A 72,089-nucleotide genomic window follows, 5' to 3' on the forward strand; every position below is an offset into this window, starting at 1 on the left:
TTGTATTTCAAAAACTACCTGTTTTTGTAACAGTCTTTTGATTCTTTTCTAAACTGTATAAGTCGCCTTAGTATGTCTAAGATGAGATCTCAAAGAGATCATTCATTAAGTTTGACCACCACTTTATGAAGCCTGTTATAAAGCCAGATGTGATTTTCTAAATAGTCTTTATGTGTATGACTGGGTTTAGAAATTCAGGTTAGGCGCTTTTTAGCGACTAGACTAAGATCTGTATGGTGTATATTTTTAACGCATGACATGCCCACTTAAGTGGGAGAACACCATAGCATACTCATACTGTATGTGCTAAGTCGACCAAATGTGGGAGCAATGATTGATTCCCTGCTTCGTTGTTGTGTGAGCCACTGGATTAATATCCAATTTTTTTACCCCTTTGACTTGGGTTTATGTCATGAATAGGATACTTAATGATGCTACTTTAGCATGTTTTCTAATACGATGCATATTACCGTAATATGATACATGTCTAGGAAATCTATTAAGTTGAATTGGATTGATATGGATTTCTTGGAAGAAAATTTGATGATATACCATGAATTGTGATTCATTGCTGGCCAGCGTTTTTCGTCTGTCGAAAATCATGAATACAATTTATATGTGCGGGTACAATACTGCTTCTTCGAGGGATTAAGAGTATTGCACGGGTGTAGTCAAATTATCTGAGGTGAAAACGAGAGGTTAGTAAGTGATGTACTTTGGTTAGTTTGATAAAAACTTAATCATTGTGCTCCTTCCATTTTTGTAATGCTCGTGAGGTCGCACACCCTATATCCAGTATGAAGAGTTTGGTAATGTGACAAAGAGAGTACTATATTATATGAGGGCAAGTGGGAGATGTTAGTATTTGGTCGGTCAGGTTAGGTATCTCGACCCATGACCAAATCCATTTAGTATACCCGCATATATTGGGCTGAATAGTTGAATGTGGGAGAGTGGGAGAATCAGTTTCTCCAATCGGTTTTGACTGAGAAGTACTCGGACGACTTCTTCCACTTCCCTGAACGGCATATATAAGAGTATAAGTTACTCTTATCTAGGTTAAGTGAAACTGTTGCAAGGTTTAGGGTTTACACAAAAACAGTATCTCTTCCATTACTTCTCTAGGAGACTAAGGTGTGAATAAGTAGTATATTCTCTAATAGATTATATTCAAGACTTCACTGCAATCAAAGAATGAAGAAGGATTCTCAAACAAGAGGCTCGTAACAGCAATCATTCGATCCTGGGTATTTCGGATCTTCCGCATGTAAGTTCCTATCCGAATCCATTTACTTTTATTCATGTTTTTGTAACAAGTGGAATCAGTCGGGACATTGATGGAGCTTCAAAGGAAACCCAGGTTCTGGAAACATCATTCGCAGGGTCTATCCCTAGCTCTGGTTGAAGTTCTCTCCTCGGGAAAACAACTTGTAATGGCAAGATTTCAAAATTTTCTACCTTTCGCGGTAGTATAGGACCTAGGCCTGCTCCTAGCACATTTCTAAATTCTAACAATGATATTAAAGGCCCAAGGTGACTTTTGGTTGTACTTGGAAAACTCCACACCTAATCAACGACTACATTGGAAATGGCAACCCCATATGCATCTCAAAGTTGGCCAAAACCTCTCGACGGAAACAACGATTCCGGTAGAGTTAGGCAGCACTTATTCCTTTCCACTGAGTTAACTGGTTTACATTATAGGATACCTCGCGCCCATGGTGATTGTGGCACATGATACCTTACTTTGTTATGTGTTAGAAAAAAATGCGGGTGTCATTAATTGAAAAATCGAATTGATAAGCAAGTCTAGTACTCTGCTTGAAATGTGGTAGAGATGAAAATTACACATAAAAGAAATTACTTTTACAGCCCGCTGGTTTCAAGGAATTGTATTTCTTGGAATCCAATTTCTTGAACCAAACGGGGCAAATGAATTCTATGTAATTGGGAATTTTGATTCCTAGGAATCCAATTCCCCCAAAATAACAGATTTACATTGTATTGGTCCAATAATGCAATGGAATTGGATCCGAGATCAAAACAAAGGTAATTGAATGTCCTCAACCGAACATAAATTTTTTGGATTGGAATCAAATTCCAAGAATTGGAGTATCCCATAATTGAATTCCTAAGATTCCAATTCTCCCAACCGAACAAGCTGTTAGCTCATTTTAAGGTAAGGAAATGCAACAAATGCCCACTACCAAGGGTGACTAAATGACAGTGAATTAAACTATTAGAAGATACATACAATCACCAAAGAGGATGCCATACTGGTTAGATTAGTTTGAAGTAACGAATAACCCACGTGCCAATTCCAACCATACAGATTGTGCGACACTGCCAAGATGTAAAAGCATCCTGAGAAACATTTGGACACTCATTTTTTTTTGGGTATGTTTTTGTAAGAACAACATATCATACTTTCCAATGTTCCCATGACTTCCGATGTGAAATTGCAACGGAAAGCCAAAGAGAAAGATACCAAGGACAGCTGGACTTTTACAGGGGAGTATGCTATGTATGTGGGCCATTACAAAGACAAGACACGACCTAGCTAGAAAAAGCTAGCCAACTGACCAGTAATGTGTCAAGTCACAGAGATTCGTACCAGAAATTACAGTACAATTAACCAGGTCTGACCTTGAACTTTATTTATTGACAAAGCCCTAAAAGAAGAAATCATCAACAGTGATCGGTACACCCAAAAATGAGACCGAAGTTTTGCACCGAAAGATTCAGTCCAGGCGATTCAGAGAGTGGCGGGATCCATGTCTGCCCTTACCAGATCTGATGCTAAGCACGCAGGATTCGGACCATGCGATTTCTCTTCGGGATAAAACGAAGTGTTAAACTTCGGTGGGTCTATTAAGGTTTTATATTGAATCTATTGAAGAGTTGTTTTCAGCGGAAGTTAATGTCTCTCTCAAGAGAAAAAATACGGGCAGCAACAAGATTAGCATCAACTCAAATAATGGAATCAAAGACAGAAATAAATAGATCAAGATCATCATCAAGTTCATATACAACTACTTCAACTGTTCCAAAACTGAGTCAGTCCGATTTGTTCCCATCCAGACACTTACAGACCTATTCATATTACCGCTGCTACTGTTACTTGGCTACTGTCACCTGGTTACTGTTACTGACTACTGTTAGTTGGGTTTTTGTTACCCTGATTGCATTAAGCAATCAAAATTTTTAAAAACTCAGTTCATGTGATTTACATGTCCTGAAGAACAATGGGTTGGATCTGATCCAGTCTTTTCCTTGTGCATTGGCACAAATTAGATTTGTTTTCAAAACTAGTTTGGCCCTAGTTGGTTGTTCCTCTCCTTTGCGAGAGAGAAGAAGGTTTTCTGAAATTGTTCTTAGTTATGGAGGAATGAAATTGATAGTCAAGATTTGGTGGAGATAATATAAATTGCATGACTGCTTTGTAATCTTCAGAAAATGTTGTAAGGTTTCCGATTTCCTAAATCGGCTTTGTCAATATATCTACTTGAAATTTAACCTATTTTTCGAAAAAAAAAAAAAAAAACTTTAACTTAGGCGATAGTAGTTGTAGAGCTTTCTGTACACGTAACTTTAAACGTAATGAGTGTATGAATCTAGTTGATTATGATTCTCAAATGGTCATAATATATATATTTGAAAAAAAATCATAAAATTAACTAGCTTTTGTTTTTAGCCTGATCGATTTTAAAATTGAAATTTGTTGTAATCTGTAGGTACGTTTTCATAAAAAACATAGCCAAACTTTTAAAAAAATATATTTGCTGAATTTTTTTCACTCGATAAGCTTGGTTAAACTCCTACCAACCTGGCCGATTCTAAAAGATAATTTAGCCGTGTAGCGATACCATGGTTAACTTATAAATGAGCATGTTTTCTCTCCCATGAGTAGTTCCATTTGGGGATACCACGGTCAACTTATAAATGATCATAGTTTCTCTCACATGAGTAGTTAGTAGTTCCAATTGCGTTCATGAAAAAAAATTATTTTTGTTAAAGGGAGAGCAAATACGGATACAAGGAGAACGAAAATCGTACTTGACTCGCTAATTAGGACCTTGGCAACATATTTTTCTAACTCGGACAAGACTATCCTCACTAAACTAACCACACACAAGTCACGTACACCCATCTCCAAAATAAGAAACAATTCCACCGCCACTGAAAAAGCGGGGGTCTAATAACACCATCCAATAATTCGATTAGCAATCTGTATGGACTAATTCCGAAATACTTTGCTAGAGAATCAACTAGATAGTCAGACTCAATCTAGATAAAAAGTATCTCAAGGAGTTAATATCTCTTCACTTGTTTTGATTTACTCAAGCTAAAACAATAGCGAGTCTTTTTAATCAAACACAAGTAATAACTTGGACGGTACCAAAGACCAATGTCCAAGGATCAATCAATATCAATCAACAACCAAAGGTTGGATTTCCAATTGATGATCACGAACGCATAACCTGTATTATTTCAATTATATTAAATATAATGCGGAAAAGAAATAAAACAGACACCAGAAATTTTGTTAACGAGAAAACCGATTGATATAAAATCCTAGATTTTGTTCCATCTTTAGATATAAAATCAAGGTAACAGGAACCAATTGATAATCCGGTCTTATATTCCCGAAGAACAACCTAGATTAATCAATCACCTCAGAACAATCTTAATCGTATGGTAGCGAAACAAGATGTTGCGGAATCACAAACAATGAGACGAAGATGTTTGTGATTACTTTTTATATCTTGCATATCGGAGAAATTAAACAATGAGAGACGAAGATGTTTGTGACTTCTTTATCTTTCCTATCGGAGAACTCTCACAATCTCAAGTCAATCAATCGATTGTACTCGTACGATAGAAGAAGCAAGATCAGATCACACAACTACGATAAAATTAGTATCGTTCTGGCTTCACAATCCCAATGAAGTCTTTAAGTCGTTAACCCTATTTTAGAGAAGATAATCAAGGGTTAATGGAGATCGACTCTAGCGAGCACACTAGTTTCACACAGACGTGTGGGTATTAAGTTTTGCTCTAGCTAGATGTCTCCTATATATAGCCTTTCAAATCAGGGTTTTGCCTTAGGTACAAAGCAAACTCTATCCACAGTTAGATGAAAACCTGATTTAGATTCAAGCCAATATCTCTCAACCGTTAGATCGAAAGACATAGCTTGTCACACACACTTGGGTACACGTTTACTGGGTTTGAGAAAACCATGCCCAAACGAGTACATGTATGCTGGTTCAACATGATAACCCAAAAGGTCAACCATATGAGCATCTCATATTAATCATGTTCTTCTTCACCATAACTAGTCCAATTGACTCAACTGAACTAGTTAAGAGTTGTTCAATTGCTATGATATCTTATGTAACTACACAAGATACAATTGAAACAAAGATGATTTGATTCAATTAGAATCGTCTCATGAACATTATAGCCACGGTTTGCATAAAACATTCCTTAATAATTAATATTTCATGTTCAGAACACATCTTTAGATCATAACCTCTTAAGCTCACAAACAAGTTCGCGGACTTAAGTTAATCGGTTGAGCAGAAATTCTCGGGTCGAGAACTTCCGCCAGTTCGCGGACTTAGCACACAAACGAGTTTTGGAAATCCCAACAGTAATTCTCGGTCGAGAACTTCCGTCAGTTCGCGGACTTAGCAAGCCAATTCCACAATCCTACCGATTTCTCTTGATCAACAAAGTATTCGAAAACTTCGGTTCAAGGAATACATGGTTATATGATCTAAACTCTCATTCCAATCATTGAAACATTCTCAAATAGCGATATTCAGTCGTGAAGGATAACAGACCTTTCTCGTCAGAGCAATTTCCAAAGTGATTGACACTTTCGTGACTTTCGTCACTAGGTGAAGATAAACCTGATCAAAGCGAAACGCTTTACCAACACATGATTTCGAGTAAAAGATAAGCAATGAATACTCATATCGAAATATCAAGTGTATATGATCTAGTCTATATAACATACGACTTTTGGCTCATAAGAAGTAGGAGAAGAATAGATAGACTTCCGAGTGATAGATAAGTTCAAGTCTTCACATACCTTTTTGTTGATGAAGTTCCACGGTTCCTTAGTGTAGATCTTCGTTGTTGTCGATGAATCACCATGAAGTCCTTGACCTAAACTACACTTTTCTTATCCTAGTCCGAGACTTAGCTAATAGGCTAGAAATCAAGACTTTATAATTTTAATCACTAACATTGACAAACATGCTTGATATAGCAACGCATGTGAAGTTGACCGAGCTATGCTCTAACATCCACCATATCAGTGCATGATTAATCACTACCAAATCAACATCATATTCTTGTTCTTCTATTGGTGCTTATATACCAAAATAGGGTTCCACGTTTTTTTTTAATCAAAATGTGTCTTTCGAGTTGAAAAGAGGGATACCAGAGTTTTTAAGATTCAAATTTCTCATATAGGAGTGTCTAAGATTCAATTTATTTTCTCCTAAAGAGTTTCTAAGATTCAATTTATTTACCCAATACTGTTGATCCATATTATGCCGCCTTCAATGATGATATATATGAAGAAACATAACCAATCTCTATTAAATATTCTTCATTTTGTGTCCCCTACTCCACTTATAAACACAAGTAATGAGCATGTGCGATGCACGTCAGCAACATTACTATTTCTTAACTTTCCTTACATTTCTAATAAAAGTGGTACTTTCATTTTATTTTTCAATTTGGTTTAATATTGGGTAAAAATGAAAGAAATGAAAATATCACTTTAATATTGGAGAACTATAAATATATTAAAAAGTAAAAATTTGATATAGTTGTTTATACTCATTGCGTAGGTGATTCAAAGAGCTTTCCAAATATATAAAATTCACAAAAATTCGACGTACCATTTGGAAGAGTAATATAGATTTATCCAATAGAATCGTACAGACCTTTAGTTGGTAACCTAGCAACAAGCTGAGCACCAACCCCCTTTGGAAGATATGAAGTTTTAAAATATTATCACCATTTTTATAAAAATGGCATTTCTGTAAATTAACAATTTCACATATTATTATTTTTAAGTCCCTATTCTTTTAGGCATTTCAATCCATATTCCGTTAAACATTTTGGTCTCTATTCCGTTTGGTGAACCAAAAATGGGTAAGGATTTTTTATTTAGCTTACTTGCATCAAAGAGGGGGGAGATAACCAATCTATACTTATAAATATCTACCTATTCATCTTGATGCGTATATTATTTTTGATAAATTTTGTCTTTCTAATATGTATTGTGAAGAAATTGATCAATTCCTAGGTCATGTTCTATTGTGTTTGAATGTAATGTTGTTTTCTAATATTATTTCATCCCAAACAGGTGTTTTAAGTATCTAATTCCTGATAAATAATTTAGACCGTGAGGAGATATTGGATGGTATCAAATCCATGTAGTTTAGTTTTCCCTCATCGGTGATGATGGTGGAGTTAATAGCCGACGGTGGTGGAGTTGTCTGGACTTTAAAGATTAGATGCGGCTGTGTGGGTGTATATAATAAGGGTAGTTTTTCCCGAGCCAAAAATATATATTGGCTAGGTCATAATTACCGAGTCAATTATTGTTTTTTCTCTCCTCGGATTTCTCATTATTCTCCATATAACAAAAATCAAAAAATTAACAGTAACACCTTTATGTTTTTGTGTGGGATTCCTAAGTATGAAAAAAGGAAATAAGTTTGGCGTGTCTAGTTCACTGAAAATTGGTAGATACGAATTATTCATGATCAAATTATTTTTGTTCATTTTTAATGAAGAATTCCCGTTAATATACTACCCATACTTGATATTAAAGCATAAGGAATCCAAGTATTAGAAATATATCACAAACCAAACCGGCAAACTGTTAAGGAAAATTGAAGCAAAAGATGGTGGAGAACTATTTAAATTAATCAAATGAGAAGTTGGAGAAAACTTGAACATCTCTACATTCTTACCAAGGATTCTAAACCTATCAAATTTTGTTCACTAACATATCCCGAGAGCAAACTCAACCGAAAATAACAACCCTCTGGCATTTGGATTAGGAATGGAAAACATCGGTCTCACTCACTATCTCACTAGGGATAATTATCATGAAGCTTTTTTCGGTCTCTCATTAATGTATTTTTAGTGTCATTCGTAGTAAATTCTAAAAATAAGTGTCATAGAGTGTTACTTATTGTACTTATGGAGAGCCGTTTGTTCCTTATTTTCAGTTGGAAAATGTATAAAACAGTCCTAGTATTAGGACCCGATTCACAAAACCATCCTACTGTTACAAACTATTAACGTCACACTTCCGTTAAAAAGAGAGTTAAGTGATGACTCACAGTTAAATACGTTAACCAAATTACCAATGTGTCCTCCCTACCTATCCCTCCATACACAATTTTAAAATTTGCCTTCATTGTAATTGTTTTGACGGTGGTGCTATTTGTAAGTGGTGGTGCCGTCACTTACACACCGTTATGCCGCATTCAGGATCGTTACACCACATTCAGGTCTGTTACACCGCATTCAGGTTCGTTACACCACATTCACCAAAAGGGTTCATCGCTTCACCTCTGAGGTTTAGTGACGATTCTTAAGCTTCCACTACCACCACCGCTTCATCACCACCACTTCAACTAATTAGTTAAATGGGAAGGGTATTTTGAAGGAGGGTATTTTAGGAAAAGATAACACCGTTTTATTCAAAAGTGTTAAATTGGATGGAAGTATGACTTTTCTGTGAACGAATTACAAAAGTGTGCATTTTGTGACCCAGTTATAAAAAGTATGGTCATTCTGTAAATGCCCTTTTCAGTTTTACAACACTACTAGTTAATGTTCTTTAGAGCAAATCCTATGGGTAGTGTCACTCTTTCATTTGAAAGAGTGCACTACCAATTTGGTCTAATTAGAGGCTGTTATGGGTAGTTTTTATCCCACTTCCACCCCCAACACGTTCATACACTCGTTCATACACTCGTCCATTTGGAGACTACCCATAGAATATGCTCTTATGGCTTGTAATCGGGACCATTTTTTTTCGTGAAGAATTATGCCAATTGCCACAATATCCAAGAAGCATCTGATTATATGAATTTGAAATTCACGATATTCCTGTAACCCGTTGGTTTTTAAATCATTTTTTTTTCTTAGGCAAATTTTATTAAAAGAGGCTCTAGCCACTAAAAAAAGTGACAGGCGACCAGTAACAAAGTTATAGGTTTATGGTCCTGGATACGATAGTATCCCAATTAGGAATCAAAGATCCTAGATCTAAAGTTACAGGTTGGTAAAATCATTGGGGTCTGGGAAATGCCTTATGCTTTTGTAATCCAAACTCCTTCCTAGTCCACTATTTAATTTTGGAGTAAGGAGCCGATATCAATGTAAAAAAGGATGTATAAGCTCATACATTAACAAAGAAGTCCCAGTGTATAAGTTGATGGACTAATTGTCCTTGGAAAGGCATCACCAACGTGCAATGGGAAGAAGGTTTTTCTTTTTTTTAACAAACTTCTACGTTTCCGATGTAATATCGGACCTGGGCCTGGTCCTAGCACATTTCTAACGTTATCAAAGGCCCAAGGTTTTTAGTTGTACTTGGAAAACTCAACACCTAATCGACGACTACATTGGAAATCGCAACCTCATATTATGCATCTCAGATCTCAAAGTTGGCCAAAACCTCTTGATCGACGGAAAAAACGATTCCGGTGGAGTTAGGTAGCACTTATTCCATTCAATGGAGTTAACTGGTTTACACTATAGGATACCTCGTGCCCATCGTGATTGTGGCACTTGATACCTTTCTTTGTTATGTGAATACGGGTGTCATTTACCGAACAATCGATTTGATCAGCAAGTCTAGTAGTACTCTACTTGAAATGTGGTACAGATGAAAATAACACATGAAACAAATTGGTTTTAGTTCATTTTAAGGCAAGGGAACTCAACAAATGCCCATTTTCAACAGAACTAACTAAATCACAGTGAATTAAACTATTAAAAGATACTAGCATTGATACTAAAGAGGTTGCCATACTGGTTAGATTAGTTTGAGCACTGATATAGCAAATAACGAATAACCCACATGCCAATTCCAACCATCTGTTCACTTTGCCATAATGGTGCTCCCACATTAGACTACCTATATAAAGATGGTAAAGTAAATTCTAGTCACTGTGTAATGTGCGCAGCTGAACAAGAGACGAACAACCATATGTTCTTACATTATTCAGAGACAAGAAGGATTTGGCATTATTTTTTGGACAACTTTGGTGTAACTTGGGTTTTTTCTGAATCTATCAAAGCAAACATTTGGGAGTGGACAAATGAAAAGAGCAGAAATTTAGTTAAAAAGATGTCGGGTATTCTACCTTTCGCAATATGGTGAAATGTTTGGATAGAGAGGAATAACATACTTTTTAGAAGGAAGAGAAGAAAAATAGATCAGTTAATCATCTCTGTAAAGTGCACTTAATTTGTTCAATTGGTCCCTGCATACCAAACTCTTTGAAGGCTACTCTTTGAGTATGTTTGTTTTCTTAGCTCCCTGCATACCTTAATTTGTAACTGGAATGCGGTTGTAGGAAGCAGCTAACTCTGTTTTCTTTTTCGATGATAGCTATTTCAATAGATTTTGCCTGTCTAAATTTTTTTTCCAACCATACAGATTGTGCGACGCTGCCAAGTTGTAAAAGCGTCCATAGAAATATTGGACACTCATTTGTTTTGGGGTATGTTTTTGTAAGAACAACATAATCATACTTTCCAATGACTTTCGATGTGAAATTGGGAATAATATTCGATGGGTAAGCCAAAGAGAAAAATAGCAAGGACAACTGGACTTTTACAGGGGGTATGGTATGTATGTGAGCCATTAAAAGAGAAGACACGGCCTAGCTAGAAGAAGCTAGCCAAACTAGCAATGTGTCAAGTCACAAAGATTCACAACAGTATATACCCACAATTTTTCGGCTCCTGTTTTTGTACTGTGAGTATGAACGACTACTTTAAAGCGTTCTTATTTCACAATTCTAGTGACTCTTTTCTTGTTTTGTTTTTGTTTGTTGATTTTGGGGTTTTAAGACTAGTATGTAACTTGTATTTGTTTAATGAAAGGGAGTCTTCTGATTCTATCACCAACTGTAGTTGCGAGATTTCTCACAACCAAACCCTTAGTAAAAAATATAGATCAATCTAAGTAATCTTCATGAGAATCATAAGAACATTCATTAAGATTTTCAAATTGGATACAAAGTGATGAAGAAATCCTAACTTGCTCTCCAAATAATATTTCTCTCTCCTAAATATCTTCTCTCAACTCTCAAAAAGATCTCTCTCCAATACAAGGTCGCTCGGCTCCTTATATAGGAGTTTACATAGTGGATGACAGCTAATAAAGCCCCTAATTTCAGATTTGACATTTCATATCTGACGTGCGTCAATGTCGCATGGACTTTATCATTGACGCACGACTTCTTTACTATCGCACGACTCTACACACTATATTCGTGATTAAGCTGACGTCATCTGATACGTCATTCTGGATAAGCTTTACACGACTGTCTTCGCTCTGTCTTGATGATCATTATTTCGCATGTTTACTTGGTGTGCGATCTTTTGTATCCACATTTTGCCTCTTCTCATACCATTCTTTTGATAAAGAGAGCGGTATGAGAATTTTCAATTTGTTCTGCCGCACCTGTTCACCTTTTCGTATTCTTCTCTGCCGACATATTCTCATGATTTAGGCATGACAACTTGCGCGTGTCCTTTCAAACATTCATAATCTGACACGTCTCTTATAACCGCCTCTTCCTATCCGTTCACTTTTAATCATCGCATTAATGGGGTAAATCTCTTGGGAATCGGGAGTAAATCTTTTATTTACTCTCAATCGTTTTCTTCTTTATTCTTTTTACTCTTCTTTCTTCTCTCTTCAATTCTTATTTACTTCTGCTGCTGCTCTTCTGGTTTGATTAAACCCTCGATTTGATTATCATTTTTTCCTGTTTCATCATTCCCTTTTCTTTCTTCATTTTCGCACTTTATCTCTTATTTATGTATCTTGATCATCTTACTCCCGATCGATTTCATCATCTTTGATTAATCTCATTCCCATTCTCATTCCAAAAAACGCCTCCAGCTGGTTGGAAGAACGAAAAAGAATTTAAAAGATTAAAGACCAAGTTCGGTTAGAAAGTCTTCTCCTTATCCGCCCCTCCTGGATCAAAACCTTCTTCTTCACTTGGTCCTGAATGGTTTGCACTCGATGAGTGGAATGACCAAAAAAATTTATTTCGGTGGGACAACTTCTCGCCGGTCTTCCTGTTCCCCTTTATAATCCTCAAACCCCTCTCTTCTATAAGATTCTTTCTGATGCGATATTCTCTCGCGGAATATTCCAATTGAGTGGTGACTGTATCAGGATAGTCATGGAGTTCACTCTCGTGCGCAGGGTTGGAATCTATTTACCCAATAGAAGTAACAAAAACCGAATATGCCCATAGATAAATTAATCCCTCCGATTATACAGTTGAGAGTTTCTTCAAGAACTATGAAGTTTCCATTATGAAGAATAAATCATATAAATGGGGTATTCGCTTGACAAGAAAGGATGGTATCGCAGAGAATGAAAGAAGCATGCGAGATGTCAATTTCCACGATACTACGAATAACACCGCTCGTAAGTCAAGTTATTCTCGCTGGGTGGAGTATCTTATTATCTTGGATGGTCCCTGCATATCTGGTAGAGACGAAAATGGTTTAACTCTTCCGCTTCCTGCGGATTATCCCGCTTACGATCCTTGGGTGTTCAGGTGGCCTGAGGAACTTAATGTGGTACGCTACTTTTAGTTTCGCCTTTCTATTTACTATCTTTCTACTGTTTTATCCTGAACCTAGTATTTATTTTTATTTTGTTTTCAGGCTGCTAAATTGAAGAAGAAGGCTAAGAAATCGTCTCAAGCATCACCTTCGCAAGATAACGAAGTAAGAAATAATCTTTGCTTAATTTTAACAATGATGTTGCCTCTGTTTCTTATCTTTCATTATTCGCGTAGGTGGAAGTTGTAGGTGCTAAAGGCAAAGGTAAAATTCGTTATAAGAAGACCGCTTCAAAATATTCTTCCCAGAATCCTTCTAAGAAGCGGAGGGCACCTTCTCCTTCCTCTTCAAGTTCCCGTCCTGGTGATGATGAAATGCTTTCGTCGGTTGACCGCTCATTCACATCCTCTGTGGGGCAATTGTCGAATATCTTTTCTGACTTCATGTCTGCTTTTGGCGACGAGGTGTTAACTCGCATATTTGGGATGGTTGCAAAGATATGTGATGCTCCTTCTTTAAATCATGATTCCCTTCGCGGAGTTTCCTCAGCATTGAGTCCAAGTTTTCAATTCTCATTTGGCTCTTTGGTAATTTCTATGTTTTCGCATTTTCTTTGATGATGTCTTTGTACTTTAAATTTTAATATTCATCTTATGTTTTCGTAAATGACCCGCATGTCATATGCTGTTTCTTCAGACTATCAAAGGAGACTTCGCATTCTTGAGTCGGATAATGCTATATTCAAGTCTGAAGTCTCAACTTATAAGAATGATGTCGTCCATCTTCGAAAGAGTAATTATCAATTAGTTGGTGCGTAATTCTTTATTTCTTTTTCCTTTTAATTTGTTTGTCCTCTTCTCTCCCTTTTAATTGCATATTCTTGTAAAAATTTTCAATATAACTGACAAGACAACTTCTCTCGTTCGCTCTCTTGATCATCCTGTTGATGATGAGTCTCTTCTTGAGCATCTTAATGCTTCCTTAAATAATATCCCTGAAGACATCTTATGAACTTTTTCCTTCGAGGAGCTCAAGTCGAAGTACCAACTTTTTCATCTTGACCATAGAATTTCATTATCTAATAGTAATAGCCTTAAACGCCTCTTTTGTAAATCTAAAGAAAGGATTAAGTATTCAGAAGCAAGGGTTAACACTCTTATCACTGAGAAGTATCAAGTTATTCTTAGGGGTGGAAAGGCATTAAAAGAGTTTCAAGAAACTATCCTTCAAGTTCAAGTAGAGCGAGATCTAGCTGTAAGCGAAAAGAACGCGCTTGTTGATCGAGGGAATTTTGATCCGTTCCCGACTTTTTATAGAAAGTGATGCTGAATTTGAGTGGGCTGCTAGGGTCTTAGATAATGCTAGAAATAATTTAGCTGTGAATGTTAGCCTTGAATCTGATCATGCTGCTTTGGTTAAGGATATTATTTCTAACAAAGAAGGTTGTTTGTTATTCTTGTACATCTGTTATTCTTTGACGGATATTCTTATGTGGCTTTAACCCCTTGACCTTTTATTTCGTAGAGGATGAGAAGAAGTATCTTGAAAAAATTGAGAACCTAGAGGCGAGTTTATCCGCTCGTGACTCTAAATATCGCAGGTTCAAGAAAAAGTTGACAGTCACTGTTTCTAATTTGAGCAAAGATGTTGTTCGCGTTCGTGATGCGGCTGTTAAGAAAGTTTGCACTGATAATAACATCCCTCTGAAAAATTACAACTTCGCTGAAGTTTCACCGAACGAAGAAGGCTCCTCTGATATCTCTGATAGTGAGGGAGAATATAAAGAGTATGAAGAGATTGATGAGGAGACTGATGAATAGGACAGTGGTTCTGAGGCTAAGGAGGATAATGAAGATGATATGGGTGGGAAATAGCTATTCCTTCTGAAGACCTTTTCTCCCTTTTCGCACTTGTAAATTCTTTGTCATTTCTTTGTATATCGAATGTTTCCTTATCTTGAGACTTTTTCTTCAATGTGAATTCTTAAGCATTTGATGCTTCTTTAATGTAAATTCTCCTCTTGTTACTCATGGACTTATTAAAAAATGAAAAGCAAAGCACTATTCTTTCGACAGTTAGAATTATTCATGTGGTAATAATAATGTATAATACGTGTGTGAGTCTATCATATGGGGGCGAGTAACACTCCTTTATATGCTTGCATTCCCATTCTTGCCTCTGTTAGTCGTCACAAAATGACTGAATGATTCAAATATTATGTAGTACTATGTATGAATTTTCACCTATCCATGGGAAAATTATCATGTATGTAAAATTATATATGCAAAATTATCATATATGTGTGTGTATATGTAGTACTATGTATTATAGGGTACTTCATCATTCGGTAATCTATTAATTATCTATTCACATATTTTGTTTATATAACTCAATAATTTAATAATACGTCTGGATTACCTTTTCTTTACCTCGTCTTATGAATGTGTTTTTATTTTCTGCCTCAGCTATATTCTGCTTTGTTATTTCGCGTCTATACATTCTGCCTCAGTTATATCCTATTAGAAATACTCTTTGTCTTTTTATGTTTACCTGTTCAACCTTATCATATTACTTCCTGCAAAACAATATTAGTTTCAATCTTATCTTTCTCGTGAGGTCTTATTTAGCCTTCCTAATTAAAGGTCTTATTTTTCCCAATATATGATTTTTGTTTCTGTGCGACGAAATCGCAGTCACATTTTCATGTAATGGCACATTGATCTCGCCTTATCATCTTCTTGTATTATTGCCTCTGCAGGTTTTATTGGCGTGCAAATATGACAAGTCTTAATTTCCCTGTGAGTAAAAAGCCTAATGATATTTGCGTTTTTTTGACACAATTCAGCTCCCTAATGGAGGGAGTCGTCCTTATATTCCCCATGACTGCCCCTTCAAGGAAGCTTACTCCGACCGGGTTAGGGTGGGCTCTCCTCATCCAATGATGCAACAATCATTTGTTTTCGCGGTCTCTTATCCCTCCGACGATATGGCTTGTGGTTACAAGACCGCACCCTGAGTGGGGTTTCTTTGGACCGAGTGCATCATAGTCAAGGCTTGTCAAGAGCGGTCGGGTATGCTCCAGGCGCCACAGGCACTCTTGACTCAACCGTGTACCTCGGTGCCCTGATCGAGTTTCCGCGCTCCTTAGGAGAGACCTTGTCACCTTAATCTTTCGATTTAGGCGCCTCCCCTAGATAGGCTTTCGTTTCACCCCAATCCATGACTCAGGTTTCAGGGTCGGTGTAGCTTTCCCCCAAGTCATGTTAACCAGGTTTTCCACAATTATGACGTGAGTTAGGTCTTATCTTTGCCTCTTGTTGTATATACGAACTAGGGTGCACGCCACAATTGGATGCCTAGCCTCCCTAATTAGAGTCGTTACTTCTGTTGCCTCCTATTAAGGTATTATTGTCGCCTTTTTTCTGATATGATATAACTGATTTTCATAAAGAATAAGAACTTTCTCATTTTCATTCATACTCTTGATTATCACAATTCTGATGTCGTTTATCTTTATTTATTCTCCAACATAATAACTACCGCTTAAAGAACTTTTTATTTGAGATAATTTGTTTATTTCTTTCGCCTTCTATGCTTCATTGAGTTTATGTATGTTTTCCAATATCTGTGATTGCATACGCTCTATTTCTCCTGGTGTGTTATGACTGACGCATGGATTATATTTCATTAGATACACTTGGTTCCAGAGTTCACTAGATGGCTTTTATTCTTTTTCATCCTCTAACTCATACATTCTATTCCCTACGACCTTCTTGACCAGATACGGCCCATCTCATATGTTCTCCATGCTTCCTTTATCATTTTTCTGATAATGTGGTTTCTGCCTCATTTTCGATTCTCCTTCCTGGAATTCGTTCTCGCTAAAAGACTTGTTGTATTTGTTCTCTTGTGCGGTTGTTGTAGCTTTTGCAGAAGCTCTTTGTTCCTGACATTCCTTGTGTACATCATCTACCATTAATATTTTACCTCGCTGATTTTCTTGTATTTGCTTTCTCCAATTTCTTCGCTTGCTTGCGCGTTCTTCACATTTGTCAACATCAATCTCTTGGAAGGATTTTCCTTCACTCGGATCTCCTCTTATTACTCCAATACCTTGAGGTAGAGGGAACTTGATGCACTGGTGGAAGGTTGAGGCCACTCCTAGAATATCATGTAACCAGGGTCTTCCTATCAGAGCATTATAGGGTGATTCTACGTCAACGACACAAAATACTATTTCTGTTGATATGTTCTTCAGAGGAATTCGCATCGTCATCTCTCCCTTTGGCTTGTTGGTTGTTCCGTTGAAACCATAAATTTCGTAAGTTGATGGAATGAGTTCCTCATCTCTACCACCCATAGTCTTGTATGTGTGATAAAACAGAATATCAACTGAACTGCCAGGATCTATCAGTATTTTATTTATAGCCCATGTTCACGTCATCCTCTTCGTCTTCATCAGCTTTTGCTTTTGGATTGATTTCTAACTTTACCACTAATGGGATCTCGCGCGGTTCTCTTCCTCCTGGTACTTTTTATGCGTTAAATAAAATAGGTTGCTTCTGCCAATCTGACAATGGCAATATCTTCGCAAGGTTGAGTTTCTCTCTTCCATCATTATCTCTTAAATAAGCTCGACTTAGGACATTATCATGAAAATATTCTATGCTTTTGAATGAGTGTATTATCGAATTATAATATAAATTCTTCGCCTTCACTCCCACTTCGATCAAACATGTATTTCTTCCTGTCTTCATACTTTGTGCATGCCCTTCTGGTGGTTGCTGCACAAGGAAATTGATGAGTTTTCCCTGATCAATCATTCTTAGTATGATTTTCTTCACATTTCTAAGTTGTTTGTTGTATGACCGTGGAAATGGTGATATGCATAGAATTCTCGACTTCTCCTCCCTGGTGATGGTTCATTCCCCACATTTGAGGGCTAAGGAATGTCTTCCATTAGAATTACAGCTTCCCAGATTTTTTCTATCGCGGTGTTTAGATGCGACATCTTTATCTGCTCCCAAACCACTTTGCTATCTCATGGTCCTTGGTTGTAATATTTCTTTTGCCCTCCATAACCTTCTGGTTGGTTATCAATCCTTTGAATCTTATTATTTCCTCCACGATTGTTGAACTGCTTTTCTTTGTATTCTCTTTCAAACTCTTCTTGATCTCTACTACCCATGGGTACTAGCTTTTTCCATTCTTACATTACTTTCTTTCGGTGACTCCTTTGGGATGTACTTGAAACAACATTTGTTGTCCTTGGAAGTAGGCTTGCATTCCCCTCGTTTGCATTTTTTATCGCAACTGGGTAAGACTCCATTTATCTTTGGTTTTCTTCAAGAGCTATGTATTCTTCTTGGAACTCGCGTAACTCCGCCATGGTTATTGTATCTTTTGTCCTGAAGATCTGCGTATACAATAAATTTGTAGGAAAAATTGCACTGATGAAGGCTAGTATAAGGTTTCTCTTATCTACTCGTCCGGCCATTTCGCTACACATGCTCCTCCATCGCGTGGTTAAATTGTGCAAGCTCTCATTGATCCTTCTGCGTAAGTTGAACACCTTTTCAATCCCTGGGAGTAACATGTTATTGCTAATGTACTGTCCTAGGAAGATGTTTTGTAAATGATGAAGATCTGATGGTTACCACTGGCAGTCCTTCAAACCATTGCAAAGCTTCTCCTTTTAGACTTGCCGGGAAATACTTACATAACCCCGCATCGTTTTTTTCCCACTGTAATAGAGACCATCTATACGCTCTTATATGTTGTATCGCACATGTGCTTCCATCAAAAATGTTAGTAAATACAGGTAAGGTGCATTTAGCTGGTATTGATGCTAGTTGTATCTGTCTTGCGAACAGCGTTTTCCCAGCTTCTTCTATTGCTTCATCCAATTGTCGCCTACCTCCATCTCTCCGCATTGTCATCATTTCTCTCATCTCTGCTAATTCTCTGAGTATTCCTTCGCTCATGATTTGGTCTGCATCTTGATGCATTGGTCTTTTCAACCTTGCATGTCTTACTCTGTTGTCATGTCTGTTTTGACGCACAACCTCTTGTATCTCTCTCTCTCTTCAGCCTCCTCTCTCCTTCTCTTGCGTCTTTCTCTTTCATCCATTGCATGATCCTGTGCGGCATTATTCCTTTCAGCTTCCTTTGCGCGGTCATATTGATTTCTCAACATTTCTCTAGCTGGAAATATAATTCTTCCTTGTTCTTCATTTTCTTCACTATCATGATCATGATGTGTGCGATGACGTTCGCCTCTATTGCCTCTTTGACCTTCTTGAATGCAATAATGTTCGTGTTATTGTATGTATCGGTCATCAGCTGGTTGTTGCTCTATGCGTTGTTCATCGTGTTAATCCTGTAAGTTGTCATCTATCTGAAAAATTTTAGCAATGTTGTCTAGAGGTTACTCCCGCCTGGTATCCCTTCGACTAGATTGGCTATGTCTTGACGATATCCTACTTTTCCTTGACCTTGATCTTGCACGTGTGGTACTTCTTGATCTCCGCTCTTGTAATCTTATATTCTCTTCTCCCAACTCATTATTCTGACGCAGCAAATTCGCACGTTTTTCATCTTCTCTCCTTCTTTCTGCAACCAACCTTTGTCGAAGTTCTTCAATCGTCATGTTTTCTTCATTCCTTTCTATTAATCCTGGAGCTCCATTTCTTTGGTCTTCCTCTTCCGTTGAATCTGTATTTGCGGTATGAACGCTTACTCTATCGTAATCTATGGTATTGTTCTCCACCGATTCTTGTTGGATCTGAGTTTGAACTTGATTTCCTCTATTGTTTCTTTCTCCCATCCTTGAGGATTCTGCGATTTCGCTTCTTCTTCTTCATGCGATCCTTCTGCTCCTTCTGATTGTTATTGCATGTTCTGCTGTAGATTCTTGTCTCACCATCTTTACTTTCTTGTAACAATAAAGGAAGAATTGTTCTTTGAAGAACTGAAAACTCAAACGATGAAGATAATTTTTCTGAGATTATAATTTTTTTTATTAATGTTTTTAGATCTAAACTTCTAATGACGAAAAACTATGAACAATTTGAAGCTTGTTTTTCAAGTAAATTCAACAATAGAGTATATCATTCCCCTGTTTCTAGCGCCAAAATGTAGTTGTGAGATTTCTCACAACCACAACCTTAGTAAAAAGTATAGATCAATCTAAGTAATTTTCATGAGAATCATAAGAACATTCATTAAGATCTTCAAATTGGATACAAAGTGATGAAGAAACCCTAACTTGCTCTCCAAATAATCTTTCTCTCTCCTAAATATCTTCTCTCAACTCTCAAAAGATCCTTCTCCAATACAAGGTCGCTCGGCTCCTTATATGGGAGTTTACATAGTGGATGACAGCTAATAGAACCCCTAATTCCGAATCTGACGTGCGTCAATATCGCATGGACTTTATCATTGACGCACGACTTCTTTACTATCGAACGAATCTTCACACTGTATTCGTGATTAAGCTGACGTCATCTGGTACGTTATTCTGGACAAGCTTTACGCGGTTGTCTTCGCTCTGTCTTGATGATCATTATTTCGCATGTTTACTTGGTTTGCGGTCTTTTGTATCCACAACAACAACATTGCTTACTAATCATTGGATTATCTTGATTGAAAAGAGAAGAAGATAGTATAGTGTAGTACAGCGACGGAAGTAGGATTTAGAGTCTAGGTGGGATATAAGCATACTATGAATTTTAAATTTCTAGGGGATATTAATTTATTTTTAAAACATATATATGAAGAAAAAAAAGGTAATTTGGGGTTGGCCGGAGCACTTCTCAGACACCCGCAGTTCTATTACTAAAATTATCATATTTTCCCTTTTTCTGATTGAGATTTATTTATTTTCTTTCTACCAGTAAATGAAATATAGAAAAACAAAGGTTGTTTAACTTCTCTACCAAAATTCAATCATGACCTAGTTTCAGTGACGAACATCTAAAATAGTGTACTTAAATGGTTTGGAACTATTTCTTATATAATTTTGTTATTAATTGGAACTTTGTTGAAGGCGTGAAAGTTACCATTTGGGAATGGCGCAATAAGAAATCAAGGAAAATATTTAGAAAACTTTAGGGTTTATTACCCTTTGCTATCTGGTGGACAATTTGGAGTGAAGGGAGGCATGCAAATCAACTTATTATTGATGTTGAGCGTACGCTTTTCAATTGGTTTTTGCACACTAAATTACTTGAGGGTTATTTTCTGTCAACACTCATTTATAATTGAGATGTTGTAATTGGTATGACCTAACCTTGTCAGCTCAATCTTTGAATCTCACTGTTTTGTGAGTTTTCATTTTTTAATCTCATTTTCCCTTTCGTCAAAAAAGAACAATAGTATACTTAAATGGTTAGAAATAAACACTCCTCCATTCCCTGCGTGCACGAATGGAAATCTAGATTTTTATTTTATAATATATTAAAATTCTGGAACTTTCAAAGAGAGGACCACTTTGGTGGAATTTTAGATGCCAAACTCAAAGAAATCCTGAGGTTTCTCTTGCCATTGTTGGCTGTTACACTCAATTGAGAATTGAAAAACGTTTGGCTGATTTTGGGTAAATTCTAAAATATTGGACCAAATTAGGTAAAATAATTAAAAACTGCTTTTTCGGTTTTTAAAAATGAAACTGGCACAGAAATTACAGTACCATCAACCAAGCTTAACATTTAACTTAGGTGATACTAATAATAGTTGTAGAGATTTCTGTACACATAACTGTAAACGGATTGAGTGTATAAATCTAGTCAATTATGATACTCAAATGATTATAATATATATAAATTTGAAAAAAAATCATAAAATTAACTAGGTTTTGTTTTTAGCCTGATCGATTTCGAAATTGAAATTTGGTGTAATATGTAGGCACGTTTTTATAAAAAAACATAGCCAAAACTTTTAACAAAATATTTGCTAAACTTTTTTCACCCGATAAGCTAGGTTAAACTCCTACCAACCTAGCTGATTCTGAAAGATAATTTAGCCGTATAGGAATACCATGGTTAACTTGTTAATGATCATGTTTTCTCTCCCATGAGTAGTTCCACTTGTGGATACCACGGCCAACTTATAAATGAGCATATTTTCTCTCACATGAGTAGTGCGTAGTTCCCAATTGCGTTCATGAAAAGATTAATTTTTGTTACAGGGGAGAGGGAAAATCGTACTTCACTTGCTAACTAGGACCTTGACAACGTACTTTTCTAACTTGGACAAGGCTATCCTCATTGTGAACACATAAATCACGAAGCCATTCACGTGTTCACAAACAATATTCGCATACATTCTAATTCTAGAATTGTACGTCGTATGTGTAAGGGGATGATTATCGATTCATCGACTCGAAGCCTTCGAGCTTGTCATTGTCTAGTCGAATATTATCATAAATAATGTTCGTATAAAGGAATAAACAGAGAATCAAGTATAAATGTAAAGCACATGAAGTTCAACGCTGAATGTAAGGTGCTGAAATGTAAATAAGACAAAGATTTACGTGGTTCGGCATTAAGGCCTACATCCACGGGGCTGGTGTTTCACTATGTATTGAATGATTACAAAGATAGTCGAATGACTTTAAAGTATACATATGTCTGCGGAAGTAGGGGGATTACTTACTCTTCCTATTTGTCTCTCCTATATTCTCCTATAATTGCTCTGGATTGATCGACCCCTTCTCTCTTAGTGGAGAGGGGTATTTATAGGGTTGGAACGTGGGTCCTACTTCTGAGGTGCCGTTGTAATCTTATCTTCTTGTGCTTTGTGCCCATTATGCAGAGGTCTTCGGCATATGCTGCGACCTGAGCTTGAATACGAAGGGTTATCCTCGCCTCTTCCACGAGCTGATTGACACGTGTATATCTCTTTGGTATTTAATGCGGGTAGATGGATGTCTGCTCGTGTCAGACAAGTGTCTCTTTGTCTGGTCACATCTGTGTCAGTAAAACTTCCTCTCAGCCGTTGATCTGGGATCTTCCTCGGGATGGGTGTATTAACACCCAAGGGGTATTATCTGGTGCTCCTCTAAGACATCATACCTCTGTGATCCTCTGTCCCTGACCGTCAGATCTGCTGACCGGTGGCATCTTCTGATGAGATGCTTGTTATCATGTTTTGATATCTTGTTTCGCATGCCTTCCACGTGTCTCTTTCTGTACACGTGGTGGATGATGAAAGGTGTACATACAATTTTCCCCTCTTCTTCTGACTTGGGCGCATTTTGCAATTTAGAAGAAGAAAGGTCGTCCTACACGTTTCCCACCTTGCATTAACTTTCCCCATAACTGCTCCTTGGCACGAGGGACAATTATTGTCTTCTCTAGCTTCATAAATAGGAAAGAGAATGTGAAAAAAACTTTTATCCTCTTCTTGTCAGTGTTCATCCTCTTCTTTTTTTCTATTCTTGTTCTTTAGTCATTTATTATCGTCATTCCTGTGAGGAAGATAACAACATTCAATTTTCTGTCTCTTTCGCTCTCGATTGTTGTTGCCCCTGTATCGCAGGCAACTAGCTTTTGATATCTCCGATCCTCCTTTCTTTGACTGTGGTTGGTGCTTGTCGTCCTCTTCTTATACAGGTATGGGGTTCTTCATTAGCTGCTCATGATTTATTTATCCATGTATCTACCCGTTTGTTTTCTGCTGCTGTATTCTTGGCTTTGTGATGAAGAACACACATGTTGAAGCATATATGCTTGCCCCTGTTCTTTGTTACAAAGTCTGTGAATCTGTATCTAAGTATTATCCCTGGAGTTGGATGGAGTATTTCTGGTTATTTTTAGTTCTTAGGGTTTTTAATGTTTATCCGGTTGAACCATCAATTATGGGTTTTTTGATCTTTAGTGATCTCCTCGTATTCTTCTCTAAACTATTTTTGTGTTTCCTTGTAGATATGTCTGATCGTCCGCGGGCACCTTACCAAACCCCGCCGTCTAGTCCGCCAAGATCCCCTCCACGTCGATATTCTGACACATCTCAACTTGGGGAAGGTCCTTACAAGTCTTCGCAATCGAATCCTCGGGGTCATAGGGTTTCATCTTCCTCTGGTGCGAAGGTTGTGCCTACTAAGAAAGGGGATGTGCCGAAGGGTCCTTCTGGGTCTAGGTATGATGTTAACCGTTCCCCTTCTCATCCTCGTGAAGATTCTAGGAGTGCGCAGGCTCCCCCTCGTGATGACTCTAGGAGTACGCGGGCTCCTCCTCCTCGGAATGAAGCATTGGATGTTCCGCCCTTTCGTTCTATGGCTCCTCCTTCAGTGCCTCCACAGAAATCTTTGCCGCCTCCTCCCACGGTTTCTTTCAAAGGGGAGTACTCCAAGGGTACTATGTCGAGAGATGATCCGTCTAAAAATCTTCCTTCTAAAAGGAAATCTTCGTAATTGAGTCCTACTACTGATTCCGCAGACGAAGAAGAAACTGTCCCCGTGATACGCAACATTTCAGTTGGTAAGAAGAAGGTCACTTTCAAGCATATTGATCTTGAGATGTTCAAGGAAAAACATGAGCTTCAAGCTTTTGAGGTTCGCTTCTATGCCCCTGACGATGATATCACTTACGAGCTCCTTGCTAAGTATCAGTTTGACGAGTTTCATCTGTTGACTACGGTTGGAGCCTTCGAGGCGGGTCTCATGTTGCCCCTATATAAGTCGGGTGACTCCTTTTATTATGACGTGTTGGCTAGTCACGAAGGATCTTCCACGAACACTCATAATCGTTCCGTGTCACAACTATCTGGGAATTATCTTCGTTCACTGAAGGAATGTTACCTGCGAAGCAAGGGGGAGACTATGATGACATGCTATGTTCCAAATCCTGCTGAGAGAGAGTGGTACACTCCTCAGAATTTTAACAGTTCCTTTGGGGATTATGTCAACAGTAGAAATCGTAAGCCGTGGAGTGTTAGTCTTCGTAATATTGCTGCTGCCCCGTGGTAAAATTCGTCTTTTGAGTGAGGTGAGTGATGCCAAGCTGAAGTATGTTCCTGGTACTGAGGGATCTTCTAAACGGAAACTCTTTCCTGCTCGTGAAAGGATTAAGCGTGACCATGATTATGAATGGCATGCTACTGTTATTGAGGTAGTTGGTCCTTGGGCTTATGGTTGGATTCCTGGTCCGCGCGGCTGGCGTCCTTCTGAAAACAGCAATCCTCGTGAAACTCCTCCTGCTCGTTATGGAGATTTATGTCCTTGGCGTCCGAATTTCGCGGGCATGAATTTTCCTTATGCTCTTGATGTCATTGATGGAGATGAGGAGGAGGGTTCTGGTGCTACCCATCCACCGAAGAGTGCTGCTGCTGCCAAGGTATAGTTTCTTCTTATATTCTCTATTCTATTTGCCCCTTTTTCCTTGCTTGAAATAATTTTCATTTTTGAAGTGAGGGAAAAAATGATCCTTTGTGGGGATGTGTACTGGTTTGTAGGTGTTTAAGAAGAAGAAACTTGGACCCAAAAAATCTTCTACTGTGGTTACCGGTGAGGATGAGGTTTATGAGGAGGTTACGAGTCCTGTAAACGAAGGGTATGCTGAGGATGAAGAAATGTCCGATGGAGAAGAGCGTACCGACACTTCTCACCCTGATGACAAAGGTGGTAATGGTGAAGAAGAAGTTGCCGCGGGTGGTGATGGTGAAGAAGGAATTGTCGCGGGTGGTGATGGTGAGTCTGAGGGAAATATTCTCGTCGGTGGTACTGGCGGGGGTGGATCTTTCCTTGTTGGCGATAATATTGTTGGTGTGGGTACTCTGCCCGTTATTTCCCCTGAATTTTCTTTCGGTAGGATATATTCCGCGGGGGAATCCTTTGATGTGAATGCTGCCATGGGTCTTGCCGAAGACTTCTCATTGTTTTCCCCAAATGATGATTGGGATGTGCTTGGGGATATTGGTAAAGAAGATGCCACCGGTCAGCAGGATGAAAACGCCGGTGGTCATACTGAGGCTGGTGATGTCGAGACTTGCGCGAGTGAGGGGAGAACAGCCAAAGGGAAGTCTGCGGTTGAATCTCCTTCAGAGGATTTCCCTTACTCGCTAATGCCTGAAGGCGAAGATGCCATTTTGGCTTGGCTTAAGAAGAAAAGTCTGATGTTCGTCCCCAACCCTGCCCCAGTGGTCCCCGGTGAAAAGAATTCGGACGCTTATACTCGTCAGATGATGCAAGTGTCTTCTGAAGTCCGCGTTGCTGAGATGTGGGAGAAGAATCTGAGAGATTCAGAAGCTAACCTAGTGGTTGACCCTCCCTCCTCTGTTGCTGATATGATGGCCAACAGCGTGTCTTAGAGGTAAATCCTTGTACTGATTCCCTCATGATATGCGAACATTGTATTCTTCGCGATATCCGATCCCTTGGGTATAATAATGTTTGTCGTTTGTGACATAGATGATGAGGAGCGAACATTGTAACCATGTTCTATACCAATTCTTTAAATCAAAGTCTTTAAAGTTGGAGGCTAAGCTTCGTCATAGAGAAGAAGAACTATCTATGTCCAAGATGGAAATAAGTGAACTGAAGGGTCGCCTGAAGGAAAAGGAGCGGCTGGGTAATGCCGAGGAGAGTCTCCGTTCGGAACTTTCTATAGTCCGCAACGAATTGGAGCAAGCTCGCAGAAATGTATCGTCCCTCACAGGTTCGTATTTTTTATTGGTCTTTTACTCCTCGTGAATCCCTATTTGTACTCTGGTGTTCTGTCTCAGTCTCCCCACCCTATCTTCAGTGGGTGGAGTCCCCGAGCTCATATGGCTTCGGAAAGAAAGGGAACGACAGAAATCACGCATTGCAGAGTTGGTGGGTAAGTTGAAAAACGAAGCCGTAAAGTGGAATGCTCGTGTTGATGAGCACAACGCCTTAGCAGCTGAGTGGCGTGAAAAGCGAACACTGATGGTTGATATGCAAAATAAGTACAATCATGATTGTTGTCTGTTTAATGGTACGCTGCTATGGACGCGTGACAACCTGCTTGATGCTCGAGGACATGCTTCGGACTTAGAGGCTAGAGTGCGCTTTTTGGAAGGAGAGTTACAACAGGCTCGTTCTTTCTTAGGCCCCGGGGTTAGGGATAGTATGCTGCATCTTTCCGAGGAAAGAGATAATGCTAGGGCTGAGGTTGGTGCTCTTAGTAAAGCCCTAGCAGCGTCTCGAGATGATGTTGCTCGCCAAGTGGAATCTGAAAGAGATCTTGAAGTGAATGTGTATCGACTCCATAAAAGGATGAGGGAGATGAATGAAGAAGTCAACCATCTTTGTCACTTGGATTCAATGAAGTAGGTAGATTTAGACGCGAGTCAATTTTCTCTTACGAACCTTCAAACGGATTATAAGAAACTATCCGACGAATATGACTTTCTTGATGAGGCTCGGGACGCAGTTGTTAATGAGTATGAAGAGGCTTCGGCTAATGTCGAAGGTATAACCTCGCTTTATCGAGTGTGATTCTGTTATTTCTTCGTTTTAACCCCTTGATATTTCTTGTTTTCAGCACTCGCGGGACAGCTTCACGCAGCAAATGATGAGCTTAAAAAAACTCAATCTGCCTTAGTGCAGCAGGAAGGAAAAGCCAACTATTTCAAAGGGTTGTACGCGTCTCGTGAGGAAGCAGCGGAGATTTCCTCCAAAGAGGCGGAACGCCTATCTGCATTGCTGTCTCAGGCCAACCAGCGGACCGTTGTTATCACTTATAAAGCTCGATGTCAGTTGGATGAAGAGACCAACAAAGTCCTAGATAAGATTCAACTTGATCTTAAAGTCGAACATGGTCTTGTCAAGAATTATCCGCGTCGTCCCCTTCCCGCGCCCTTGCCTGGTTCTTCTGGGCCTTCTTCAGGTGGTAGCGTACTTTCATCTCGCAGAGACAACCTTGTTGATGGAGCTGTATCATCCAAGTAGATTTCTTTTATTAGTCATAGAAAGTTGATCCTTGTTGATTATATAATTTAGGATCATTTTTTGATGTGTTTCCTGCTTTATCTTATTTGCTGAACTTGTAATCAACTCTTTATGAAATGGATCACCCTTTTGGTATACCTGCGTTATCAATTCATCTTTATTTTAAGTATTGTGAAGTGTTAAACTAGAAATAACTTACTTTGTAAAAAGTTGAGAGTGTTTGGGTGCGACACCGAAGGTAAATACCTTCGTGATCGTCTTGAGACCTGTCACCCCGCTGGCGAATCCTGGGCCAGAGGATTCCCAAACGGTGGGGGCCGAGGCAGCGTTCTAGGATATGGAATGATTATTTGAAATATTTACATGCACCCATTCCGTCGACCCGCTGCCTTAAAATTGGTTGGGTATCTCTTTCTGCTGGGTGCCTTCCCCTGGTCTTACACTCATAGACATTGATAGGGGAGCCCTGAGAGATTGTAGATTAACTATTTTCCCCAATATTGTTAATTTATTATGTAATGTACATGCGTTCATCCAGCGGGCTTTTTGATCATTTAGTTTGCTTGAAGATTTCTCAAAAAGTTTGTTTGATTGATATGTTGAGGCCTGCTACTCCTCGTCCAGAGATAGAAACATGTAAAGCGGTTATGCTGCCTTCTTCTTCTGGTATTCTTCACGCAGATGCAAAGCTGCACTGTTCCTATGGGTAGTACGGTTTGAGCTATTTAGCATTCTAAGGGTGCCAGAGGACCTCGCCTTTCAGATTGCGAAGATAGTAGGAACCGTTTCCCGCAATGTCGTGTATTATAAAAGGTCCTCCCCATGTAGGTGCTAACTTTTCCCATTTCTTCTCTCGTTGATACTGCGGGATTGTTCTTAGCACATACTGCCCTTCTACAAAATTTCGAAGCTTAACCTTTTTGTTGTACTCTCTCGCTAGTCTCCGTTGATAATTTTCCATCTTTTGAAATGCTGCTTCCCTCATTTCTTCCAGGTCGTCCAGTCTCTCTAACATCATGTCTGTTGTGAGATTTTTCTCCCATGCTTCGGTCTTTGTGGTTGGCATGAGGATCTCTGTTGGGATGACTGCTTCAGCTCCATAAGTGAGGAGAAATGGGGACTCCCCAGTGGCAGATCTTCGTGTTGTCCTGTATGCCCATAATACATTGTGCAGCTGTTCACACCATCTCCCCTTGTGTTCGTCTAATTTCTTTTTGAGGATAAGGGAGAGGGTCTTGTTAGTAGCTTCTGCTTGTCCGTTGCTTTGAGGGTATATGGGGGTGGACTTGTTTTTCCATATTTTGAAAGTGTCGAAGAGCGTGTCTATGTTTTTCCCCTGTAATTGTTTACCATTATCGGACACGATTTTCGCTGGTATGCCGAACCTGCAAATAATGTTTTGGAATATGAAAGCAAACACGTCCACGTCTCTGATCCTGGATAAGGCTTTGGCTTCCACCCATTTAATGAAGTAGTCCGTGGATACTATCAAAAATCGTCTTTTCCCTGATCCTTCGATGAAAGGCCCAACGACATCTATGCCCCATTTTGCAAATGGCCACGGACTATCCACAGAATTCATCGTTGTTGCTGGTGCGTGTATCTTTTTGGCGAAACGCTGACATTCTTCACATCATCGGGACATTCTTGCAGCATCTTGTATCATTGTGGGCCAGTAATATCCTTGCATTTTTGCTTTGTCGGCTAGTGATCTCATGCCTCTATGATTCCCTGCTTCACCATAATGGATGTCGTTTAGAATTCGATGTCCCTCTTTCCTGGATAAGCAACGTAGTAACGGTCCGAGGAAAGATTTCTTGTACAAGATCCCATCACGAAGATCATATCTTCCTATTTTGGAGAGTATTTTCCTGGTTTGTTTGTGATCCGCGGGTAAGGTTCCATCCTTGAGAAACGCATGGATCATCATTCTCCAATCATCTTCGTTGTTGAAATCTTCGTCTTGATTTGCTCTTGACAGGATATCTTCTTCGTCAAAATCGTCACGGATGTCTTCTCCCACCTGATCTTCGATATTTTCTTCCACTGTATCTTGATTTGTAGCAAAGGAAAATTGTGATGCAATCGAAGGCTCGTATACCCTTGTTATTTTGATAGCTTCGATACTCTTGTCCTTCAGCATGGATGATATATATGCTAGGTCATCCGCGTGCTTGAGATCCCTTCTGCATAAGTGCCAGAACTTGATGTTCGGAATTTGTGATGCCAATGTTTGGACCAAGGCCATGTAAGCTGAGAGGGTGTCGTCGTACACATTGTATTCGAGCCCTATTTGTCGTATGACAAGCTGCGAATCACTTGTCAGTCTTACATCAGTTACCCCCATCTCTATTATTAAGCGGAGGGCATGTAAGACTTCCTCGTATTCGACGATGTTGTTAGTATGCTCTTTGAATTCTAACCTGAGTGCCTATACGATCCTTTCTCCAGTTGGGGTGGTGATGACAATGCCTATTCCCTCCCCTTCCTTATTTTTGGAACCATCAACGAAGACTTCCCATTGTCTTTGACTCGCGGGTTCGAGGACATCATCTGGATCCTTGCTTTCCTCGTCGGCTTCTGGTATTCCCCTAATCTCTTCATCGTTGTCCAGGGGGGAGGTCTGCTAAGAAATCCGCCAAAACTTGGGATTTTTGGGAATGTTGAATTTCATGAATGATGTTGAATTGGTCCAGGTGGGTGTTACACTTGGATATTCTACCTACTTTTCCCGCGCTTTTGAGGATTGCTTCCAGTGGTGCTTTGCATGGGACGCGGATGAAGTGAGTTAGGAAATAGGTTCTCAGCTTTTGAGTAGCCCATACTAATGCCAGGATGAGTTGTTCGAACTTCGTGTAATTCCTTTCCGCAGAATTGAGGGTCTTGCTGACATAATAGATAAGTTGTTCTATCTTCGTATTGGTTTTGACCAACATTGCGCTAACTGCGTCTTCTGTCGCTGTTATGTACAATGACAAAACCTCATCAGGATCAGGCTTCTGCAGGATTGGAATTGAAGCCAGGTGTTCCTTGATTCTTTGGAAGGCTTCTTCGCATTTTGTGGTCCATTCAAACTTACTCCCTTTTTTGAGAATATTGAAAAAATGTTTGCATTTTTCCGAGGATCGGGCAATAAATCTGCCCAAGGCTGCTAAGGACCCATTGAGCTTTTGCACTTCTTTTAAATTCTTCGGAGATGGAATTTCCACTATGGCCCGAATCTTCGTGGGGTCTACCTCAATACCCCTTTTTGTTACCAGATATCCGAGGAATTTCCCTGAGGTGACACCGAAGGTGCATTTTACTGGATTTAATTTCATGTGATGTTTCCTCATTGCTTCGAAAATATCTCTCAGGTCCTTGTGGTGATCTTTGTGCAACCTACTTTTGACGAGCATGTCATCAACGTAGACTTCTAGGGTACTACCAATCCATGGCCTGAATATAGCATCGACCATTCTCTGGTAAGTTGCCCCTGCGTTTCGAAGTCCAAAGGGCATTCTAGTGTAGCAATAAAGGCCATGCGGGGTGTAGAATGTTGTGTATAGTTGATCTTCTTCTGCCAGGGCTACTTGGTTGTAACCAGAATATCCCTCCATGAATGACAGCTCTTCGTACCCTTCCACTGCTTCAACCAGTTGATCTATGCTCGGTAGGGGATAGATGTCTTTTGGACATGCCTTGTTGAGGTTAGTAAAGTCGATGCATATCCTAACCCCTCCATTTTTCTTAGTAACGACGACCATGTTGGAGATCCATGTAAGGTATTTGACTTCCTTGATGAAGCCTGCTTCTAGTAGTTTCCGAAGTTCTTTTTCTACTTCCTTATGATACTCTGGTGCAACTTTTCTTATTTTCTGCCTGAAAGGTGGCGTTCCTGGTTTGATGCGCAGCTCGTGTCGGATTATTTTCGGATCAATCCCCGACATGTCTCCTAACTTCCAGGCGAATACATCCGCGTATTCTTTAATTAATTTGGTTAAGGAATCTTCTCTTTTTTCTTCCATTATGGTCCCTACTTTAATCATCTTCGGGTTTTCTTCCGTTCCTATGTTGATTTCTTTTACGGGCTCCACTGGTGTGAACACCGGTCTCGGGTCCCCAAGGACTGGCACGTTTTTTAATTTCTATTTGGTATGTTTCTGTCCTTCGTTGGATGCTGAAGTACTTGCCTCTGTGTTAAGGACATTATCATCCTTTGTCAAGCCCTTCCCTGCGGTTTTCTTGAGGAACAGGTCTATGGCCTTTTCTTTCGCAGCTTCTTTATTTTTGATCCTTCGGGTTTTTCGCTGCTCTTCCTGTTCGTTGTTGATATGATCCTGAGTGGCCTGACACTCTTTTGCAGAGACCCGATCTCCCTTGATTTCCATTACTCCCTCGGGTGTAGGGAACCTGAGATATTGGTAGTAAGTTGCTGCCACTCCCTTGAGTTTATGTACCCACTTTCGTCCAATAATGACGTTATAGGGGGATGGGGCGTCTACCACGCTGAATCGTGTTTCTACTTTCATGGGCCCGGCGTTCACCTGCAACACGATGTCTCCCAATAGCTTTGTGGGCGCTCCGTTGAACCCGTAGATGGTGTAATAAGAGGTCATTAGCTGTTCATCATGGAGCTTCATCCGTTTGAAGGCGTCGTAGAATAGAACGTTCACTGAGCTTCCCCGGTCGATGAGGATCTTTTTGAGTTTACATCCGGCCACTGGTAGTGTGAGGACCAAGGGATCGTTACGGTCTTCCATATCTTCTTCGATATCTTCAGTATCGAAGATGATAGGTGCGTCCATCCAATCTTCGTTCTCGTCCACCTCTACGCCATCAATCTTATATAATTCGCAGTGGTCTTCGAATTGCTTTCGTAGCCTCTTTCCAATCTGCGCTGTAAGTGAGGGCCCTGCGGCTTCGGAACACGAGATGGTGTTGATTGTGCGGGTTCCCTCTGGAAGTTGGACTTTCTTGGTTCATTTGGATCTGTCCTCGGTGACCTCCTTTCGTATGTATTGATTGAGTTCGCCAGCATCAATCAATTTTTGGATCATTATTTTGAGGTTTTTGCATTTCTCGGTCTGGTGTCCATTGAAGCAATGATACTCACAGTAATCTTTAGACTTCTCGGTCCTTGGGGACTGTTTTCCCTTAGACCACGGCCACTCCAAATTTTTCCTTCCTTTGATCTCTCGCAAGATCCGAGCGTAGCTAGCATTGAGCTTCGTGTAAACCTGATCTTCGAATTTTCGATCGTCTTTTCGTCGTTCATCTCTTCGTTCCTTCCTATCTTCGTGCGGTCGTTCCACTGAGCTATTTCTTTTGGCCCCGCTGGTTTGTTCTGCGGAATTGGTACGGTGAGACCTCTGCGTTTGTGCCCTCGGGTTCTCACGCTGTATTTCTTCAAGACGAGCATAATTCTCAATAATTATTCGAAGATCTCCTTCTGTCTTAGGTACGCTTCCGTGGATCTCAACAAATAGTGGACTCATTCGGTCTAATCCCCACTTGTAGGAGTTGATGCTTACTACGAGATCCACACTCCCTATGGCTTGGAAGATCTTGTGCCATCTGTTGGTGTATTCCCTCGTGTTCTCCTTGTAACCAATTGCCAGAGAAAAAAGTTTATCCATTCCGGTGTTGATAGCTTTGTTGTACATGTAGGTTCTCAAGAATTTCTCTGCGAGTTGATCGTAGGAGTTGATGGAATCAGGTGGCAGGTTGTCAAACCAAGACAAAGCCGATCCCTTCAGACTTGATGGGAAATACCTACAGAGGACGGCGTCGTTTTGACTCCATCGGGCTAAGATACGATTATAATACCGGATATGTGCCGCGGGATCACTGGATCCGTCATAGCATTCAAAAGTCGGGACAGGGCACTTTAACGGAATGGGGGTATTTGCCAGGCGATGAGTTAGGGGCGTGGAGTTAGCTTCTTTCATCACGTCTTCAATCCTTCCTCCGCCTTGTCTGGCTTTTAACTGCCTGATCTCAGCCATCATCTCATCACGCAGCTCCTCCATTGCGCGGTAATATCCCACGTTCTCATGCTCAGTTGAGCGTTTCTTTCTTCTAACTTCACTGTCATAATAGTCTAAGTCTTCGGCGGAATATTCCGGATCGGATGCACTGCTTCCCCTAGCGGCGTTTGCTAGGATGATTCTTCGGTCTCGATTAGGCTCTGGTGCTTTAGAATTTGCTTCGTCCAGTTGTTGCCTAGTCTTCATGCTTTGGGAAATCCTATCTTTCAAGTATTGGTTCTCCCTGGCCAGAAGAGTTACGGCATCTGCGTAGACCTGCTGGCTCTTTTTCAATTCTTCGAGCTCTACCATCAGTCGGTGGGACTGGTTTGATCCCTGATTGGGAGTTCCGGCTTGTACCCCTATGACCATAGTTCCCCCTTCGTCTACTGTGTGTATTAAGGGTGGCAGAGGATCATCTTCAATTGCGGGTATCTCCAAGTTTGGTCCCCTCGGTTGAGCTTCCACCCGCGGTGCTAAAACCACTGGTATGGTTTGATTCTGACCGTTGGTTGACGGTATTCCGAAGAATGGTGGATGTGCGGGATGATGTGTCATAGATTCTGCCACCCCTTCTCTTTGTTGATGGATTTGGTTTGAAACCAAAGTCTTGTTAGCTTCTGTAACCTGGAGGGCCGCAACAGTTGCGTTTTTCTTTGTGGCTGCTGCTTTGAGAGTCGCGGCTGCAATGGAGTTAGTGTTCATAGTGAGGTGATTTCCGCAGCATCCTGCCTCTGAGTAGCTGTTTTAGCTTTGTATCCTTTCTGCTTGCTTCGGGTCATGACCGGGGTAATCCTCGGTGTCTCCTTTGATGAGTCTTTGGTTTTTCCTGCCTCTAGTATCTTTTTCATTTTTCATCTTTTTCTGCATAGGGAAATAAATAAAGAGAACCAAAGATATCCACGAGGATCGGGTTAGTGCCATTCGTATCCGTAAAATTATTGGAATAGAAGGAAATGAGCTGCCCAAGGGCCTTAAAAAAAGAGAAACATAAAGACTCCATCGGTCTAGTTTTCGCAATACAAATACTCTAATAAAAAATCATGGACCTTGTTTTCAGACTTCTTTTGAAAAGGAAAACTCTTAAAAAGGCAGATCCGTCGCGAGAACTCATGAATCTGGATTATTAAGTCTTAGTTTTAAAAGAAAAACGCCTCACGTGCAAATCTGTGATAGATAGCCGTGGATTTGTCTGCTTTGAGATGGTGTTTGTGAAAATGAAGACCATGAACCCAGAATAAAAAAGCTTTTGAAAGCACGCTGAACCCAGAATAGGGCACAACCATAATGCGCGTTTAAGGTGAAATCACAGGATAAGATAAATCTTTTACCGGGAAAAAGTCCCTGTTTCTAGCGCCAGATTGTGAACACATAAATCACGAAGCCATCCACGTGTTCACAAACAATATTCGCATACATTCTAATTCTAGAATTGTAAGTCGTATGTGTAAAGGGGATGATTATATCGATTCATCGACTCGAAGCCTTCGAGCTTGTCATTGTCTAGTCGAATATTATCATAAATAATGTTCGTATAAAGGAATAAACAGAGAATCAAGTATAAATGTAAAGCACATGAAGTTCAACGCTGAATGTAAGGTGCTGAAATTTAAATAAGACAAAGATTTACGTGGTTCGGCACTAAGGCCTACATCCACGGGGCTGGTGTTTCACTATGTATTGAATGATTACAAAGATAGTCGAATGACATTAGAGTATACATAGGTCTGCGGAAGTAGGGGGATTACTTACTCTTCCTATTTCTCTCTCCTATATTCTCCTATAACTGCTCTGGATTGGTCGACCCCTTCTCTCTTAATGGAGAGGGGTATTTATAGGGTTGGAACGTGGGTCCTACTTCTGAGGTGCTGTTGTAATCTTATCTTCTTGTGATTTGTGCCCATTACGCAGAGGTCTTCGGCATATGTTGCGGCCTGAGCTTGAATACGAAGGGTTATTCTCGCCTCTTCCACGAGCTGATTGACATGTGTATATCTCTTTGGTATTTAATGCGGGTAGATGGATGTCTTCTCGTGTCAGACAAGTGTCTCTTTGTCTGGTCAAATCTGTGTCAGTCAAACTTCCTCTCAGCCGTTGATCTGGGATCTTCCTCGGGATTGGGTGTATTAATACCCAACGGGTATTATCTGGTGCTACTCTAAGCCATCATACCTCTGTGATCCTCTGTCCCTGACCGTCAGATCTGCTGACCGGTGACATCTTCTGATGAAATGCTTGTTATCATGTTTTGATATCTTATTTTACATGCCTTTCATATGTCTCTTTCTGTATACGTGGTGGATGATGAAAGGTGTACATACACTCACTAAGCTAACCAAACACACAATTCACATACACTCATCTCCCAAACAAGAAACAATTGAACCGCCACCATATCCGTGCATGATTAATCACTAATAAATATGCACCATATTCTTGTTCTTCTATTGGTGCTTATATATGAAAATAGGGTTCCACGTTCTAACATCAATTGATACGTAAAACCAAATGGGTTTTTTTAATCAATATGTGTCTTTGGAGTTGGACAGATGGATACCAGAGTTTTTAAGATTCAAATTGTTTATATAAGAGTGCCTAAGATTCAATTTATTTACCCATAAAGAGTTTTTGAGATTCAATTTATTTACCCAATAATGTTGACCAGTATTATGTCGCCTTTGATGATGATATATATGAAGAAGCATAACCAATCTCTATTGAAGATTCTTCGATTTGGTGTCCACTACTCTACTTATAAACATAACTAATCTATACTTATAAATATCAACCCAGTGATTTTGATGCGTACATTATTTTTCTTAAATTTCTTGTTTCTAATATGTATTATGAAGAAATTAATCAATTTCTAGGTCATGTTCTATTGTGCTTGAATGTAATGTTGTTTTTAATATTATTCCATCGCAAGCAGGTGCTTTAAGTATTTAATTCCTGATAAATAATTTAGACCGTGAGGAGATATTTGATGGTGTCAAATCTCTGTAGTTTAGTTTTTCCTCATTGGTGATGATGATGGAGTTAATAGCCGGCGGTGATGGAGTTGTCTGGACTTTAAAGATTCGATGCAACTATGTGGGTGTATATAGTAAGGGTAGTTTTGCCCGAGCCAAAAAGATACATTGGCTAGGTCATAATTACTGAGCCAACTGCGATTTTGATCTCCTCATATTTCTTACTGCTCTTCCTTTAACAAAAATCAAAAAATTAACAGTCACACCTTCTTTTTTGTGTGTGGGATTCCAAGCATGAACAAATGAGATGAATTTGGCATGCCTAATTCACTGAAAATTGGTAGATACGGATTATACGTGATCAAATTATTTTGGTTCATTTTTAAGGGAAGAATGCCCATTAATATATTAACCATACTTGATACTAAATCATTATAAATCAAAGTATTTGAAATATATCACAAAACCATTAACCGGCAAAATGTTAAGGATAATTAAGCTTGGTAGTAGCTGTTATGGATAATAGAAGCAAAAGTTGGTGGATAACTATTTTAATTAATCAAATGAGAAGTTGGAGAAAACTTGAACATCTTTGTATTCTTACCAAATATTCTAAACCTATCAAATTTTGTTCAGTGAATATCCTGAGAGCAAACTCAACCGAAGTTAAGCCCTCTTTTAGCATTTGGATTAATAATTGGAAAAATTGGTCTCACTCACTATCTTACTTATGATAATTCTCCTGAAGCTTTTTTCTGTCTCTCATTAATGTATTTTACAGTCATTCATAGTAAATTCTAAAGACGAGTGCTATAGAGTGTTACTTATTGTACTTCTTATGGAGGTTTGTTTGTTCCTTATTTTCAATTTTACAGCACTGCTAGTTAATGTTCTTTATGACTTATAATCGAGACTTTTTTTTTTGGTGAAGAATTATGCCAATTACCACAATATCCAAGCATATGATTATATGAATTTGAAGTTTAGGTTTCAGACTGATATCCCTGTAATCCGTTGGTGAAATCATTTTTTTTTTCTTTTTCTTTTTTACTTAAAAGGCCAAATTTATTAAGAGTATTGACGTCGGCATGTATGTTCTGAGAAAGCCTTATATGCTTTTATCTATCTTGATCCCTGCCTCTAGTCACCAAAGAGGTGAGAGGAGACCAATAATAAAATTACATGTTTATGGATCCCAATTAGAAATCAAAGATCCTAGATCTAAAGTTACAGGTTGGTAAAATCATTGAGTTATGGGAAACGTCCTATGCTTTTGTAATCCAAACTCCCTCCTAGTCCACTATTTAATCTTGGAGTAAGGAGCTGATATCAATGTAAAGTGTATTGATTTCCTCTGCAGAAGTTGTTGAAGTTGATGGAACTAATTGTCCTCGGAAAACCAACGTCAACGTGCAATGGGAATTGGGAAGAAGGATTTTTTTTGTTTTGTTCTGTTTTTAGCCTTACAAACCCAACAATTTATTGGCGACTATATGGGGATGACAACTGCATATGCATCAGGGGCGGAGCCAAGGGTTGACTAACCCTGGCTCTAGCCCCCTAAAATCAAGAAAGTCAATAAAAAACCCTTGTATTTATCTTATATTTATTATTTATCCTTCCTGAAATTTTGAATTTAGTCCACATATTTGTACAAAAATATTTTTAGCACCCCTTAAATATTTTTTTTGGCTCCGCCACCGATATGCATCATAAAATTGGCCAACCCTCTACACGAAACAACGTGCACCAGCAATTTCGGTAGAGTTAGATGTCACTTGCTACCATCAAATGTGTTAACTATGGAATCGAGCTATGTTTAATTCATTTTAAGTTTTAGAATGTGAGAGTGCCCATCTGGGTTGCACGGAGGCTCCGTTTTTGGAGTCGTGTCCGCGTCCGACTCGTGTTAGACGCTGACACGACGCGTGTCCGAGCACCAATATGTGCGTTCTGCGCGCGTCTTATTTGGACGCACCGATGACTCGTGTTTGGAACTTTTTTTTTTATTTTCATTTAAACTTCTTCCTTTATTTTTACGGAAAATAAGTCATTTGTCCAAAAAAATTTAAAACATGGTTCAAATGGACGAGTAAAAATTAGTATGGGTGAAATGGACAAAAAAAAATAACAAGGATGAAACTGAATTCATCGCGACTTAAACTTAAAAAAATAAAAAGGATGAAACTGGATGCATCCTGATATAAATTAAAATAAGAAAAAATATTTGAAAATGGGTAAGATGAAACCGGTTACATCCTGACTATTTTTATATTTTTGTCCATTTGAACAATATCTTTTTAATTTTTGTCCATTTAAATAGTATCAAAATGTACAATTCTTTTTCACCCAAAAATTATTGATTTTGGTCTTTTTAACCAATTTTGTGTTATTTTTACTATTGTTAACTAAATGAAGAAAGACAAATATTTAGATCAATCATTTAAGTCTTTATTTGGATTTTGTAATTGGAAATGACATCACATATATCTTTGGTTGGACATGTGTTGTTGGAAGAATGCATTTTGATTGTGCCATGTGTTTAATAGTGATAATTGTTTGACCTTCGACGTGTATAAACAAACGATCTCTCATTTTCTTTTGAAATTTATACACATGTAGCATTATTTTCTAATTTTTAGGATCGAAACACTTGACTTTGTTATATAAATACATAATTGTATATATAAATAATATATAAATAAAATATGTATTTACGTATCCGCGTTCTAGTTTTTTGAGAAATTTATAGTGTCCGCATCCGCATCGTGTCGTGTCCGCACAACCTAGGTGCCCATTAGTTACCGAACTTAGAATCTCAAACTATTAAAAGGAACTAGGATCGATGCAATCACAAAAGAGGTTGCCGAACAGCCTAATAAGAATAGTTGAGCATTGATGTAACGGCTGTATATGTTGACCATAACGAAATACCCACGTGCCAATTTATGTAAAATGAATGAAAAGATCATTCGATGCAACACTGTGTTGAATCGGATGCATCACTGCCGAGCTGGAAAAGCATCCTCTCATTTGTTTTGGCGTATGTTTTGCAAGAACAGCACGATGATGGACGCTTTTGTGGACCTTTTGAGATGCGAAAGCAAAGACCACTGGACTTTTACATGGGTATTATGTGGGCCTTTACAAGAGAACACATGACACGACCTAGCTAGAGGAAGCTGGCTATATAGTGTTATACCAGCAATGTGTTAGGTCGACTCCAGTACACTGCTTTCAAGTCCGAAAATGTTTAACATTCGAAGAAATTATTGGTTTTTATCCGTACAAACCCAACACCTGATTGGCGACTATATTGAGGATACAACGCCATATGCATGATAAGGCATCACAAAATCGGCCAAACCTCCTGACGACAATTCATTTAAAATGTTTACATATTAGTCATACATTAATCAAGCTAATCTTGCACATTCATTTATCTCGGGGAATGTTTCCGTAAGAACACCACAATCACACTTTTATAGTCTTTGCCTTGGGATGCCAAATTGCCAGTGATATCCGACTTCATAAAAAAGTCAAAGGAAAAAAATGGACGTACAACCGGACCCTAGTTAGTAATTCTGCGAATTATTTCCGAATTATTCACGAACATATCCGAACTAACCGAATCCGAATGATATTTTCGAACTATTTGAACTCCGAACCTAGTTCGCGGATTATATGGACCTCACGAATGATTAGCGAACGTATGCGAACTGGCCGAATCCGAATGATATTTTCGAGCTAGAACTCCCATAGATAACTCTCCAACTAGAACTCTGTTGATTGGTTTTTGTTTGATTTTGTACATACTATATATTTAAATATAATTATTCAGTTAAAATTTTCTATTGGTAGTTGTTTAACTAGTGTTTTATGTGTTGATTTTTGTTTAAAAGTCTATAAACTCGTTTTATAATAGATTTATGCGATTAAATTGTTTACTTCTTGTTAAATAATCACGCTACAATATTTTTTCCATCTTATAAATCATACACACATAAAATTAGTCTCGTAATAAGGTCATAATACTTATCAATTTGTCATATATGTAAGACGAATTTTAAGTGCCGAACTCACATTTATAAAACGAATATGCACATATGTATGCCGTTCCGAACTACTGTCCGAACAACGAACCATTGACCGTATTTTTGACCGAATTCGATCTATCCGAATCCGTATAATTCCCGTATGTATGCCTTCCCGAACTACTACCCGTATCCCGGATTGCTAACTACGAACCAGACAAGCTAAGGGTGGACAACTGTTGGACCTATGGAGAACACACACTTGAGCATTCACTAATTGTCTGTTTTGTAAACTCTACTTCTTCGCAGCGGTCGGGTTATGGTTTCTTCAACCTGACTTTAAGCTTCAAGTTTTTCCACGATGTTGCTTCTCTGCAATTGTCGTGCTATGGCTTCTTCAACATGGCTTTAAGTTTCAAGTTTTTCCACGATTCTGCTATCTTTTCATCTTGTTGGTCCTTCGTAACATCATCTAACATTCGTGGTTCTTCACGATATTTAGGATCTTGACATTGCAAATATCTGAGCTTTTCTGGTTGTGATTCCATGACTATTCTGTTAGTTTAACAACCAACTTGTGGACACTTAGAATACATCTAGGACATTGCATCAGACTATGGTCATCCGTGAAACATAATGGACAAACTTCTTTTGCTTCCACACATAGTATTTGTTTTCCTTTGCTTTTAGCAAAACATGGTGTTGTTGGTTGAGAACGTTTTCAGTTGAGAATGATTTTGGTTGCGTTTGGAAAATATTGGTTACAATGTATCATTTATATAAGAAAAATTATGATCGATACGATAAAGTCGTTATCTCGTCTAACATTGAGTTGATCGGCCTTGGCTGAGCCGACAACGACTAGTCTAATCAAACTACTCGTATTTCACTCCTTATAAAATTCAAACAATTTCTACTTCAAAACAACACCTTCTCTATCATAATCTTTATTCTCAAACTTTTGTATCAAAAATTCTCAAAAAAATGTCTCCTAGAATTCGTGGTCCTGCATTTTCTGAAGAAGAGGGTTTAGCTATATGCAAAGCCTACGTTTTTTGATAGGGTACAAATGTTATGCGCGATGAAGACATGTCTGACATGTCTTTTTGGCAGAACATTTTCACAATGTTCGTTTCAGAAATGGGGAACCCCGCAAAGCGAGATGCTGATCGTTTTCAATCAATTAATCGCGACGTCATGCGATTCCTTGACTGGGTAAGGGAAATTAATCGAGAAAATATAAACGGTATAACTGAAGCTAAAATGATCCAAATAGCTCTGTATGAATGGCAGGAAACTCACGGCAAACCTTTTCTTTACAAAGCCTGTTTCAACATCCTTAGATTTGGTCCATCTCAATCACATCTTTAATGCACCCGAAGGACTCTCCCTGTCTTTACTATGGAAGAAGATGTTACTCATATCCGATGTTTGGTACACATTGTATCGAGAAATATGACCAGTGACTATTTCTGGGAAAGAGTCTTGCTAAGATTTGTAGCATTGTGAAAAGAATACTTATGGAACAGCAAGAGCTTAGAACTAAGATTTGCATTCATCGGAAAGGATGTCAAACGTTATACAAAAGTTTTATGGATGGTTTACCGTGATAATTTTGGATTGTCCAATGAAGAAATGGTGATCATCTTAACACCCTTGTCCTCATTGAACAACCGCATCATAGTTTAATTAAAATCATATTAACTAAACTTGTTATTTATCTATTTTTCAGAAAATCATGGCTCAAACCCAATTTATTGAAGAAAACGGAAGAGAATTTAAGTATTTTGAGTGCTTGATGTTATTGTTGTCGTTATGAAATTGAATTACTATATATGTAAATCTAAATGTAACAAGGATCGCTTAATATAAAATAATGAAAGTCAACTTTTGCGGTCTAAATATTTTCATTAATTAATATTACTGTCACCTCTTTTACAAGATATAAACTTAGACAATAACAAGAACTTAAATAATGACATCAATAAAAATCTAGTGCAATCCTTGGCTTCCTAGTTTTCTTCATTTGACGTAACTTCCATTCAACGCACTCGTGAACAATTTCTCCTTTGTTTTTGAAACTTCGATTGTTAACTTTCAAAACTTGAGCTTTTCTTTGCCTTTTGACAGCATGTTTTCCTGGATTAACTTCTAAACCTTGCACAACTCTTTCTTTTTACCATTTTCAAAAATTTTAAATTACCATATATCTTATTTACAACAACCTCAAGTTTTGCTTCATAAAAAAGATAAACTACCTTATTAGACATTTCAATAGAGATTAATGGAAAAAATTCAAGAGAAGATTGAATTTTGGTGTGAGATAAAAGTTTAAATGAGTTGAATATTTATAGGCGTAAAATAGTCGTTAGAAATCCGACTGTTGCCGGATCAAGAAGGGAAGACCGGACCACATTAGACCGAGACTCGACTCAAGTTGAGCTCGGCCCACTGTGTTACGATCGTCCCGTGTTGATCTGCTTGGATTATTTTGCTTCGGAAAAACCTTTCTTCCATTGAACGAGATTAAATATGTCTATCCACCTGGCCCGACAAATAATCAAATTTGGTATGGACATTGGAGTTGGTCTAAGGCATAAGGTTTTGGTGCCTATACCTCGTGGTAATGCATTAACTACATGCAGAAGGGGATCCAAGATGAAGCAAAGGTCTTAATTGACTTGCATTCTTGTTGTCCCTAACGAAATTTTGCCGCCCCTTAATTTAGTTTCTGGCTCAGTCGTTAACTACATGAGCAATGGTCTTAATTGACTCGTCGGGTTACCACCAAAAAATTAGAAAGTTGACCCCTTCATGGCTTCATATATACTAGTTATGGTACGTGAAATCATGTCAAGGATATGATTTTCCATTGGATCAAAACTGCTGCATGGGTTAGAAATTACTATCAAATGCTATGAAGTACATTCAACATTGTTTGTAAATCTACTATCCATACTGTTAGCATGTGCATTTCTATCAAATGCTGAATGGCGTGATATATTTTCGGTCTCATTACCTGATATATATAAGGATTAGTTTACTCAGTATTCACATATGTTTTTTTTGTCGAAAATTCACTGTATACAGTATCTCTATTTCGCAAAGAAAATCATTATTTATTTCCACTTCCAAAAACTTAATAAAAGAGACCTATTCGAATTAATTAAATGGGAAGTCGGAGAAAACTACTTGTGAAGTGTCAAGAAAGTATTCAGGGTCCCTTGTTTTTACAGTGAGACCAAAAAATGTTTTGAGCAGAAGCAATCTCGGAATGCTAGAAATTTAACAAGGGGAAGTCTCTACTAATGGTAATTCTATGCCCTTCTTATTTCACCTTGTATTACGTTGCACATTTATGTTTCAAGCATTAAATATGGCAACAAAAAAACAAAAATCCATGCGATGAAATTTCATTACAATAACCAGAAATCTCAAAATTCAGCTAGATTGGCATGAATATACGAAAAGGGATAATATCGTTATAGGCCCATGACGTCAACGCCAACAATCTCCATAGAGAGAGACAAGCACTTATTACTGCCCAATGAGATGGGAAGTTGGAGAAACCCTGAGAGAACCGCCCATTAGACATTGCGAGTCTTTTTAAGTTTTAAACCAGTCACCAGAGCAAGATGTGTCAGACGTAAACATAACTTCAATATTTTCGAGAGCAGCCGAGATTCAAAATTGGTGGAAGTACTTATAACAATTCTCCAAAGGCGAGAATATTCTTTATTTCATTAATAAAGTCTTCTTCTCGTTTATTGCAAAAATGTTATTTTACTTCTTTTTTTCCACTTTTTTATTCACCCCCATCACTCTAAACATCACATCTAGATTTATATTTACATTCAGGTTTATGCAGGTTCATTATTTCTCAGATGTGAGATTTAGATTGGAGGAAGATGAATAGAAAAGTAAAAAAGACTAAAGAGAGAGTTGAATAACACTAACGTTATTTATTTATTTTAAATACGTAACATTTGCTTTTTATAATTATTTTTTTGATTAATACAGTACATATAGTATAATGTTTTTCTGGAGAAAGAATTTAGCACCCCTCAGTGAAGGCACGCACGAGATTTCTTTTCACAAAATTGGTTAAAAAGACCAAAATTAACAACTCCTGGGTGAAAAGGACATTTAGATTTTGATACTGTTTAAATGGACAAAAACGTAAAAATAGCCAAGATGTAAATAGTTTCATCCAACCCATTTTCAAATACTTTTTCTTATTTTTAATTTAGATCAGGATGCATCCAATTTCATCCTTGCTATTTTTTAAGTTTAAGTCAGGATGAATCCAATTTCATCCTTGCTATTTTTTTGGTGTCCATTACACCCATAATAATTTTTTACTCGTCCATTTGAACCATGTTTTAAAAATATTTGGACAAATAACCCGTTTTCCGATTTCTTTTTTCTTGAAAATCAAAGATCACTAGTTGCCACGTATCAAAATTCTAACATTGATATCAAAGGCCCAAGGGAACTTTTGGCATCTAATCGCCGACTGCTGACTACGTTGGCAATGGCAACCCCATATGCATCCCATATTGGCCAACCCTCTTGAGTCTTGACAAAAACAACGGAAACAACCATTCCGATAGAGTGTGATTGCACTTATTACCATCAAATGTTAACTGATTTACAGTAGTAGGCACATAGGAGAAATCACGCCCGTCGTGAAATACCTTTTTGTTCTTTTGTAAGAATAGGAGTCCGAATTCGGCGAATCTAGTACCCATTTGAAATGTGGTAGATGAAAATTATACATGAAACAAACTACCTTTAGTTCATTTCAACTTAAGGGAACGTGAAAGGCCCATTACCAACTGACCTAACTAAATCACAATGAATCAAACTACTAAAAGATACTAGGATTGATACAATCACTAAAGAGGCTGCCATACTGGTTAGATTACTTTGAGCACTGATATAGGTCTGCTCGGGGAGCAGCTGCATATCTTTACCGATAACGAATAACCCATGAGCCAATTCCAACCATACGGATTTTGCGACACTACCAAGCTTTTCGACTCGTGTTTTTGTACTGTGAGTCTGTGACACACAACAACTACTTTGAAAGCGTCCGCATTTCACAATTCTAGCGGCTTTTTTTTTTTTTGATTTCCGGACTTTAAGACTGGTAGGTAACTTGTATTTTCTTGTTGAAAGGCAGTTTGAAGCTGGACACTTTTAATTCTATCAACAAGAACATTGACTTACTTATAATTGGATTCCCTTGGTGGAAGAGAGAGGAAGAAGATAATACTATACTTTCTCCGTCCCAGGTTAGATGACCTAGTTGTAGTTTGTAGAATTCTTAAGGCACGGAGAAAAATGAGGATTTAAAAGTATTTGTTACGATTATATCCTTATTGGATAATTTTTAGTAAAATTTAGAAATGATTCATCTCTCAAACTATAGATCGGATATTCGTAAATTTTATATCGTTGAAAAGCATTTTAAAACACCTATACAACGAATATAAACATGACTATCAAATTATACATATTTCTTATACTAATAATAATTAATTAAAAGGGTAATTCTAGAAATATCTCATTGTTTGATGATATAGGTCATCTATTTTAGGACAAAAATTTAAAACTAACTAGGCCATATAATTTGGGACGGAGGGAGTATATTGTAATAATCATCATCGTTTCCCATTTTTGAAAAGATGATTTACTTGTTTTCCTTTAGAAAAACAAAAGTTGTTCAACTTCCCTACCAAAACTTAATCATTTGATGACCATTGTGAAATGACGAACATATAAAATAATCTACTTAAATGGTTGAAAGAAACACTCCTCAATTCTTTGTGCGGGCGAATGGAAACCCAAACCTATTATTTGGGCCGACCGAGCGAAGCAAGGAAGGACTTTTATATGATCATTTTTTTGTAAAATCTAAGTGATCAATTAACATAAGTGAAAACTATTGTAAACCCCTTACTATATGGGTCATACATTAAGAAACCTCACAAAGTGGATCCTTCATTGTCAACTTCATACTTTCAGAAAATGCTACTATTAGGCCCAAAATACTTTCAGAAAATGCTACTAATACATTAAGCTAATATAGATGGTAATGGGGTTTTTCAGTTTGGGGTATCAAGGAGATAAAATTGGAGTTTATTTCTTTAAGCGTGTGTCTTGAAAAGAAAATATTCTAGACCATTCTAACAATGTCCTCCCCCACAATGTGCCAGTTGGCTTGAAAGAAATTTTGAGGAAATCCATCAGGGCTTGGAGGTTTATCCCCTAACATACTGAAGAAAGTAGCTCTGATTTCCTGCATGTCAGGTATTCTATTGATAGTGGTGTTTTGGTGGTGGATGATGGATGTGTGTATTAGCTAGATGATGTTAGGATTGATCTTGTGACTTTCAGCAGTAGCCATTATGGTGAAGTGGTTGGTGAAGAAGGAAGCAACCTCTTTGGCCTCAATAATCCAAACCCTATTACCATCTTGTATAGTATCAATTTTTTTTCTTTATGGTTCTGCATTTATTGAACCTATGATAGTATTTGGTGTTCCTATCCCCCAATTTTGTAGCTTGATCTCCACTCATAGTTTTCCAGAAGTTTTCCTTAATGTCATACCATTCACCGGCCTTTTTACTAGCATTATTGAGTAATTTACTTCTGCCATGCCTAAAGTAGTTTTTGTGAACCCAATGCAAATGGTTATCGCAGTCTCCAATGTTGGTTTTGGTGTTGTCGTAGAATTCCTTGTTTCAAACCCTGATGAGAAGCTTGATGTCTTTAAGTTTTCTAACAATAAGGAAATCATCCAAGCCATATAAGTTTTTGCTCCAACATTCAGCAATAATTTTCCTGTATTCCTCATGATCAAGCCAATGCCCAAATAATTTGAAGGGTGAACTGTCACTTTTCCGGTGAGGGTTAGAATTTAGAAAAATAGGGTGGTGGTTAGATCCAATAGCAAGCATGTTGAAAATGGTGGTATAGGGAACAACGACAGCCATCTTTCAGAAGCTAGCCATCTGTCAATTCTTTGCTCAGTTAGAGCAAGACCAGAGACCAAGTAAAAGGACATCTAGTAAAACCAATGTCAATAAGATCTAAATCATTAATTTTATCATTGACCAAATTTTCTTCTGTAGTATTTATAGGATAGGAAATATATTTTTTCAGAATCATGGTGAATAATGTTAAAACCCCAATGATTATCCATAATATTTGATTGGTGGGAGCAGTATTCTCAATCATTTTCCATGACTTAGTTTTTTTAGTCAGATCATAGGGACTGTCATAGAGTAACCAGTGAATATGGGGGGGAAATGTGCAGGTTGACAATGGAATTGATGTGGTTCAAAGAGAAATCAATAACATCAATGGAGATATTTTTTTTCATATCAAAGCCAGACCAGCAGTAGTGCCACCAGCACCTCCTGGTTCTACAAACTGAAAGTTTAACATATTGACATCCTTCACAATTTTCTTAATTTTTTTTAAATATCATGATTTAACTTGTTGAGCATGTCATTCAGGTACTTTTTAGCACCTCTAGTGCCCAGACCTTGGCAATTCCATCTAAGAGGTAAATAATTGCCAAAAATAAGAGACAATAGGATATTGTAACATAATTCTTCCGGCTATGTCATCATAGTATTGGAGGATATTCTTATAAAACTTTCTAAAGTAAATGAGAAAATGATGCTAAACATCAAAGAATTGATATGCAAAGAATAAATGGAAAAGACATATAACATAAGTAGAGGGGTTAGAGTGTTTACCACAATAGTAGTTGGAGAGCATATGCCAGACACTATTAGTTATACTATTGTCCATAGCCAACTGTAATTATCTAGTAATAGTAGCAATATTCTTTGTCTTTTTGAGAATTTCAGGCCCTTTGGGATAGTGAGTTTTTTTTCCTTTTAACCTCAAAAGAGAGACATCCTCAACCTAACCAGTGAACTGGTGATCTTTTTTCTTGGCTTTCCAAGTCCTCTTTTTTTTTTCCCATTAAAAGGTCACCATCTATCCTAACCTTGATTTGGGCTAAGGTGGGGAGGGTGTTGAAAGGTAAAGGGTTTTTGTGGGATAGTAGCAGGAAAAATCATGGACGGGTTGATATTGTTAGAGTCTATGGAAACATCTTGTACCTGTTATCTGGCTATAATTTTCAGGTTTGGTAGTTTTTTCGTGTAGGTACCTTGAGTTCTTTATGCAAAGGTAAGTTTATTGTTTCCGATTTGACATGCAACTACATCAAGATGTTGATTGGTTTCTTCATTTCCAGCACTAGAGGGTTGACCAGCTCTAAAGGGTTTACTATGTATCAAAGAATCTTTTTTTTTTTGAAAGTTAATGTATTCAAGCAAACCAAAAAGTTACATTAGGCTATTTTTCCTGTTGGATGCCCTTATCTCAGTAGAAGAATTTGAGATATGAGTAACGTCCAACAAGTTATTATCCTCATATTATAAGTGCAAATCATTAGAAAGTAAAAGACTAGAATCATAGTCTAAAGCAAATTGATAAAAATTGGGCATTTGTCTCCATTGTTGTTTGTGATGCCCTTGATTTCTTGCCTATTTTGCTAAGTCATCTGCTACCTTTTACTACTTCTATGGTTGAAAGTAAAACCCAAAAAAGACTCACATGAATCCAGTGCCCTCTTAGCTTCAGAAATTGTTGTATGATTTCTTCATTGAGTTGTGTTTGCGTGACCTTGCGTAAAATCAATTACTCCCTTGCAATCTCCTTCAATCCAAAAGTATTGACGCTCCATGCTTGTCTCTCATCTTGCTGCTTCAAATAGAGTCAGTGTTTCTGCCTCTTCAGAGCTGGAGGCAGAAATGGTCCCAGATCCATCTTGGATAAATATACCTGTCGCAAAATGTAAAATCAATACACACCGTGTGAGATTATTGTCATCAACCGATGAAGTATCACAATTAATCTTATATTTATTTGGTTCTTACTGAATTCATCTTTTAGATTTATTAGGATTCAGAGTTGTGTGATGTACTGAGATTATTCCTAAGCCAGAAATATGTCTTAATGTCAATTCAATAAATGCATTTAGAAGATGGAAGGAAGAAAAAACTCGGTAAGGAAAAAGAAAAAAGATTGTATCTATCTGATACATTTAAATATATAAAAAAAAGAGTTGTTTGCACCCAGAAATATTTCCAGGCACCAAACACGATGATTTTGGTGTTGTTGATGGAAACATGGCTAGTAACAGAAAACAGTCAAGAATGACAGACACAAATTTAACGTGGTTCGGCATGGTTTGCCTACATCCACGGACGAATCCCCTTGGGGGTTGGTATTTTATTGATATTAGAATTACAGTAGTATTTTTTTCTCATTGCTAGCCCTCCCCCTCTCTAGCCCTCAGGACCTCTCTATTTATACAGTTGAATTCCTAATTTCTATATAAACTTAAATGGCATTAACGTATCATTCATGCCTCCATGTTAAATTATGCATGAAACTGCTCATTCATGCCTCCCTGTTTAATTCTGCATGAAACTGCTCATTCATGCCTCTATGTTAAATTCTGCATGAAACTGCTGGAATTAATACTGCATGCAACTGACCTGCATGCCTCCTGGCCATGCCTTGTATTAATTCTGCATAAAACCCCATGAAACTCTCCTCTTGTATTAATTCTGCATGTTGGCAGACTGGATTGATGGTTGACAGGCAGAATGGGCTGGCAGTATGGATGGGAACTGGCTGACAGTGCATCTGGCAACATGGATGGGAACTGGTTGGCAGCACAACTGGCAGCATGGTTAGAAACTGGATAGCAGTGCGGCAGAGCACTTGGTTGGAAATCGGTTAGCAGCACTGCTGGCAATATGATTCAAAATTGGCTAGAGGTGCGACGTACAACCTGACTTTGACATTTGACCAATGGTTGACTTTCACCGTTGACCGAACGTTGAGTTTGACCATCGACCGGTCTTTGTAATACTGGGCAGGCTGGTGGGCTGCTTTGGTTAACTGGCTAGAGGGCTTGGATGATAGTTGAACAGTGGCCCAGACAACATTCTGGCCCTATATGTGGTAATTTTACTCATGGTACAAACATCGCCCCCTCTTAACCTCCAACTTGTTGCGGGTTAAGAAGTTAGTTTTCCATTTTGTATTGACATACTATGATACAATTCGCCTCTAAGTGTGGATTGTTGTCGTATGAAGTAAATGACAACCTTCCTTGTTCGTTTGTGGAAACCAAGACGCCTCCAAGAGTAAATTATTGTTGTTGAAGCGCAAAGAAAGCTGCCTTCGCTGATTGTGGAAATCGTAATCAAGTCGCGCCCAAGTGAGGCTATTGCAATTGGAAGATCGGCGGGAAACAGTTGAGTATGAACCATTGTTGTATGCAAAAACATGACTGAAGGCTGAACTGGACTGCAACGGAAGCGTGATGCTGGACAGGAGTCGTGTTGAAAGTAAGCTGTAACTGTTGATGTAAAACTGAATTGTGGTAGTTGCGCAGAACTTGACTAGTAACTGTTGTTAATTTGGAAAAGATGAGTTATATTTGACGTCACTCGGCTAGAATCTGTGTGATCTGTTGTTGTAAATGAAATTTGAATTTGCAGACTGTCGGTAATTTCCGACCAAATTAGGTAGTAGTAACTGTTGGCATTAAGCTGCTGTCAATTACGGACTGCGCCGCGGTAGTTGCGAGCGAAGGGGTAAGACCCTTTAGTAGTTGAGATGGTAACATATTTTGTGTGTTGTTGGACCTCCAATGGTATTGGTTGTGCTATTGGATAGGATATCAATCTTTATATGTCTTCAATAGTTATATGAATCAGGATAAAAGCAGCGATGCAAACTAGATCACTATAGTTGTCACGGGACTGGGCTGCAACAGTTGCGGTAAACTGGACTGCGAAGGAGACAAAAATTGTCCTGGGAAAAACTGGGTAGTAACAGCTTTGAGCAAAGATGGTCTGCAGCAGCTGCGATCAGCTGGACTGCAGGGGCTGCGAACAGAGATGGACTGTAGCATCTTCGATCATCTAGACTGCAACAGCAACGAGCAAAGATGCACTGCAACAGCTGCGATCAGCTGGACTGTCGGAGCTGCGGATATAGCTGGACTGCAGCAGCTGCGATCAGCTGGAATGCAGCAGCTGCGATCAGCTGGAATGCAGCAGCTTCGATCAGCTGGACTGCAACAACAACGAGCAAAGCTGCAGTACAGTAGCTGCGATCAGCTGGACTACATCAACTGCGATCAGCTGGAATGTATCAACGACGAGCAAAGTTGCACTGTAGCAGCTATGATCAGCTGGACTGCAGGAGCTGCGAACGTAGCTGGAATGCAGCAACTGCGATCAGCTGGAATGCAACAGCGACGAGCAAAGTTGCACTGCAGCAGCTACGATCAGCTGGACTGCAGGAACCGCGAACATAGCTGGACTGCAATAGCAACGAGCCATACTACACTGCAGCAGCTGCGGTCATTTGGACTGCAGGAACTACGAACATAGCTGGACTACAGTAGCTTCGATCAGCTGAACTGCAACAGCGACGATCAAGACTGCACTGCAGCAGCTGCGGTCATCTGGACTGCAAGAACTGTAGACATAGCTGGACTGCAGTAGCTTCGATCAGATGAACTGCAGCAGCGACGATCAAGACTGCACTGCAGCAGCTTCGGTCAGCTGGACTGCAGGAGGAGTGAGCAACGCTGCACTGCAGCAGTTGCGATAAGCTGGACTGCAGAAGCAACAAGAAGGGCTGGACTGCAGCAGCTTCGATCGGCTAGACTGCAGCTGCTGCTGAGGGATTAGACTTAAACAATTTGATAATCCTGAGTGTAACAGTTATAAACAAAACCAGACTGTATCAGTTCAACTGAGTACAGAATGGATGAGCAAAACTGGACTGCATCAGTTTCGTCCAACTGAGTGCAGCAGTTGTTTAGGAACTGGATTACAGCAGTTCGATCAACTTAGCTGTAGCAGTTTAACATTACTGATTGCAATAATTGCGTCAAAATATTAGGGTGTATGCTCTCCCCCTCTTAATCCTGTAACTTGTTGGAGGATTAAGAAGTTTGGGTTACCTTTTGTTTCGATTTTCAGAAGCTGAATTCCGCATTGCATTTAGGTGTTATGTAACTCGCCCCCAAGCGTATGGAGTGTTACGCAGCTCGCCCCAAGAGAGTTATTTTAGACCATGAGGTGTTACATATCTCGCCCCCAAGTGATGGTCAGTCACATTGAAGTGATATGCAACTCGCCCCTCGAAGATAGTGATTGTCATGCTGCTCAATGCTTGCACAAGGGTGCACTGCCTTGCTGGATTTTTCTCGCGCATGAAATTTTGAAGCTATCTGCTATCTAAAATTCGCGCGGGGGGTCAATACCACTAATCCAGATGCGCGCACAATTGAAATGTGTGCATCTCCTCGTGAGAAAATGCTCGCCACATTGTAGGTGTCCCATTGAATAAAATTATGAATGATTATATGAAAAGATGCGAAAATATGTAAATTGTATACGTACTATATTAAAAGTATTATTGCGACTTCGTTTATGAGGTGATTAGGATGACTACTGGCTATGTTGATGTTTTCCAGCGACGATGACTAGTGTTGCTGCCTTAGCGTCTCAGCTTGACTCGACAACTAGATCTGTCTGCGGGACTGGAAAATACCAGTTGAATCAAAACTGGATTGAAGACAGTTGCCATGAAACTACAGAAGTTCGCTTATATTGTACTGAAACAGTTGTGAGGAAAACCGTACTGAAACAGTCTTGAGGAAAACTGGACTACAGCAGTTTGGTCACTGGACTGTAGTAATTATACGAAAAAGGACCGCGGCAGTTCGATCAACTGGACTGCAGTATTTGCTGAGGAACTGGACTACAACAGCTCGATGAATTGGACTATAATAATTATGCGAAAAAGGACTGCAGCAGTTCGATCAACTGGACTGCAGTATTTGCTGCGTAACTTGACTACAACAGATCGATCAACTGGACTGTAGCACTGCTGAGGATAACTAGACTACAGTAGTTCGATCAACTGGACTGTAACAGTTTTAACTAGTAATGAACATGTGACTCGACGTAACTACATTCGCGAACATTGAATATGATACGTAGTTTTCAGTTGATGGTGGTCGGTGACTGTGTGTGATGTCGTCGTTCGAAACCTCAAAAAAAAATAATTTCAAACTCATGATTTTTCACCACCACGTTGTAGGGAATTGAAAGTCGGTTCCAACGAGCTAAAGATCACCCAAATCGGACGTGGGATGAAGAAGATATCAAGGGAGAAAAATTGAAGTCCAAGCCCAAAAAAAATAGTGTGTTCAAGCCCAAGTGGGGCATATAAATACGCAAGGCTAACAGCGTGGGGCGGAAGCATCCAAGGGCCATGGAATTAAGATGTATCGTGATGCGCTGAATCAGATCTACGATATTAAGTCGCATCGTTGTTAGAGCATAGCTCGATCAACCTCGCATGCGTTGCTATCTCAAGCATGTTTGTCAATGTTAGTGATCAAAACTATGAGTCTTGATTTCTAGCCTACATAGCTAAGTCTCGGACTAGGATAGGAAAAGTGTAGTTAAGCTCAAGGACTTCATGGCGATTCATCATACAACGACGAAGATCTATACAAGGAACTGTGGAACTTCATCAACAAAAAGGTATGTGGAGACTTGAACTTATCTATCACTCAAAAGTATATCTATTATATCTCTTACTTCTTATGAGACAAAAGTCGTATGCTATATAGACTAGATCATACACACTTGACATTTTGAGCTGAGCATTCATTGCTTATCTTTTATCTCGAAATCGTGTGTTGGTAAAGAGTTTCGCTTTGATCAGGTTTATCTTCACCTAGTGACGAAAGTCATGAAAATTTTGAATCACTTTGAGAATTTCTCTGACGTGAATCGGTCTGTGAATAACGGCTGCATAGCGTCCTCTGAGAATGTCTCAATGATTGAAATGAGATTTTAGACTACATAACCATGTATTCCTTGAACCGAAGTTTTCGAACTTTGTTGATCAAGAGAAATCGGGAGGATTGTGGAATTGGCTTGCCAAGTCCGCGAACCCATTCCGCAGACTCAGTCCGTGAACTGGCGGAAGTTCCCGAACCGAGAATTTCTGCTGAGTTTGGAAAACTGAACCAATTAACTTAAGTCCGCGAACTTGTTTGTGAACTTAGGAGGTTATGATCTAAAGATGTGCTCTGAACAAGAAACATTAAATTACTAAAGAATGCTTTATGCAAACCGTGGTTATAATGTTCATGAGCCGATTCAATCGAATCGAATCATCTTTGTTTCAATTGTGTATTGTGTAGTTACATAAGATCTCATAGCAATTGAACAACTCTCTAACTAGTTCATTTGAGTCAATTGAACTAGTTATGGTGAAGAAGAACAAAGTTAATATGAAATGCTCATATGGTTAACCTTTTGGGTTACTATGTTGAACCAACATGAATGTACACGTTTGGTCATGGTTTTCACGAACCCAGTAAACGTTTACCCAAGTGTGTGTGACAAGCTAAGTTTTCGATCTAACGGTTGAGAAATATTAGCTTGAATCTAAATCAGGTTTTCATTTAACGGTGAATAAGGATTGCTTTGTAACTAAGGCAAAACCCTGATTTGAAGGCTATATAAAGGAGATATCTAGCATTGAGCAAAATCAGGTTTTCATATCTCTAGACAACATTGTGTTGAATCTATTGCATCAGTGTCGAGCTGTAAAAGCGTCCTAATATTGGACACTCCTTTTGTTTTGGCATATGTTTTCAAGAAGAACACAATGATGCACGCTTTGATAGACTTTTTGGATGCAAAAGCAAAGATAACTGGCCTTTGGTAATGTATGAGCGGGACGTGACAAGAATACACACGACCTAGCTAATAGCTAAACCAGCAATGTGTTAAACTCACATAGATTCGCAACAATGCATAACTTTCCGACTTGTCCTCTTTTTGCACAGTCGCGGATGCATCCATGGTGTATTCATCCCCATCCATACATCGATATGAACACGGTATTATTTGTGAACCCAATTTGAGGTAAGTAAATTTTCCTCCAAAGTTTTTTTGCTTTTGGAGCATATAATTTATTAAGTTAATATAAGATTACACGTGAAAATGTTATGCCCATAGAATCTACAAACTAATATGGTTTTCCCTATAACAATTATTTTTTGTTTTATGCAGAAATACAAGTATGATGAACCGAAAAATGAATTCATTGGGCAGTTCATCAATCAATAGTGGTAGACATAAATTATACATGAAAGAAAGAATGAACATCACTAACGATACCTCGTACTAAATCATTATAAAATGAAAGGAAATAGCAAAACCAAAGGGACTGCCAGGAATAGTTTAACATTGTTATAGCTTGGTAGTAACTGTACGAAAACAGAAGTTAAAATGCAGAGAAAATATTCAAATTAACGAAATGGGAAATTGGAGAGAACTGCACCAAACCGACCATTGAACATTGCAAGTTCTTTAAGCCAATCGCAAACCCAAGTATGGATCGGCAAAAACAAGAAGGGTAAGGCGTAACCTTACCTGAATATGTCTACGTTTTTCAGAATAGTTGAGGCTGAAAAATGGCAAGAAGTAATAATAAAAAATAGGAAAGGAGTGTGCTCTTTAATTATTAGGTCATTGTTTTCCTTTCTTATTAATATTGGTACACCATGTATTTTGACTGAGGTGCTCATCGGTCTTAAGAAGTGGACCAATAAAAAATACCAATACCCAAACCAACATATCTAGTGGTTTTTAGCATTCATAAAGAGCACAGTCATCTAAATTTAGCGATGAAAGGTGATAAAATTGGTATCAGATAAACGTTTTCTTTCAATCAGTATGTCGTTTTACTATGCAAAAGTCATACTCCATATTTATATAAGTAGTAAATACATTAAAGAGAAGACAAAGGAAAGTTTACTAGGGAAAGGAAACTAACTAAAAACTAATAAATGAGGACAATTCGAGATTTCTCAAATCCTCGTTAATCATATACTGTTAGGAACCTCGATAAAAATAGCTCTGCTAGACCATCGTGGATTACTCTGCTAGATGATTGATCGGTTCTTTTGTTGATTTCTTTGATGTTTTTTTTTCTTCGATCTGATTTTCGATTTAAGTTTCGCTATTTTGTATAAGTTTTTTGATTTAAGTTTTTTTCTTTGATCTGATTTTCTTCTCTAAAATCAGGTTAACGACTTAAATACTTCATTGGGATTGTGAAGCCAGGCCGATACAACTTTATCGTAGTTGTGTGATCTGATCTTGCATCTTCTATCGTGCAAGTACAATCGATTGATTGGTTTGATATCGTGAGAGTTCTCCGATAGGCAAGATAAAGAAGTCACAAACATCTTCGTCTCACTGCTTGTGGTTCCTCGACAATCCGCTTGTGTAGTCAGGAAGGATTGTAGAGAGGTGATTGATTAATCTAGGCTGTTCTTCGGGAATATAAGACCGGATTATCAATTGGTTCATGTTCACCTTGATTTTATATCTTAAGACGGAACAAAACCTAGGGTGTATCTGTGGGAGACAGATTTATCCTTTGATAGACTTTTCTGTGTGAGACAGATCTGTTTATTATCAAGTCTGTGATTTTGGGTTATAACAACTCTTGGTTGTGGGTGAGATCAGCTAAGGGAATCAAGTGCGCAGTATCCTGTTGGGATCAGAGGAGTAGAAGTACAATTGTACCTTGTATCAGTGGGAGATTGATAGGGGTTCAACTATAGTCCAGTCTGAAGTTAGCTTGGAGTAAGCTAGTGCCTATAGCGGCTTAATACAGTGTGTATCCAATCTGGACTAGGTCCCGGGGTTTTTCTGCAGTTGCGGTTTCCTCGTTAACAAAATTTCTGGTGTCTGTGTTATTTCTTTTCCGCATTATATTTTATATAATTGAATTAATACAGGTTGTGCGTTCGTGATCATCAATTGGAAATCCAACCTTTGGTTGTTGATTGATATTGATTGATCCTTGGATATTGGTCTTTGCTACCGTCCAAGTTATCTATCTTTGATAAAAGACTCGCAGATTTCTATTTGCTTGAGTAAAGATCAAATCGAGAGATTGAGATAATAACTCCGTTATATACTTTTTATCTAGATTGAGTCCGACTATCTAGTTGATTCTCTAGCAAAGTATTTCGGAGTTAGTCCATACAGATTGCTAAACGAAATATTAGGTGGTGTTGTTAGACCCACTCTTTTTCAATTGGTATCAGAGCAGGCAAACACGTTTAAGACCTCAAAAGTATGTGTTTGCGGCGATCTGACTATATGGACTGTAATGTCTCAATCGAAGCTTCACCGGGAGTTAAAAACAACCGCCACACTTTCTCCATGAATACCTCTTTTGGAAAAGTGTTATTTCATGATCCATGCTCTATTTCTACATTTGCATTCAATGCTGTTTCCGAAACAGATAAATCCTCAAACTTGTCATGGGCTGATGAGTGATGTTCAATTGGTAATCTATTCAATAAACCGTTGAAAACAGAAAGGATCAAGGACTTTGTAAAAGGAAGTATTAGATCTGACAAACATCTCCTGTCAACTGCTGCTTCTAATGATTCTATGGAAGAAAAATCTCTATGTGTCAACGCTTTGAATGCGTCTATTGGATGTGATGAAACTGCATCTCTAACGGAAACATCCACATACTCAAGGTATGATTCGGAGATTGAGTCTGACACAGAGATTTTTGAATTCTTGAATAAAGAGGTCCTTCAAGAAAATCTTCAATTAAAAGCTTCATTGAAGAAACTAGAATCACTGATCCAGGTGAAAGAGTTTGAGATAGATTTTCTTACTGATCAACTCACCAGAAGCATTGGTATGAAGGAAAAAGAGATTAATGTTCTCATAGATGATCTTCAACGATTGTCTAGAAGTTCTGATAAAATCTCAGCAATGTTATTTGGTCAGAAATCCTTTGGAAATACTAATGGTTTAAGATTTAAGAGCAAGACTGCAAGTATCGTCAACTATATTCTAAGAGTTATGGGAAAACAAAGGCTGGCAGTTGTGATAAACAAGGCATTTCATCAAGACAAAAGATCGCCGGGTTTTTCGTTTTGTGGAAATGCAAACCATGTTTAAAACACGTGTTGGAGATTCAAACAAATGAACAAACGAATTTCTAAAATACAAGAGAACATGCAAAAGTTGAGTCTGGATAATCAAAGGTGCAAAGTCAATACTTTCAGAATCAAAAGAAAACCTGTTTATGCAACAATCTTTGACAAGCAATGGGAGCATCTGGCTCACTTTGTCTCTAGTTGAGCTCGGAGACGCCTGCATCGTCATTCTTAGCTTGAGAGGTTGAGGCTCTGCATCTGGTGGCTCAAGTATGTATCTATGTTTGTTAAGAAAATTTTCTGCTAACAATATTGATTATGGTTCCTTAAACTGTGGAAGATTGTGTCAAGGATTAGGGTTTGACACTTATGTATCCTCTTGTCTTCTCCTTTCTTCTCTTGCGTTTTCATGGATCCTGTAACTAGAGGCACTTACAAAAGTAATGCAGTAGAAGCAGTCAACGTATTTCTGTGCAAAGGAATTACTTCCTCAAGGATGATAAAGAAGAAGTCTACAATCAAGAGAAAATGAGTTTTCTGTAGATGCCCTGAGAAAGATCTACAATGCCTAGTAAGTCTTCTTTTTGGATTGTTGGAAGAATAACTAGTGCTTTGAATAGCGATGATTGTGACTGCACATAGCTATTTTTGTTTTCATCTTCTTGCTTATTTTTTAGGTTTATTGGTATTAAATTCTAAAAATATTTGGAGGATGATTTTATTGCAGTATTGATCTTTGATTTTGTGATATTGCAATTTGTTTATGGGATATGTATTGTTTGCGTGCGTAAACTTGAAGGTCCCATATTGCGGTCAAAAATAAAGTCGTTCATGAATTAGTATTCGTACTGATGAAAGGACGAATGGACTTTTGACAATTACAAAAGTTATGCCTATGTAATCATGTATTTGATGGAAAATAGGATAAAATCTTTTGTTCGACAAGGATAAAGTGTATTATGTTGTTATGCATATAATGATGCAGAATAGATCCTTGTATGTTATCCACGGTATTGATCTTCATTGATCCATCTTGCTATGTTTTACCGTGAAGGCCTCGTTGTGTATCTTATGTTGAGCACGATACAACTAAGTCGATTTTTCTTATTGGCTTTGTTGGTTGTTCCATAAGATACTATATGTTGAGCAATAGGAACTAAATTAATCAACCAGTTTGGTTATTTATTTTGTACTCCATAAGTTTTCTTTCTTATGTCGAGTACATGTACGGTTAAGGTTGTCATATTCCATGATGAACTTAGTCGGGGTTCCATAAGTTCTCTTATGTTGAGCCCAAAAATAATTAAATTGATTACTTCGGTGATTAGTTTGATTGTTTGCATTCCAATTAGATTAATTTTGGGTTCTCTTATAATTAATCTAGTTTAGTTTTCATATATTCCACAAATTCTTGTGTTGAGTATATGAACGGCTATACTAATCATGTTCTATTGGTTAATGTAGTCATGTATTCCATAAGGTTCTCCTTATGTTGAATATGTGAACGATTAAGTTAGTCATATCCGTATGATTACCTTAGTCGTATCTCAGTAAGTTTACTTATGTTGAGCACCTTTCAATTAAATTGATCACTTTTGTGGTTTGATTTAGTTGCGTATTCAAATTGAATTAATCATGGGTTTACTTGTGATTAATTTGGTTGAGCTTTGGATATATAAAATCATTCCTATGGTTTTTGGTGTCCAATTTAAAAAATCTTTCTTTTCTTTCGAAATTAAGGTCGCTCTTGTTGTTCTTTCGGGAATGACATCAAATGGGGAGAGTTCTTTTGAACTTGTGCTTAATGGTAATATCTTGCGGGGAGTGCGGCTGTGGAATTTTACAGGGGTTATCTTGTATCTTAAAACTCCTTGATGAATGCATTTAGCTTCGGCTTTATGATTGCATCTAAATTAAGTTGGTATGTATTTTTCTTTTAGTCTATGAAATGTCCCTTGTGGAAATTTCATTATGATCCCGTTCTTGTACTTTGCCAATTTTATTGACAAAAAGGGGGAGAAATATTGTAGTTCACACTACAAATACATATGATTTTCGGATCATTGTGTAAGGGGGAGTGGTTTCCATGATCGAGATGGAGTATTGACTATGGGGGAGTGATACATATCACCATAGTAGTATTGTTAAAGTCGTGATACAATTGGACTTTGATGTTACATAATAGTACTATGACACTGTATAATAATGATCGAGAATATTGATTTCTCTCATTGTTATAGCTACGGATCTTCAACAATGGTGATGCTAAACTTACAACCTTTGGGATCATTGGAGTACTTGGAAGGACGAAGATTTCAGGGAACGTTGAAGATTAGATTATGGAATATGAGCCACTAAAGTTTATCTTTTTTGTACTCCATATGTATTACTAGTTTTGTCACTAAAATTGACAAAGGGGGAGATTGTTAGAGCATAGCTCGGTCAACCTCGCATGCGTTTCTATCTCAAGCATGTTTGTCAATGTTAGTGATCAAAACTATGAGTCTTGATTTCTAGCGTACATAGCTAAATCTCGGACTAGGATAGGAAAAGTGTAGTTAATCTCATGGAATTCATGGTGATTCATCATACAACGACGAAGATCTATAGAAGGAACCGTGGAAATTCATCAACAAAAAGGTATGTGGAGACTTGAACTTATCTATCACTCAAAATTCTATCTATTCTATCTCCTACTTCTTATGAGACAAAAGTCGTATGCTATATAGATTAGATTATACACACTTGACATTTCGAGATGAGCATTCATTGTTTATCTTTTATCTCGAAATCGTGTGTTGGTAAAGCGTTTCGTTTTGATCAGGTTTGTCTTCACCTAGTGACGCCTAGTGACGAAAGTCATGAAAAGTTTCAATCACTTTGAGAATTGCTCGGACGTGAATCAGTCTATGAATAACGGCTACATAGCGTCCTCTGAGAATGTCTCATTGATTGAAATGAGAGTTTAGACTACATAACCATGTATTCCTTGAACCGAAGGTTTCGAACTTTGTTGATCAAGAGAAATCGGGAGGATTGTGGAATTGGCTTGCCAAGTCCACGAACTGTCGGAAGTTCTCGACCGAGAATTTCTGCGGGATTTTCCAAAACTCATTTGTGTGCTTAGTCCGCGAACTGGCGGAAGTTCTCGAACCGAGAATTTCTGTTGAGTTTGGAAAATTCAACCGATTAACTTAATTCCGCGAACTTGTTTGTGAACTTAATAGGTTATGATCTAAAGATGTGCTCTGAACAAGAAACATTAAATTACTAAGGAATGCTTTATGCAAACCGTGGTTATAATGTTCATGAGCCGATTAAATCGAATCGAATCATCTTTGTTTCAATTGTGTCTTGTGTAGTTACATAAGATCTCATAGCAATTGAACAACTCTCTAACTAGTTCATTTGAGTCAATTGAACTAGTTATGGTGAAGAAGAACAAGGTTAATATAAAATGCTCATATGGTTAACCTTTTGGGTTACTATGTTTAACCAACATGAACGTACACGTTTGGGCATGGTTTTCACGAACCCAGTAAACGTGTACCCAAGTGTGTGTGACAAGCTAAGTTTTCGATCTAACGGTTGAGAAATATTAGCTTGAATCTAAATCATATTTTCATCTAACGGTGAATAAGGATTGCTCTGTAACTAAGGAAAAACCCTGATTTGAAGGCTATATAAAGGAGACATCTAGCATTGAGCAAAACCTAATCCCCACACGTCTGTGTGCTGCTAGTGCACTCGCTAGAGTCGATCTCCATTAACCTTTGATTTTCTTCTCTAAAATCAGGTTAACGACTTAAATACTTCATTGGGATTGTGAAGCCAGACATATACTACTTTATCGTAGTTGTGTGATCTGATCTTGCATCTTCTATCGTACGAGTACAATCATTTGATTGGCTTGAGATAGTGAGAGTTCTCCGATAGCAAGAAAAAGAGTCACAAACATCTTCGTCTCACTGTTTGTGATTCCTCGAAAATCCGCTTGTGTAGTCAGGAAGGATTGTAGAGAGGTGATTAATTAATCTAGGTTGTTCTTCGGGAATATAAGACCGGATTATCAATTGGTTCCTGTTCAACTTGATTTTATATCTTAAGACGGAACAAAACCTAGGGTTTATCTATGGGAGACAGATTTATCCTTTGATAGACTTTTCTGTGTGAGACAGATCTGTTTATTATCAAGTTTGTGATTTTGGGTTACAACAACTATTGGTTGTGGGTGAGATCAGCTAAGGGAATCAAGTGTGCAGTATCCTGCTGGGATCAGAGGCGTAGGAGTACAACTGTACTTTGTATCAGCGGGAGATTGATAGGGGTTCAACTATAGTCCAGTCCGAAGTTAGCTTGGAGTAGGCTAGTGTCTGTAGCGGCTTAATACAGTGTGTATTCAATCTGGACTAGGTCCCGGGGGTTTTCTGCATATGAGGTTTCCTCGTTAACAAAATTTCTGGTGTCTGTATTATTTCTTTTCCGCATTATATTTTATACAATTGAAATAATACAGGTTGTGCATTCGTGATCATCAATTGGAAATCCAACCTTTGGTTGTTGATTGATCCTTGGACATTGGTCTTTGGTACCGTCCAATTTATCTCTCTTTGATAAAGACTCGCAAATTTCTATTTGCTTGAGTAAAGATCAAATCGAGAGATTGAGATAATAACTCCTTGAGATACTTTTTATCTAGATTGAGTCTGACTGTCTAGTTGATTCTCTAGCAAAGTATTTCGGAGTTAGTCCATACAGATTGCTAAGCTAAATATTGGGTGGTGTAGTTAGACCCCCGTTTTTTCGATCGTGCTACACCGAATCAGATCTACGATATTAAGCTGCATCGTGCTACATCGAAACAGAATAATCTGGTCGGCAGTGGCCGCCGGGGTTTTCTGCCGGCAATCGTCGCCTGAGAATATGATGACACAATGCTGACGGCACGATGGCGTCGCTGCTGATGTCATGCTTACGCATGTAACGGCGTTATAACTCTGTTAGTGTTTAACGGAATATTCTTGATATCAACTGGATATCCTGACGGCGTCATCACTTAACGGAATATTCCGACTGCCTAACGTGGCTGACGTGGCACGATGGCGTGGCACTTTGGTGGTGACGTGGAAGCTAATGGTCGGTCATTGTGCTGACGTGTCACTATGGTGCTGACGTGACGGCCACTGGTTGGTCGTTTCTGCTGACGTGACAATTGGGTTTGCTGATGTGGCAGCGACTCTGCTGACGTGGCGGGTGCTGACTTGACTGCTTGCTGACGTGGCAGTCGACGACTGGACCTGTTGCTGACGTGGCAGGCGGTGACTGGATATACATGTTGACTGTACCGTATGATGACGTGGAGGTTAATGACTGGACCAGTTACTGACATGGCAGACACTGACTAGACCAGTTGATGAGGTGGCATCTGATGACTGGCCCTCTGGCTGTCGTGGCATATGACATGTCATCACTTTTGATAACGTGGCGATTGTTGTGGCGGATGACTGTGTCTTGGTGGATGACTGGGGTGGAAAAATTCGTGCGTGTATGGGGTGCGGGGTGTAAACATTCTGGGGCTACATAGTTAAGCTACTCGGTGATGCACAGGACTTAACTGGTGAAGTGGGTGACAGAGATATAACGTGGGTGTAGGTAACATAACGCGGGTGAATCAATCTGGCCACCGGGGTGGAGAAATCCGCAACCCAAACAAACGGGGTTCAAACAACCAATATGCATCGAAGGTTGATGTACCGTAGAGCATTGAAGTTTGATGTACCATAGAGCATCGAAATTTGATATACCACAGAGCATCGAAGGTTGATATACGCAGCGCATCGAAATTTGATGTAACTCGACGCATCAAAATTTTCCAGAGTGCCGGACGGAATTGGGAACGGCCACCGGACTTCGTTGCCGGACTTGCCCGCCCGTTTTTTTCTGATTTTTTTTTTTTGAAACTTTCCGCGACGCTTTTTCAGAACTGTTGCTATTTCTTTCAAACCTTCTTTGGACTTTCCGCCACCGTTTTTGCTATACTTTGTGGCCTTTTCCGGAACTTTTTGAGATGTTTTTTTGGGGATCTTCCTTAGGGTTTTTCCCTCCCATATCTGTCGTATATGCAGTAGGTGCAGGTAGATACGGACTTGAAACTCAGACATGGTGGTGGTGATTTTTTCGGGGAACTGATTTTTTCGAATTTTGGACTGTAACATGCTGCAGATCGAACATCCTATTACATTCTTGATGGAGTTTTCACTCCATCTTTTGTTGCAGATCGAACGTCCTAGCAACAGTTTCAACATACTTTATAGTGATGCAGTTTCAGTGGTTTCAGAAGGTAACATCTTCAGCAAATCTCGAACTACGAATCTGGACTGCAGCAGTTCCGATCAACTGGACTGCAGTAGCTACGGTTATCTGGACGGCAGTAGCTGCGATCAGCTGGATGGCAACAATTGCAATCAAACTGTACTGCAGCAGTTACGATCAACTGGAATGCATCATTGATTTTTCAAGACATCCAAACTTCTTTTTCACGGACACGATTTTGAAGCATTTTGTACTACTTTTCTCAGCGGGAAAACACGATTCCTGTTTATCTTAATCCCCTTAGTCGGCGCCAATGTTTGCACCCAGAAATATTTCCAGGCACTAAACACGATGATTTTGATGTTGTTGATAGAAACATGGCTAATAACAGAAAATAGTCTAGAATGACAGACACAAATTTAACGTGGTTCGGCATGGTTTTCCTACATCCACGGAAGAATCCCCTTGGGGGTGGTATTTTATTGATATTAGAATTACAGTAGTATTTTTTCTCATTGCTAGCCCTCTCCCTCTCTAGTCCTCAGGACCTCCCTATTTATACAGTTGAATTCCTAATTTGAATATAAACTTAAATGACAATAACTGATCATTCATGCCTCCATGTTAAATTCTGCATGAAACTGCTCATCCATGCCTCCCTGTTTAATTCTGCATGAAACTTCTCATTCATGCCTCCATGTTAAATTCTTCATGAAACTGCTCATTCATGCCTCCATGTTAATGCTGCATGCAACTGACCTGCATGCCTCCTGGCCATGCCTTATATTAATTCTGCATAAAACCCCATGAAACTCCCCTCTTGTATTAATTCTGCATGCTGGCAGACTGGATTGATGGTTGACAGGCAGAATGGATGGCAGTATAGATGGGAACTGGCTGACAGCGCATCTGGCAACATGGCTGGGAATTGGTTGGCAGCACAACTGGCAGCATGGCTAGAAATTGGATGGCAGTGCGGTAGAGTACTTGGCTGGAAATTGGTTAGCAGCACTTCTGGCAATATGACTGAAAATTGGCTAAAGGTGCGACGTGCAACCTGACTTTGACAGTTGACCAACGGTTGACTTTGACAATTGACCAACGGTTGACTTTGAGCGTTGACCGAGCGTTGACTTTGACCATTAACCGGTCTTTGTAATACTGGGAAGGCTTCTGGGATGCTTTGGTTAACTGGTTAGCGGGCTTGGATGACAGATGAACAGTGGCCCAGACAACATTCTGGCCCTATATGTGGCAATTTTACTCATGGTACAAACAAGAGTATTCTGCCATACTGATTCACTAAATAGTTTTGTGTTCTCAACCTTGATTAAGTTTCGGATCAGTTTCTGAAAAAATCTCAATCTAACGGTTTGGCGGATGTTAACGGATACTAACGATTTGAGGATTTGACTTGTATGACTAATGGGTCAACGACCCAAACACCAAAACGGACAAACTTAGAGCAATTCCTATGGCAATGACCAAAAATAAAAATTTGTTCAGCCAGGTGGATGGTCAAACTGGGTTTTCCACTATGGGAAAGCACTGAGCGTTAGACCAATAGGCACGCGGCCTATATGAAAACGCTGGCGCTCAAGAGTAGATCGTCAGTGTCCGTGACCCAAACGATGGCGACAGTCAAACCAACTCGGAGTCACCAGCAATATCGCCAGCGTTTTTTCTGCTGACGCCAACGGATAGTTTTTAAATTTTCGAATTTCACTTTTTCCCGCTATAAATTGCCACCATCTTCGAACAATTCACTCACACTAAAATTCACTTGAATTTTCTCTTCTAAAAATGGCTGAAAAGGTGATCACACTTTTCTGCGATGCAAAACTTGAAGCTGTTGTTTCTCAGATATGTGAGAATTTTAAAAAGATTGAAAATTGTAAAAGGAAAGTGCAAGTTTTAGAAGTTGCTCCAAGAAAATGTTCGGCTAAAAGTCAAAGAAGAGCTCCAGTTTTGAAAGTTAACAACAAAAAATTCAAAAACAAAGGTGAAACTGTCAAAGAGCGCGTTGAATGGAAAATACGTCAAATGAAGATAAACATGAGGCCAAAACTTGTACTTGATTTTTATTGAAGTTTTTATTATTGTATAATAAGTTTATATCTTGTAAAAGAATTGGAACTAATATCAATGAATGAAAATGTTTATATTTTAAAAATAGATTTCCACTTCAGATTAAGTAAAATTTATTACAATTTATTAACTTGCAAATAACATCAAACTACATTTTAATAAACCACAACAAAAACATCAAACTACATCAAATCCAGCGACATTCTCTTTGTAAATTTCATAGCATTCAAAATGCCTAAACTCTCTCCCGCTTTCTTCGGCAAACTTGGTCTGAGCGATTGTTTTCAGTTCTTCGTTGGATAATCCAGAATTGCTATGATGAACTATCCATAATATTTCCGTATAATGTTTGACTTCATTACTGATGAATGCAATTCTTAGTTCTAGGCTCTTACTGTTTCTTATTGCTTCGTTCTGCGATGTTACAAAATGTCCCAATACTCTTTCCCAGAAATTGTCATGGTTCATTGGTCTCACCATACGATGTAACCAACATCGAACAAGAGCAACATCTTCTTCCATTGTAAATTTCGGCAGCGACATTCGAGTGCAGTAACGATGTACTTGAGATGGACCATGTTTTAGAATTCTGAAACACACTTCGTAGCGAAAAGTTTACCATGAGATTCCTCCCAATTATCAAGAGTTGTTTGGATCACTTCATCTTCAGTTACACCACTGAACTTTTCTCGATCAATTTCTATTACCAAAGCAAGAAATGGCTGGACTGCAAGCCTAATACGTAGCACGCAATCGACGAGCATCTCGGTTTCCTGGGTTTCCCGTCAATGAGACGAACATTGAAAAATGTTCTCCCAAAAAGAACTGTCATGAGAAATAAGAACACCAGTGATTACCCTATGAAAGAAATATGCTTTGCATAAAGTTATATCCTCTTCATCGGTAAACTTGGGACCACGATTTCTAACAGACATTTCTGCAAAGAAGGAGAGATATAAGAAAAAAGAAGAAAAAGAAGATGTGATTTTGGAGGTGGAAGGAATGGAATTTATAGGACGAGAGAGAAAATTTTTTCGTTGCAAATGGAAATTTAGTCGTTGGCGTTTGTATTAAAGTCGCGGGCGACATTCCTTTGAGCGCCCGTTTGAATCACCAACACCTACTTTCTGTTATAAATACACTAGTAGATTTTATTTTAAATCACCATTTACTCTCTCATCATCCACCATGTTTTCTAAAGGCAAAGCGAGGAAAATATTATGTGTCGAAGCAAAAGAGGTTTTCCCATTATGTTTCATGGATAACCACGCAAAGTGTCCGCAGGAAGTTTGTCCACGCATCAGAATGGTTATTGAATCACAACCGGAAAAGCTAAGGTATTTTCAATGTCAAGATCCCAATTTTCCAGAGGAACCAATATGCTAGATGATGCTACGAAGATTAAAAAAGAAGAAGAAGAAAAGATTACAACACTCTGCAAAAACTTCAAACTTAAAGCCAAATTGAAGGAGTTATTACACTACAAGCATTGTGGATATGGAGATCACGAATACAAACATTGTCCACAGAGAATAAGTTCGTGCTCAAAGCCCCGTTGCAGGACTTTTATGCATTTACGGACTTCTTCTGAAGAAGACACATAAGGAAGGCATTTCTGGGAATGTCTCAGGTGTTCTTTGGTGGAGTGGGCTGATTGAAGTTGTAGGAGAAATCGATTCACTATGATATTATGTTTTAATTTGCTGTTTATTCTGTGTTATTACGATTATCCGGAACCATCAATATCAAGTAATTTAAAATTTTCTTCGATTAAACATTGCACCAACAATTCCATAAATAAAAACATATTGCATTGAACAACAACACCATACATGAGAAATAAAAAGAAATACATCAGATTAAAACAACTACTACATAAGCGGCGTCAGTTCTCGGCGGGTGGTGGAATTCCTAGGGGGTGTAGGGATCGTATTTGTTGAGCAACCTAAGAATGTTGAAACAAGCATGGAATTCGAACTCACGCGGTGAGATGCTGGCCACATTGCTAGAGTTCTGGGTTCCACTTCATGTTCGGCTTCACCATTGAGCTTATTTATGTGATTCTGCATTATTTGAGAGATGAACTCGTTCATACTAATTACACGAAAACGATGGTGCAATCGGTGAGAATCACGCCCATGGATGTTTCCAGTTTCAGCGGTGAACATTTCAAAAACTTTCTGCCAGAACGTCGATTGTGATACTTACCTACCGGTAGCAACATCAGCGGCAACATCTTCTGTTTAAAAAACGTAGGCTCTGCAAATAGCTAAATCCTCTTGTCGAGTGAATTTAACAAAACGAACTCCGGGAATCATTTTTGTAGATGATTTGGGAGAGAAGAATGTGTAGAATGTGTGAATTTAGAGTTGAAATGAGGAGTATTTATAGAATTCAAAAAATGTAGTGGTTGGATCACCAGGTTTTCCAGCCGTTCAGATGGAGCCGTGGGCGCCATTGAGTCAGACGCCGGCGTTTTTGTTAATGACTCTGGCGCTCTAAGACAAATCGCGCGGTTTTGTTGAAAACGCCGACGTCATCAATCCTATCGCCAGCGTTTGCAAGAATGACGAGCGTTCTTTCAATAAACGCGCGTCTAATACTCCAACTCGATGTTCAAATGAACAGATCTGTTCATTTGAACATCCATTTTATTGGTTTGTTCATCCCATAGTGGGAGCAAAATGAACAAACTCTAAGTTTGTTCATCCCATAGAAATTGCTCTTAGAACCCAAACTCAAAGAGGTACCAAAATATACTGCCCAAATACTAATTAACTCATAATTTATCCATCTACGGATGCCATGGTCAACTTATAAATGAATATTTTCCCTTGTACGAGTAGTTCCAGAAAAAGCATGACCAGCCCTAACATTTGCGTTCATGAAAAAATTCACACCTACACCTTTTTGTTTTTACGTGGGGAATAGTGAACGGAAATGAATTTGACATGTCCAATTCACTGAAAAGTGGTAGATATAAATCGTAATGATTAAACTATTTGGTTCATTTTAAGTGAGGAATGCCCATTAGTATGTATACTATTAGAGCAACCACAGTCACGGTCAAATTTGGGGACTAAACTCAAATTTGGTCTCAAAATATGCCGCAACGGAAGGGACCAAACCCAAATTTGATCGCCAAAATTAGGGTTTGAGACCAAATGTGGTCGTTAACCCAGACTAAACGAAATATAGTGGGACGGAAGTATTAATAGCGTATGAAAGCAGACGAGATTTTAGTGACCGTATGAAATCAGACGGAAGTATAATTAACGTATGAATCAGGCGCATCTATAAACTCCGCCTAACCAAACGCATGTAATACATACGCCCCAACACAGACGTAGTTATATTGTACGCCCCAATGGGACGTTGGTATATTTTACGTCCCAATGGGACGTTGCTTTAATGTACGCCCCAATGGGACGTTGGTATATTCACTCGTTTAGTGGGCTAATACGTTATTAGAAGAAGATTAGTGGGCTAATACGTTATTAGAAGAAGATTAGTGGCTAATATTTATGTAAATTCACTAATCAGGCGGTCATTAAAAGTGCGCCTGAATCAGGCGGTCATTGAAAGTGCGCCTGAAATCAGGCGATCATTAAAAGTGCGCCTGAATTAGACGGACATTAAAAGTGCGCCTGAATCAGGCGCACATTAAAAATGCGCCTGATATCAGACGGTCATTAAAAGTGCGCCTGAATGAGGCGGACATTAAAAATGCGCCTGAATGAGACGGTCATTAAAAGCGCGCCTGAACTGGGACGGTCATTAAAAGTGCGCCTGAACTGGGGCGTTTGTTATACTTCCGCCTGACTAAAAATAGTCTTCCACAACTGTGGTTGCTCAGTGTAAAATGCCAATTTTTTTTAGCTTTTGGTCTGTTATTTGGCATTTGGTCGACTCCATGACTGTGGATGCTCTTACTAACCATATTTGATACTAAATCAGTACGAATCAAAGTATATTAGAAATACATCACTAAACCAAATTGGCAAACTGTCGGAGAATAGTTAACCTCGATAGTAGCTCAGTAGTAGCCATACAGAAACAAAAGGAAAAAAATGGTGAAGAACTATTTAAATTAATCAAATGAGAAGTTGGAGAAAACTAGATAGAACCCACTACCACCCGACTGCGAGTTGTTTAAGCCAATCCCCTGAAACTAGATGCATGAGCGGTAAACTTAACTTGTATATCTCTATATTCTTAGAGGTGATGCTAGATTTATCGAGTTTTGTTCCGTAAAGTATTTTGAGAGAAAACTCAACGAAAAGTAACAACCCTTCAGACATTTGGATTAGGAACGGGGAAAATGAGTCGTACCTTTTATCTCACTTTGAATGAGTTTTGGGAATTTTTTACCATGAATCTACTATGGCAGTCATTCATAGCCAATTCAAAAGTCAAGTGTAACGGAGTTATTATACTTAGCCTTGATAAGTCACGAAGACGATCTTTATATTTCGTTCCTTATTTTCATTTTTACAATACTACTAGTTAATATTCTTTACGGCTTGTAATCCCTATGGAACAGGTCCAGGATTCAAATTCATGTAACCTACTTTCCGTTCGACTTTTTATGACTAGCTCTGTGATGAAATGATGCTTGGACATAGTAGTAATTGACAATTAGCCTGAGTAATAAATGTTATACTAAAATGTTTGTTGTTTAATAATTTCCGTATCATTTCTCCTGTGGAAGAAATAAAATAACGAACACAGTCTACAAATTACCTAGCTAAATCTGCGTAATTAGGAAAGATA

Source organism: Papaver somniferum, chromosome 7 (genome assembly GCF_003573695.1).
Source record: "Papaver somniferum cultivar HN1 chromosome 7, ASM357369v1, whole genome shotgun sequence".
Classification (NCBI taxonomy): domain Eukaryota; kingdom Viridiplantae; phylum Streptophyta; class Magnoliopsida; order Ranunculales; family Papaveraceae; genus Papaver; species Papaver somniferum.